The sequence below is a fragment of the Macaca thibetana genome, chromosome 15 (assembly GCF_024542745.1).
Source record: "Macaca thibetana thibetana isolate TM-01 chromosome 15, ASM2454274v1, whole genome shotgun sequence".
Classification (NCBI taxonomy): Eukaryota; Metazoa; Chordata; class Mammalia; order Primates; family Cercopithecidae; genus Macaca; species Macaca thibetana.
In genome coordinates, this window is record NC_065592.1 from 25186916 (window position 1) to 25257568 (window position 70653).

At 46.0% G+C, this 70653-nt stretch overlaps 3 protein-coding genes across 16 annotated transcripts in view; 1 reads left to right on the top strand and 2 right to left on the bottom strand.

The window, feature by feature from the left end:
- Positions 1-2272: 2272 nt before the first annotated feature.
- On the top strand, positions 2273-3478 carry TEX53 (testis expressed 53). 3 transcript variants are annotated; one of them, XR_007719690.1, is made up of 3 exons: positions 2273-2430; positions 2841-2959; positions 3151-3478. XR_007719690.1 is itself a non-coding variant. In XM_050760677.1 (2 exons), exons 1-2 carry the CDS (start codon positions 2322-2324, stop codon positions 3252-3254), a joined length of 213 nt encoding a protein of 70 aa, XP_050616634.1. In that variant the 5' UTR covers positions 2273-2321; the 3' UTR covers positions 3255-3478. The 3 variants fall into 3 exon arrangements, 1 of the variants encoding a protein (XP_050616634.1); XR_007719691.1 differs by lacking the exon at positions 2841-2959 and having other exon boundaries at positions 3176-3478; XM_050760677.1 differs by lacking the exon at positions 2841-2959.
- Positions 3479-13117: 9639 nt separating this feature from the next.
- TMEM268 (transmembrane protein 268) lies at positions 13118-49789 on the bottom strand. Of its 7 annotated transcripts, none has more exons than XR_007719591.1 (9): positions 44586-48493; positions 36383-36492; positions 33851-33961; positions 32629-32778; positions 25597-25707; positions 22386-22466; positions 20714-20896; positions 16135-16400; positions 13118-15473 (listed from the first exon to the last, which is right to left on the bottom strand). XR_007719591.1 is itself a non-coding variant. In XM_050759646.1 (9 exons), the coding sequence occupies exons 2-9, from the start codon at positions 44689-44691 to the stop codon at positions 16221-16223; spliced, it is 1029 nt and encodes a 342-aa protein (XP_050615603.1). In that variant the 5' UTR covers positions 44692-44769; positions 49501-49789; the 3' UTR covers positions 13118-16220. The 7 variants fall into 7 exon arrangements, 6 of the variants coding, with proteins under 6 accessions (XP_050615603.1, XP_050615599.1, XP_050615600.1 ...); XM_050759646.1 differs by adding an exon at positions 49501-49789 and having other exon boundaries at positions 13118-16400; positions 33851-33958; positions 44586-44769; XM_050759642.1 differs by adding an exon at positions 49501-49789 and having other exon boundaries at positions 13118-16400; positions 44586-44769.
- Positions 49790-63923: 14134 nt separating this feature from the next.
- ATP6V1G1 (ATPase H+ transporting V1 subunit G1) overlaps positions 63924-70653 on the bottom strand; it is a 307353-nt gene continuing 300623 nt past the window's right edge. For all 6 annotated transcript variants that reach the window (XM_050761048.1, XM_050761046.1, XM_050761050.1 and 3 more), the window contains 2 exons: positions 69297-69397; positions 63924-64746 (listed from right to left, as the gene is read on the bottom strand). In XM_050761048.1, the coding sequence (XP_050617005.1) occupies positions 64573-64746; positions 69297-69397 (275 nt within the window). In that variant the 3' untranslated portion in view covers positions 63924-64572. The remainder of the gene's footprint in view (positions 64747-69296; positions 69398-70653) is intronic.

The following is a 70653-nucleotide window of genomic DNA, read 5'->3' on the forward strand; positions in this document are numbered from 1 at the left end:
CTTGAACCCTGAACCAAAGTGAGATACATACAGGTTCATCCAACCATGCCACAAATGCTGTTAACCACCTGTCCTACACCCTGCACTGGGGACTCAGCAGCGAACACAGGAGACTCCCTGCCTTCCTGGGTTTACTAATGGGAAAGTGAGTACAAAAACATAAATGAATTCTAGGCTACTTCTGAACATGACAAGGGCTGCAGAGAAGCATGAGGTGGGGAAGGGAAATAGAGAGTGCTGGGAGTGGGGAGGAGGCTTAAACAGAGGGAATAAATGGAGAGAATTAAATAGAGTAAATGGGCCAGAGAAGGCCTCACTAGAAAAAGTGTTCATGGCTGGGTGTGGTGGCTCACACCTATAATCCCTGCACCTTGGGAGGCCGAGGCAGGCAGATTTCCTGAGGTCAGGAGTTCGAGACCAGCCTGGCTAACATGGTGAAACCCCGTCTCTACTAAAACACAAAAATTAGCCGGGCATGGTAGTGCGTGCCTGTAATCCGAGCTACTCAGGAGGCTAAGGAATGAGAATCGCTTGAACCCCGAAGGCGGAGTTTGCAGTGAAAAAAAGATAAAGTGTTCTCTAAGCAAAGGTTTGAAAGAAGTGAGAGAATGAATCTTGTGGATCTCTAGGGGAAGAGCATTCCAGCAGAAGGTGGAGCAAACGCAAAGAGCAGTATGTTTGGTATGGCAGGAAAGGGATGAAGGGTAAAGTAGCAGTAGACAGTGAGGGACAGGTGGATAAATGGTTAGATTATGAGTTGTTTCGAGAGGCCCAGGGAAGGACTTTTCTTTTACTCTGCATGATACTGGAAGCCACTGGGAGGTTCTGGGCAGAGGTGTGACATGATCTAATGTCTGTAGGAGGAGGATTCATCTGTGTTGATGCTTAATGCTGATGGTTTGGAGCCGTTGCAATAATCCAAGTAAGAGATGCTGGTGACTGAGGCTGGAGAGGAGCATTGGACAGGTGGGAAGCCACTGCCCAAGGATGAGGCCATGGAGTGAACCCAGTGTGCTGTGATTGACACACGACCACTGATGATGGAAATTTCCAAAGTGGGGCTTTGGCCACAGAGAAAGGGGAGCAAGAGCAGATGGCCAGAGCCTGGAAAAGAGAAAGGAGGTTGGGAATAAGATAGACTTACAACCTTGGGTCATCAGAGCTGGGAGAATCCTTGGAAAGATGGATGATGCAGCACACTGACTTCCTGTGGCAGATGCGGGGGACCTCAGCATGGGCTAGCCCAAAGCCACACAGCAAGTTAGTGGCAGTGCCAGGACTGGGACCAGCAAAGCTGAGCTGCATCATCATGCTCCCGTGGGACCTGGGCCCAGCTGGAATAATGGAGCCAACAAACCATATGGGAAGACAATGAGCACAGAAAGCACTTTGAGGCACCTCCCATCAGAGTGGCCAGTTTACAGACAATTAAACACTCATCACTCCAAGGTGGTATTACTGTTCCCATTTTCCAGATAAGAAAGGGAGGCCAGTGGCTGGGCAAATTGACTCATGCCTGTAATTCCAGCACTTTAGGAGACCGAGGCAGGAGGACAACTTGAGGCCAAGAGTTTAAGACCAGCCTGGGAAGAATAGCAAGATACCGTCTCTACAAAAAGTAAAAAAAAAAAAAAAAAATAGCCAGGTTTGGTGTCACACATCTGGAGTCCCAGCTACTCAGGAAGCTGAGGCAGGAGGATCACTTGAGCCTAGGAGTTCAAGGTTGCAGTGAGCTATGATTATGCCACTTCGCTCCTGCCTGGGCTACAAAGCAAGACTCTGTCTCAAAAAATAAATAAATAAAATAAAATAAAGTGAGGCACGAAGAGATTACAGAACCCACCCAAGAGCACACACACACCTAGAGAGAAGGCAAATCTGACTCTTAAACACGAGCTTGTCTCCGTGGGCTGCCGCATCTCCTGGGGTTCTGCTGCTATGGGACCTGGCAAAGAAGAGATTCACGTTTTTCAGCTACAGTCTTAAGTTCATCTAGAAAACGACGCTGCCCAGAGAACTGTGCCGGACCTCCAACATCTGCGGTTCAAGAAGGCGACCCTACAGGTAAAGACTGGCAGAGTGGAGGCTCCAAGTCCTTTCCACAGGTAGGAGAAATGTGCACGCTTGAGGAAAGACCGGCCCTCAGAGTGGTGGGCCCAGGCAGGTGGGCCTGGAACTGCTGGCCACAGGGAGCTACAGCAGGTCAGAGAGAGGGGAGGGCCCACTATGACCCAGTGCTTAAATAACAATGGGTTTCTGGGATTGGAGCTGCAGAGCCAGGAGCCCCAGTGCCCTTTCCTCCTCCCACCGCCCACCAAAACATGGGGTCCAAGATCTTCTGTTGTTGCCGCAAGACCAGCGAGGGGTCTTCTACCACTGCTGGCTTCCACAATCCAAGAATGTTCCAACAGCATCATCCACGGTCCTTTAGTAGGTTCCAGGAGTGGGTGTATGATAGTGTCGGGAACATCTGATGATTCTCTGTGCCTCGGCCTCCCCAGCCACCTCCTGCTGGGACATGCTCAGATTTCCTTCAGCCTTCTGGGAGTGTGGAAAGGGCATACTCAAACCTGTAACGACACAACCTAAAGACTCTATGAGTTATTAGAGATTAGTTATTAGGTAGCAGATATTCGTTGAAATCACTGGCTTTAGTCCTCCATAGTAGTTTATTGATTCATTTAATTTCTCACTGAGTTTGTGGTATTTTATTAGATGGTAGTTTAAACTCTGCCTCGGCTGCTTACTGAATTTGGGCATGTCGCCGACCCTCCCTCTCTAAGCCTCAGCATCCTTCTCTCCAAAATGAGGATAACGATAATATATCGCCCACTGTGCAGGCTGTTAGAAGATGAAGGGAGACACTGTGTGTAAGTGAATGCATATGGCCACACACAAAGAAGACATTCAGCAAATGATATCTGTGGATGTGTATTAGGATCAGCTGGGCCATGCTGAGGTAATGAGTGAACTCTAAAATCTCCATTGCTTTACCCAGCTTGAGATCATTCTTAGCTCACACAAGCAAACTTTTATTTTTAAAGCCATGAATGATCTGAGGAGTCTCTGAGTGGAGTATGGACAAGATAGGTTATTCACGTATCACTCAAAGCCTTTACCCAGGATAAGTTTATTCCTCTGTTCTTTCAGATCTGAACACAAATTCTCTCCACAGTACTGCACCAAACAGACATCCACACCTCCCCCATGACAAACGCGTGATGCTCAAGGCGTGCACCCTCAGGAGGCCATGAGCATTCTAGTCGGCGGCACCCACGTGGTCCCTGAGGCTGCACGGCTGCTGCGCTTCCATGAGGAAGAGGGTGGTGGACAGGAGTCATGAAGACTGATTCAGAAACTCCCCTGCAGGAGGAGAAGATGTCTGAGCCATCCCTGTGCCACCACCAAGAGTCACTCCAGCTTCTGAAAAAGCCACCATTGGGGGAGCTGCCTCCAATTAAAGTCCGTGGTCACATCAGAGGAAGTGTCTCTCCTCCTTCCCCCTTTGCCAGCCCTACCTCTGTGATTCCCAAGAATTAGACCCTGGCACCTCTTGGAAAGAAATGCGGTTTTATCATTTTAACACATTAACACATTTTTTTTCAGTCACTCCTAACCAACCTAACAAGGAAGTGCTCTATTAGGAGAGGCCAGTTTGCATAACAGGCCGCTGTCATAAACGTCCAGAGCTTGAGGGCACACAATTCTGCTCACCTACTGTGCGACTCCATTTGACGCTCAGGGCCACAGGGAACAGCAGGGCAGGTTGTGAAAAACTCTGCAAACAGCAGCCCTAGAGTTATGCAACACGTAGCCAGTGCAGATACGCAGCACTGCTCGTGCTGAAACACGGAGCATGCGACTGTGATTACCATGCAGAGGACCCCACATGGTTTCCACATTAGCCAGGGAGCCAGGCACAGAAGTGTATCCCTCTGCCATAACAGGGCAAACACTTGGAGAGCAAAATGACAAAGAAGCATTTTGCCACTGACTTGGGGATTCATGGAAGGCTTCCTGGAGGAGATGGGGCTTCAGTTTTCTGAAGGTTGAAAGGGAGTTAGCCAAAAGGAGAGGGGATGATATTCCAGAAGGAGGGAATACAATCAGCAAAGTTGGAAAATAGGGACACGACCCGGGAAGGCATGAGGGTAGCAAAGTACCAAGTCTGGAGTAACTCAAGTGAAAACCTGAGCCAGGGTTTGGTGGGAGGTGAGCAGAACACCAAGAGCTTTGTATCCAGGGAAAGGGAGCTGGACTCTATCTTGAAAATAATGGGAAGCCACAGATGAGTTTTAAGCAACAAAGTGACACAGTCCTGATTTCCGACTTTTGTACTATGAACAGTGCCTTAGTCTGTTCGGGCTACTAAAATAAAATACCATAACTGGGTGACTTACAAACAACAGAAGTTTATTTCTCACAGTTTTGGAGGCTGGGAAATCCAAGCTCAAGGCCCCAGCAGAATCAGTGTCTGGTGAGGGCCCGTTCCTCATAGAGGGCGCTTCTTGCTGTGTTCTCACATAGCAGAAGGGGTGAGGGGTCTCTCTCAGGCTCTTTCATAAGGGCACTAATCTCAATCATGAGGGCTCTGCTCTCATGACCTAATCCTCCTAAACCTCCCAAAGTCTGCAATTCTGAAACCATCACCTTGGGAGTTAAGATTTCAACATATGAATTTGAGGGGACATTAGACCATAACAAACAAGGTGAGTTGGAAGACAACGCCTTTTTGTTTGTTTGTTTGAGATGGAGTCTTGCTCTGTCACCCAGCCTGAAGGGCAGTGGCATGATCTCCACTCACTGAAACCTCCACCTCCCAGGTGCAAGGATTCTCCTGCCTCAGCCTCCCAAGTAGCTACAGGAACGTGCCACTACACCCAGCTAATTTTTGTATTTTTAGTAGAAACAGGTTTTTGCCATTTTGGCCAGGCTGGTCTTAAACTCCTGACCTCAGGTGATCCGCCCACCTCAACCTCCCAAAGTGCTGGGATTACAGGCGTGAGCCACTGCACCTGGCCAGAAGACAACTTATTAATTAACACTCCTTGTGCCTGCCCTGCCTCAGAAAAGTGAAGAATAAAGGAATATGGCCATGGGATTGTGGAGTAAAAGTCACACCTTCAATGAAAAGCCCATCCTGGCTACAATTTGAAGGACGGATTTTTTTTTTTTTTTTTTTTTTTTTTTTTTTTTTGAGACAGAGTCTCGCTCTGTCATCCAGGCTGAAGTGCAGTGGCGTGATCTCAGCTCACTGCAACCTCCATCTCTCGAGTTCAAGAGATTCTCCTGCCTTAGCCTCCCAAGTAGCTGGGATTACAGGTGCATGTCACCACGATTTGAGTATAATAATAATCGCAATAGACAGTCCGGTACATTGCTTACTCTGTGCCAGGTCCTCTTCTAAGTGCTTCATAAATATCAACCCAATCAGCAAAATAACCCAAAAAGGTTAGAACTATTACTACCTGATTTTACAGATTAGGGAACTGAGACACAGGTTAAATAAACCTTTTAAGGTTTACACTAATTCACATTAAGTGCCAGAGCTAAGACTTGAACTCAAAAACGCAACTGCAGAGTCCACACTTTTAACCACTTGGTTATGCAGCCCCTCGATAATGGTAGAATGACATTCAGTTATTGCTCTGGACCCCAAATTGACTGTTCATTGCCTGCTCTTCAAAAATGGAACTGGCCCTTTAAATATTTTTATGTTGGTAGTTGGTGCAATGTTAGGCTCTGTCAGGAGGGGGTGCTAGAGACATTGGAGGAGGAAGGGGCCTTCCTTCCTGGTTGTAAGGGGCCCATCTTAACAGCACACAACTCACAGCTTCTCCAACATCACCCTCCTGCAGTGCAGGCAACTTTTCCAGAACAGGAATCCTGCAGAGGATGGTGGTCAGTAGCACTTTGCAACTAACAGCTTCTCCTAGTGTCCCCCACAAATAGGAGGTGTGCCTCTAATCAGACACCGTTCCATGACAGATATCCCTGGCACCCAAGGGCAGACTCTAGAACATTCTCCCAGACTTCTCTGCCATTGTAAGCCACAGCCACCCCCTTCCCAGCAAGATCTGGATCTCAGCTGGGGATAGAGCCTGGGGGTGTTCTTTCTTAGTTCTAGGGGTGCTGGCTGCTCCTTATGTCCATTATTCCTATATTCTTTAAAGCTCTCCTGACTTCTTACCACTCCTTCATTACTCCAATCCCCTGTTCTAGTTAGTACTTACATTAAACTTCTCATATTCAAATTGTTATGTGGTTTCTGTCTCCCAATTGGATCATGACTAATGCAGAAATCCAATTAAGAGGCTGGGTTTATGTCTGTGGCCCCAGAACTACAGGAGGCAGAGACAGGAGGATCACTTGAGGCCAGGAGTTTGAGATCAGCCTGAGCAACACAGCAAGACCCCATCTCTACCAAAACAAAACAAAACAAATTAAGCAACTGCCTAGGTGATCAGGACAGACAGTGATACAGGCCTACAGTAGGGCAGCAGCAGTAAGGATGAAGAGGGCCTTGAGTCATATTTCTCAAGCAAGGCTGGCCAATTCTAACTCAGAACCGTACAGGAAAGAAGATTCTGGAGAATGAGGTCCTTGTGGTATTGAGGCCAAGTGGACAACACACAGCAGATCACTTAATTTTGGGCTATTCCAAGCTGGAGGGGCCTGTGGGACATCTGGATGGCCATTATTAAGAAGGTTGGCAATATTTAGCAGGAAAAGGTAAAAGAACTATAGCTGGAAGGAAGCAGAGGGGCTTACCACATGTGTGCGGAGTTGTCAGCTCACAGCATTGTGGCACCTCTTCCCCATGGGATGAGACCCCACTGGCATCCGTTGGGTGAAGATACAGTTCACTTTCCCAGACCTCATGTCCAGAGTCCTCTTCCACTGCCCGTTCTCATACTGTATCCACTGGACCCACCCTCTTACCCAGATTCCCCTTGTCCTGTGCATTCCTCACCTCCTCCCATGCCAGGGTCCCACTTTCCTTCTCCAGCAAACCCCATGTTCCTTATTTCTTGGAGCTGCTTCCTGCAACAACTATAGCAGGTGCTTTACACAAAAAAGATGCTCCTTAAATGTCACTTCCTATTTTGATAATTTAGAAACTCCTTCACAGAAGGGATGCAAAGAAGCCTCCATCCTGTGACTTTTTTAAAGAGCTCTCAGACACAGGGTGACATCTTTCTTTGAAGGATTCTCAAATAATAACAATAACAATAATCATGGAGGCCACAGCTGGATTTACTTCTGATCATGGCAAACTAGCTTATATCAGACCAACCCTCCTGCTGACAGCAGTTTAAAAGCAATTGTTTTCTTTTTTCTTAAGTGTGTTTGAATGCATCAGAGAGATATCAACATAGTGAGGACATGAGGGGCCAAGATGCTGAAGAGGAAAGTACAGAGAGAGGAGATGAACAATGAAGCCTTCTTATCCCCTTGAGGCACCTGCCAAGTCCTAAGCAGAGTACAAGTAGCTGAAAAGCAGAGTAAAGCTTTCAGAAGTCTCACAGCTTGGGGTAACAAAAATTGGAGGTTTAGGACTCACCATGAAAGAGGAGTCCTGGTTAGAGATATATATATATATTACATTTATATATATAATATAAATATATTATATATATTATATATTAATATATATTAATACACATATATGTATATATACACACATATTTATATACATATATATATATTAGCTAAAACCCCTGAAGGGCTACAGCCTGAGAGTAAGGTGTAATCACAACTAGACTAGCTCTTACAAAGCCCAGGGTCAAGTTTATCTCAAGCCTACTTTTCCCAGAGGTAAAAGTAAATCCTGTCTGAGGGAAGATCCAGAGCCTTGTATATCTCCTTTGATATTTCATTTTTCAAAATATCTAGCATTTAATGAAAAATTACCATGAATATCAAAAAATAAGACCAACTGAAGAGCAAAAGGAAAAAAAAAAAACAGATATTGGAGTTTGCAGACATGAACTTTAAAAGCAGTACAATTAGCAGGGCGTGGTGGCTCACGCCTGTAATCCCAGCACTTTGGGAGGCCGAGGCAGGCAGATCACGAGGTCAGGAGATCGAGACCATCCTGGTAACACGGTGAAACCCCGTCTCTACTAAAAATGCAAAAAAAAATTAGCCAGGCGTGGTGGCGGGCACCTGTAATCCCAGCTACTCAGGAGGCTGAGGCAGGAGAATGGCGTGAGCCTGGGAGGCGGAGCTTGCAGTGAGCTAAGATCGCGCCACTGCACTCCAGCCTGGGTGATAGAGCGAGACTTCGTCTCAAAAAAAAAAAAGCAGTACAATTAAATATTGAGAAGAATAGATGACAAGATTGGTAATTTCATTTGAGAACTGGAAACTATTTTTTAAAAAACAAAATTGTGGAACTGAACGTTATGATAGATGAAATTAAAAACTCAGGCTGGGCATGGTGGCTCACACCTGTAATCCCAGTGCTTTAGGAGGCAGAGGCAAGAGGATTACTTGAGGCCAGAAGTTCGAGATCAGCCTGGACAACACAGCAAAATCCCGTCTCAACAAAAAATTTAAAAATTGGCCAGGCGTGGTGGCACCTGCCTATCGTCCTAGCTACTTGGGAGTCTTAGGTCCCAGGAGTTTAAGGCTGCAGTGACCTGTGATTGTGCCCACTCCAGCCTGGGCAACAAGCAAGACCCTACCTCTTAAAAAAAAAAAAAAAAGTTAGAAACTGGATTGACTTTTAAATGAAACATAGGGTTAACAAAAAAACTCAACTGATAGGATTAAACACAAATGAAGACAAGATTAATGGAGAAGACTAGTCAGTAGAAAATATCCAGACTGAATCACAAAGAGCCAAAAGAATGGAAAAATACCAAGAAGTGTCTTAGAGATATAGTGAAAAGGTCTAACACTTATCATTAGAGTCCTGAACAAGATGAGAGAAGAGGGTGAATGCCGTGATGAAAGATATCATGTCACAGATTCAAGATGTGCTGTGAACAAGCACAAGCAGGAAAAATACTTTAAAAGCTACAGCTAGGCACATCAGAATATAACTGCTAAAACTCATAGAAAATGTTAAGAGCAACAATGGGGCTGACAGATGACTTCTCAACAGAAACAATAGAAACCAAAGACATTTTCAAAAGGTGAAAAGAAAATAACTGCACTAACCTAGAATTCCTTACTTACCAAAAATATCTTCCAAGAACAAAAACAAAATACACACTTCTCAGCAAACAAAAATTGAATTCATCACAAGATCCGTACTGAAAGAAAAACACTAAAGGTATTTCTAAATATACTATACTAAATATGATACTATATTGAAGAAAAATTCTAAAGTTAGTTCCAGGAGAAGAAGGATCCAAAATAGATGCACAGAAATACAGAAAGGAACGAAGGGTAATAAAAAAGAAATAACAAATAAAAAGTAATAAAAAGTAACGTGAATAAATCTAAATGAATATTGACTCTAGAAAGCATTAATAAGAATGTCTGTTGTGGCTTAAAATACAGAGAAAACTGAAATCCATGACAAGACTACCACAACAGGTAGAAAGGTGAAAGAACTGTATAGTTGTTGGGGCCAGGCCTGGTAGCTCTCACCTGTAATCCCAGCACTTTGGGAGGCTGAGGCAGGTGGATCACTTGAGATCAGGAGATCGAGACCAGCCTGGACAATATGGTGAAACCCTGTCTCTACTAAAAATACGAAAATTGTCAGGGTGTGGTGGTGCACACTTGTAATTCCAGCTACTCAGGAGGCTGAGGCGGGAGAATCGCTTGAAGCTGGGAGGCAGGAGGTTGCAGTGAGCCAAGATTGTGCCACTGCACTCTAGCCTGGGCCACAGAGGGAGACTCTGTCTCAAAAAAAAAAAAAAAAAAAAAAAAAAAGAATTGTGTAGTTGCTGGGTTGTCCAGAAAATGGTAGAAGTGACCACTTATAATACACTTCAGTTAGTCAAGGATGCTTGTTAAATCTAGGATAAGAACTAAAAGAAAAGTATACTTCATATGCTAATAAAGGAGAAATTACCCAGAACAAACAACCTTAATTCAAAAGAAGGAAAAAAGACAGAAAAAAAGAAAAGAACACAGTAAGAGAAAAACCAATAGAAAGACTTATTAGTAAGATGGTACATTCAAACCCAAGTCTATCAATAAACACATTAGACATAGTGTAGTAAATACTCCGAATTTAAAAAAATCTTAATTTCAAAAAAGCAAATCTTACATGCCTACAAGGGTGAAACCTTAAATGTAAGCATGTGGAGGTCAAAGTAAAAGGATGAACAAAGATATACTATGCAATGACTATTCAAAAGAAAGCTAATTTCCTCTCAGTAAGCAAGGAATAGAGAGGAAATTTTCTCAACTTGTTAAAGAATATCTCATTTGGGCATGGTGGCTCAGGCCTGAAATCTCAACACTCTGGAAGGCTGAGGTGGGAGGATCAACTCCAGGAGTTCAAGACCAGCCTAGGCAACAAAATGAGACCCCCATCTCTACAAAAAACTAAAAAAATTTGGCTGGATGTGGTGGCCCAGGCCAGGCACGATGGCTCACGCCTGTAATCTCAGCACTTTGGGAGGCCAAGGTTGGTGGATCACCTGAACTAAGGAGTTCAAGACCAAACTGAGCAACACTAACATGACAGAACCCTGTCTCTACCAAAAATACTAAAATTAGCCAGGCATGCAATGCATGCCTGTGGTCCCAGCTACTCAGGAGGCTGAGGTGAGAGGATCACTTGAGCCTGGGAGGCAGAGGTTGCAGTGAGCCAAGATCCCACCACTCCACTCCAACCTGGGTGTCAGAGTGAGATTCCATTTCCAGAAAAAAAAAACAATTGGCCAGGTATCGTATAGACCCAGCTACTCAGGAGGATTGCTTGAGCGCCAGAGATCAAGACTGTAGTAAGCTGTGATCATGCTACTGCACTCCAGCCTCCAGCCTGGGTGACAGAGTGAGACCCTGTCTCAAAACAAAACAAAACAAAACAAAACAAAAAAACTACTAGGGCTGGGCATGGTGGCTCATGCCTATAATCCCCAGCACTTTGGGAGGCCGAGGCGGGCGGATCACAGGGTCAAGTGATCAAGACCATCCTGGCCAACATGGTGAAACCTGATCTTTACTAAAAACACAAAACAACTAGCTGGGTGTGGTGGCACACGCCTGTAGTCCTAGCTACTGGGAGGCTGAGGCAGAAGCATTGCTTGAACCCAGGAAGTAGAGGTTGCAGTGAGGCGAGATGGGGCCACTGCACTCCAGCCTGGTGATGGAGCAAGACTCTGTCTCGAAAACAAAACAAAACAAAAAAACCTACCAAAAAGTCCGGAGCTAACATTATATTTAATAGTGAAGGCCAGGCATGGTGGCTCACGCCAGTAATCCCAGCACTTTGGGAGCCCAAGGAGGGCAGATCACCTGAGGTCAGGAGTTTGAGATGAAGCTGGCCAATGTGAAGAAACCCCGTCTCTACCAAAGAAAAAAAAAAAGTATAAAAATTAGTCGGGTATGGTGGTGCAGATCTATAATCCCAGCTACTCGGGAGGCTGAGGCAGGAAAATTGCTTGAACCCGGGAGATGGAGGTTCCAGTGAGCTGAGATCACGCCACTGTACTCCAGCCTGGGCAACAGAGCAAGACTCTGTCTCAAAAAAAAAAAAAAAAAAAAAAAAATAGTGAGACACTAGAAACTCCCACTACAATCATAAACAAGGCAAGAATGTTCCCTCTTACCACTACTCTTCAACATCATACTGGAAGTCCAAGCCAATGAAATAGGACAAGAAAAGGAAATAAAAAGTATGCAGATATACAGATGAGGAAGGATGAAATAAACTGTCTTTGTTTACAGGTTCCGAGATGATTATCTCATCAACAAAAGAATCAACAAAGAAACTCCTAAAACTAATGAGAGATTATAGCAAGGTTGCAGGATACAATGTGAATAGATAAAAGTCAATCACTTTCCCATATATTAGCAATGAACAAATGAAATTTGAAACTAAATATACAATACTATTTTTATTAGCACCCCCAAAAATAAGATATTTAGGTATAAATCTTATAAATCTAACAAAATATGTACAAGATCTGTAAGAAAAATTACAAAAAAAAACTGTAGGAAAAGGGAAAAACCTCTACAAAACTGATAAAAGAAATCAAAGAACAGCTAAATAAATGAAGATAGATTCTATGTTTGTAGACAGAAATCAATATGGTGAAAATGTCAGTTCTTGCAACTTGATCTATGGATTTGATGCCATCCCAATCAAAATAAACAGTGAGTTGTTTTGTGGATATTGACAAACTGATTCTAAAGTTTACATGGAAAGGCATAAGACACACAATAGCCAAATCAACATTGAGAGAGAAGAACAAAGTTGGAGGACTCACAATATCCAATTTCAAGACTTACTATAAAGCTACAGTAATCATGACAGTGTGTTTTTGGGAAAGAACAAACACATAGATCAATGGAACAAATAGAGAGCCCAGAAATAGACCCACATAAGTATAGTCAACTGATCCTTGGGAAAAAAAAAAGCAAAGGCAATACAATGGAGCAAAGAGAGTCTTTTCAACAAATGGTGCTGGAACAATATGCAAAAACTTAATCCAGATAGAGACCTTACATCCTTCAGAAAAACTAACTCAAAATGAATTACAGACCTAAATGTAAAAACACTCAACTATAAGATAACATAGGATAACATAAACTAGAAGCCAACAGCAGCCAGCAGCTGCAGAAGAAACGTCCCCCACTGACTGAGCCCTTACTGTGGACCAGGCTCTGTGCTTCACATCAATCGCTTCCATTAACCCCCCTTATTATCACACTCCCCCCTTAATAGATGAGGAAATTAGGTACAGGAAGTACAGAAAGAGTGAGTATCTGGCCCAAAATCAACGGTTTGCTCTTTATCTCCTTGCTATGTTATCTCTGGATGCTGAATTCCAGAGATTTGACTAAAATCTTTATTGACATAAATATACCCCATGGCACTGAAATAGGTGAGGTCTGAGGCAGACTGAATAGCCTTAACTGTTAATGACCTGCTACATCAACAAAAATATACATCAGGTATCTACAATATACATGACAAAAAAAATTTTAAGCAACAATTTATTGAGTTTTCACTCAAGTTTAGAATTCAAAGTTGCAAGCACTTGACACTTTTTTACATCATTATTTAATCCTTACTACAACAACCTGCCAAGTACATGCTCTCATCCCCATCCTACAGATGAGGAATGAGATTCAATGAGAGGAAGAACATTGTTCTTAAGTGGAAGAACTTGAATTAGAATAAATGGAACTCTAGAATCCATGCTTCACTCTCACTCGAAGACATCGCACTGCCTCCACGATGGCCACAACTATCACTAACACAGAGCCTTAAGACTTAGGAGCTGGCTGGGCATGGCAGTTCACACCTGTAATCCCAGCACCATGGGAGGCCAAGGCAGGAGGATCACTTGAGGCCAGGAGTTCAAGACTAGGCTGGGCAACAAGACCCTATCTCTCTGAAAAAATTACATTTAAAAAAAATAAATAAAAATTAAATAAAATTTAAAAACTGATGAGCATTCTTGTGTGTAGTATGCGATCTTCACAGCAACCCTGTAAAGTAGGTGAGACAGAGATCGTAGGGATTTTATAAGTGAGGAAACTGAGGCACAGATGCAGAGAAATGTACATTGTGGGCATACCCTGAAAGCCCTACCCACTAGGTGAGACCATCATCCATTCTAAAGAAAGGAAAAGGCAGGAAAAGAAACACACATCAAAGGTTCTTAAGTAGACCTTAAAATTGAAAAACTGCTGCTTTGTCATTTACAAACACATTTTTATTCTCTGTTATTTACTTACCAGGATTCTAGGACTGAATGAGAAATACAGGCTTCTTTCTATTGGTCATATTCACAGCCAACATTTCCTCTGTGCCAGGTCAGAAAGACAGTGGTCACCTCCGTGAATAATTTCCTTGAGCAAAGCTGCTCTCAGCCTTGACTAAAGCAGCCTTTCCAGGGGCTGGTCTATACCCATGGTCTCTCTTCTCTGGCACACAGAAAGTGAATGGTCAGACTCATCTCTTGAATGGTGAGCCACGTGCTTATTACATTTCTTGTTCTCCAGATCCACTTTATTAAAAAGTGAAATGACAATCAGAACGGTTAAGTGACTTAGCCAAGGTCACACAACTTGGAAGCAGCAGATCAGGAAGAAAATTCCAGGTCTGCTAGGTAGGCCAGTCTTCTGTCCAAGGGCATCCTAGGCCCAGGTCATCTCAGCCATGTGGGGTTGCCAGATGTTTCTGCATCTGGATAGACAGGTCAAGAGCTACGAAGGGGCAGAATAAGCTAGAAATTCCCAGAACTTTGGACCTAGAAGGGCCCTTAAAAATCATCCAGGCCGGTTGTGGTGCCTCACATCTGTAATCCCAGCACTTTGGGAGGCCGAGGCGGGCGGATCACCTGAGGTCAGGAGTTCAAGACCAGCCTGGTTAACATGGCAAAACCCCATCTCTACTAAAAATACAAAAAAAAGTATCCAGGCGTAGTATTCAGCTGTAGTCCCAGCTACTTAGGAGGCTGAGGCATGGGAATCACTTGAACCCAGGCGACAGAGTTTGCAGTGAGCCAAGATCGTGCCACTGCACTCCAGCCTAGGTGATGGTGCAAGATTCCATCTCAATTAAAAAGAAAAAAAAAAAAAAAAAATCATCCAATCCACCCATTATATAGATGGGCAAACTGAGGACCAGGCAAAGAAAGCAACTTGCCAAAAATTACACAGCTTGAACTGGCAGATCAGGTCCAGAACCCAGGTCCATAGCAATGTCATCATTCAAGTGAGTTTGGACAGCAATCTGCAAAAGCTGCTGTGAGGATGGCAAAGCAATCAATCTACCGGATTTTTTTTTTTCCTTAGTGGTCCAGGTCATGCACAAAAAGTACAAGGTGTAGTCTCTGTCCTTAAGGAGTTTACAGTCTAGTTAGAAAAACTGGCATATACACAGGAAAACAAAATCAATACCATAAAACATCAGAACAGGCAACAGCTGTATCAAGAATTTAAAGGAGGCAGAGAGCAGCAGGGTTGGCTGTGTGGGAAGGCTTCCTAAAGAAGGGCTTAAGAAAGCTGGACTTTGAAGCATGAATAGGAGTCCAACAAATGGAAAGGAATAGGTATGTCAGTCCAGGAAAGAGCTTCAACCCATAAAGGGGTTTTGTGGGAGATGAAGCCAAAATCGCAGATGAAGGCTAGGTCTTGGGGGCTGGGGATCCTTCAGATGCCAGGTCAGGGCATTTGGACTTGGGTCGATGAAACAATAGGTCTTCAAACTTGTTTCAGGAGCAGATCACTTGGAAGCCTCTGAGCTCTTCACAGAATTCCACAAGTGGCTGATCACACTTCATTCCAGGACAGTGTTTGTGTCGGGAAACATAACCAGTGTTCTACATCTGTAATATAAAACCACAGCCACAAGCGTGCATGCCTGTGAACAAAGTAAGTCCTCAAGTCAAACAGGATCAATCTTTCTCAAATATTCCTGTCAACAGTTATCTGCCCTTGATCTCTTTCTTCTGTGTCTTCTGTAGCCTGTATACTGGTAGACAACATGTACACGTACCACTGCTTTTCACAAAATATGGGGGAGAAAAACATAAAAAATTGAGAGAATTCTGAAAACATTTTTTCTTTATATTGGAAAAAGGCAGTCTGATAATTTTAGGGGTTCAAGGCAACGCCACATAGAACAGTATTCTCTCTGAGCCTCAGTTTCCCCATCTGGCATGAAGGGGTTGGAAATGGAAACATCTGAGGCCAAGTTTTGGACACATAATTTGCCCTGTCTGGTCATCTTCATGCCTCCTGGGCTCTCTGGACAATGAAAGCGATAGGGGTCCAGTCCTTCCATATGTGTCCACAGTTCTAAGCAGCAGAAAGAGTAGCTTTGGTGGGACTAGCTCTGTAACCATCAGCTCCTGCAAAGGCCAGGGGGTCAGCATGAGATGTCAAACAGCATGAGATTTGTGTGCTGGGCCCTGGAGTGAGCACAACACCCCAGTGGCTGACATCACGAGCCCCTTTTGGAGTGCCCCTAGATGCTTCTCTCCTCACCTGGGGCTCCCCATTGGCCATCTTGGGCTCCTGAAGCCTTCCCGACTGCTCAGTCTTGGAGGAACATGAGTACCTTCATCCCTAGGTCACCTGGCCAGGAACGGGCAGCAACCTGTGCCCAGGACGTAGGCTTCTATGAGCTGGCAGGGGCATGGAATTCTCGGAGAGTTCGTGTGTCGTGTCCCCATTGCCTGAGGGAGCTGGGAGGTCACTAGAAGCCGGATGTAGTAGCCGCCAAACACTGCCAGCAGCTGGCGCGCCATTTCCTAGAAGAGGCAGGGAAGCAGATTGAATACCACAGGGGAGCCCCTTGAGGAAAAACGGCTTAGGCACCAGGGGAAGGCCACACTGCTTTCTTGCCCCTGGACCCAGGAGTGATGCTCACTAGGAAGAACCAGGCCAGGTCAGCACCTGGGACTCTCAGAAGATGTCAGCCTGGTCCAGAAGCCCAGCTCTGCAATCCATGGCCTGTGGGGCTCCTGCAGCTTCAGTGTCCTCATTGCCAAGGTGGGTAACTAATTACTGAATGGCAATAATAATACGCACAAAAAAAATACGCAACCTCGAAGCCCTAGAGAAATTACCTAATTTCTAATTATCTAATTTTTTAAGCCTAGTTGGCCGGGCATGGTTGTTCACACCTGTAATCCCAGCACTTTGGGAGGCCAAGGTAAGAAGATCACTTGAGGTCAGGAGTTTGAGACCAGCCTGGGCAACAGAGCAAGACTCTGTCTCTACAAAAATAAAAATAAAATTAAAAATATATTTCAAAAGCATAAAAAGAAAGTAAACCTAGCCAGCCACAAATACATTCTTTTTCCACTTTCAAATGTCTATGAGTCTGTCAAGTACGTGAGATCAAAGTGACTCACTTGAAGAAAATTACTAGTTAAATGTGGAGGTGGGGAGAGGAATATTCCCATTACAGCAGAATTCTTTAATTCATATGAGGTACCTTGTAGATTTGTTTACACAAGTACTCCTAACATATTAAAAGAAACTGCTTACATTTAAATATGACACTGACAGTAAAAGAAAAAAAAGAAAGAAAAACATAAAAAAGGGAAAAAAAGTACTGTATGATTCCACTAATACGAGGCACCTAGAGTAATCAGTTCACAGAGAGAGAAAATAAAATGGTGGTTTCTAGGGGTTGAGGGGAGGGAGGAAGAAGGAAAGGGGAAGTTAGTGTTTAAAGGGCACAGAGCTTCAATTTGGGAAGACGAAAATATTTTGCAGATGGCTGATGGTGATGGTTGCATAACAATGTAAATGTACCTGATGCTGCTGAACCATATACTTAAAATGGTTAAGATGGTAAATTTTATATTATGTATATTTGCCACAATAAAAAAATTTTAAGTAAAAAAGAATTTAAAAATTGCATTTAATGTACTTTTTTTTCTTTTTTAAAGACACAGTACAGCCGGGTACAGTGGCTCATGCCTGTAATCCCAGCATTTTGAGAGGCCAAGGCGGGCAGATCACTTGAGGTCAGGGGTTCGAGACCAGCCTGGTCAACATGGTGAAACCCCATCTCTACTAAAAATCCAAAAACAATTTAGCCGGGCATGCTGACACATGCCTGTAATACCAGCTACTTGGGAGGTTGAGGCAGGAGAATCACTTGAACCCAGAAGGCGGAGGTTACAGTGAGCCAAGATCGCACCATTGCACTCCAGCCTGTGCAAAAAGAGCAAAACTCCGTTTCAAAAAAAAAAAGACATAGGATCTTACTATGTTGCTCAGGCTGGTCTTGAACTCCTGGGCTCCTGCCTTGGCCTCCCTACAGTGTTGGGATTACAGGTGTGAGCCACTGTGCTAGGCCTTACTGCACATTCTTATTAACACAGTTGGTCTGTAAAGATCCATTCACTGGTATAGAAAATGGGATCTCAGGGGAAATGCTTAAATTCCTTAAGCATAGTGTTGAAGCTCTTTCACAATACTTGTGTCCACTCTGAATGTAATGAAATAAGGTGTGGGTTACACTAGGTATGTCTGTAGAGTTAGTAATTAAGAATAGGCTTTAAAGTCAAAAAGGCCAAGAGGGAATTTCAACTCAGCCACTCTATGACTAACCCAGAGCAGTCACTTCACATTATTGAGCCCATTTCCTCATTGGTAGAATAAGGAAAATAGTAGCACTGACCCCTGTAAGTTAGAGTGAGGATTAAAGAGACTAATAGAGGCTGGGTGCATTGGCTCACACATGTAATCCCAGCACTTTCGGAGGCCAAGGCAGGTGCATCACCCGAGGTCAAGAGTTCGAGAACAGCCTGGCCAACATGGTAAAATGCCGTGTCTACTAAAATTACAAAAATTAGCCGGCCATCGTGGCAGACGTCTGTAATCCTAGCTACTCAGGAGGTGGAAGCAATAGGATCGCTTCAATCCGGGGGGTGGAGTTTGCAGTGAGCTGAGACCACACCACTTCACTCTAGCCTGGGCAGAAGAGTGAAACTCCATCTCGGGGGAAAAAAAAAAAAAAAAAGGGAGAGACTAATAGACAGAAAGCATTGAGTCCGGTGCCTAGTGCTCCACAAATGGCATCAATATCTTTCCGTCATTATCACTCAAAAAAGCAGAAACCCCACATGGTTCATAAGATTAGCTTTTGTTTCAAGTTATCCTTTGTGCTAGAAAATATAAAACACTTCAAATAGTTTACCACTCACCAGCTCAGATCGGTCTTCTCGCCAATTTACTCTAAAATCAATAATATAAGAAGCAAAGAACCATAGCAAGAACATTGGCTTACTTAGAATCAGCAGGGCTGGCTTCTGCCCTGGGCTTACTGCACTCTCCCTTTCTGGCAACCTTGGGCAAGTCAGCTGACCTCTTGGAACCTTATTTCACCCATCAAGGAAGAAGGGAAAATAATTCATACCTCGAAGAGTATGCTAATGAATTTTATGCATGAGAAAAATCCGTAAAAATGTAAGAGGTCATTATTACGGTCTTTCCATCTTTTACAGGCCCTGGGTTCCTACTGAAATGTGACCATCTGGCACAGGTTGAGACTTGGGCATCGATTATATTTTTCCTAACTAAATTATAAGGGCAGCTACTTTAAAAACATGTGCACACACACTTGATACTCATGACAGGAAATTGTATTACTATTAGTTGGAATGAATCTGAGAATAATCATTTAAAAGACCCATATTTAATGGGCTATTGCACAAAAACCCACAGATGCATGTCACAAGAAAGTACATAACCTTATCAATCTCTTCTCTTTAAAAAAAAAAAAATCAATAGGATAAAGTGAAGAGGTTAATACATTTATCATTTCTCTCTTTTTTTTTTTTTTTTTTTTTTTTTAAATATTTTGGCAGGGCACGGCGGCTCACACCTGTGATCCTAACACTTTTGGAGGCCGAAGCGGATGGATCACTTGAGCTCAGGAGTTCAAGACGAGCCTTGGCAACATGGTAAAACCCCGTCTCTAAATAAAAATTTAAAAATTTATATAAAAAGATAAAAGATTTTAATAGAGGCCAGGCATGGTGGCTCACACCTGTAATCTCAGCACTTTGTTCAAGTGAGCCACCGCACCACCCTGTCACTTTCTTTTTTAAATAGTGCTACTTGCAGGCTTCCTACTCCCCACCAGTACAAAAAAGAAAGTCTGGGCTGGTTTGGACCTTGAATTCCCAAACCTCTTGGCTAAAAAGATATAAGTGCTCTTCTGAAGTTTCAAATGTCACCTGAGGTCACCATCACTGCTTGTCTCCCCGACAGTGGGTCTGTCCTCATGATGAGAAGAAGGTAGCACAAGCTGCAAACCACATTTTCAGATTTCTGGTCTGCCAGTGCTGAGCCATAGCCAAGAGGCAGCGTGGATGGCAGGACCCAAGGGAACTCTGGGGCGGGAGGAATTGGAATTCAACAGAAATGCAAAGAAGTGGGAGGTCGAGGCAGGTAGATCTCTTGAGCCCAAGAGTTGGAGACCAGCCTGGGCAACATGGCAAAACCCTGACTCTAATAAAAATACAAAAAATTAGCCAGGCATGGTGGCACATGCCTACAGTATCAACTACTCAGGAGGCTGAGGTGGGAGGATTGCTTGAGCCTGGGAAGTTGAGGCCACAGTGAGCAGTGATCACACCACTGCACCCCAGCCTGGGTGACAGGAGTGAGACCCTGTCTCAAAATAAAACGAAACAAAAAAAAATGCAAAGAGGAGTCAACTATCTAACTGCAATTAAAGTAGATGAATGAATGGTTGGATAGATGAATAAAAAATTGATTAATTGACTAAGATCCAAATATTTGTCAATATGTTCATGGTTAAGTAAGTTATAATCTATCAACATGCAACTACCCATCCAATGCAACCATCAAAAAGAATATCCAAGATATTAAATAATGCAACAAAAAGTCCCAACAAATATAAAATGCTTAACTATTTTTTTAAGTGCTAGGGTGAAGAATGAAAAGATCGAAAACTCTGAGCTAGATTTGTATAGTGTCTACCAACTGAGAGAAGCTATGTCCTGGGGAATCTAGGAAGCCTCCACATATGCAATTCCCCCGAGGGAGGATGGCCCCAACTATCCCCAGTGCCTGTTACCTCCGGCTCGGCCTCAGGAACGAGCTGATGAAGCTCAGTCTGCACGAGTGGCCTCTCGTTAGGACAAGAATTGCCAGGCAGGAGAGGAGCATCCTCCAAGTCCTCAGGCCCCTCCGCTGTTACAGGGCTCACCCCAGTCTCCATGACAACACACAACTGGCTCAGTCTGCTTCTCAGCAAGGACTGCAAAGGAAACAGAGAAGGGGCTCAGGAGTGCCTAAATCAGGTGGTATCTGCGAGGCTGAGTCCCTCCCCAGGCTGCAGACAGAGCAGAGGATGAGGTCTCAGACTCAGACGATGACCTCAGAAAAAGCTGGTCACATGGGTGGTATTACATAATTCCCTACAGATGGTCATTAATAGTTTCTAAATATTTTTCCTTTTATGGTCAGGCACAGTGGCTCACACCTGTAATCCCAGCACTTTGGGAGGCCGAGGCGGGCGGATCACTTGAGGCTAGGAGTTCAAGACCAGCCTGGCCAACATTGTGAAACCTCGTGTCCACTAAAAATACAAAAATTAGCTGGGCGTGGTGGCGCATGCCTGTAGACCCAGCTACTCGGAAGGCTGAGGCATGAGAATTGCTTGAACCTGGGAGGCAGAGGTTGTAGTGAACCAAGATGGTACCATTGCACTCCAGCCTGGGTGACAGAGCAAGACTCTGCCTCAAAACAAACAAATAAACAAATGCCTTTCCTTTCATGCCCTCACTTGCTCAAAACAGCCTGGGATGTGGGTATCTTTATCCATCTGTTGCAAATGAATAAACTGAGACTCAAAGCCCTGCCTGAGGCCACATAGGAACTAATGAGCCAGATTCAGGGCTAAGTTACAACTCTGACTTCAAGACCCACTGCAGCCGGGGCTCAGAAAAGGCTGATCCTAGAGAAGGAGTCCAGGCTTCAGCGACAGGAGGCCTGGCCTCCAAACCTGGGCATCACCAGCCAGCTCCATGACCACAGGCCGGTAATAGGTCATCCTGGAGACTGTTTCCTCCTCTGCAGAAGCAGAGCAAGATCCCTCTGGTTTTCTTAATAAATGGTAGAAAGGCACTGTGAACAAGTAAAAGTTGCCTCAATGCATGATACTTTGGGATCCACCAAAATTTATTATTAGTATTATAATTATAAAGAAATATATGGCTGGGCGCGGTAGCTCACACCTGTAATCCCAGCACTTTGGGAGGCCAAGGCAGATGGATTACCCGACGTCAATTCAAGACCAGCCTGGCCAACATGGTGAAACCCCGTCTCTACTAAAAATACAAGAAATTAGCCAGGTGTGATGGCAGGCACCTGTAATTCCAGCTACTCAGGAGGCTGAGGCAGGAGAATCGCTTGAACCCAGGGGGCGAAGGTTGCAGCGAGCCGAGATCGTTCTACTGCACTCCAGCCTGGGCAACTGAGTGAAACTCTGTCTCAGAAACAAAAAAAAAAAAAAAGAAAAGAAAAGAAATATATGCTCACCATAGGAAATGTGGAAGAAGCAATGAGTTAAAAAGAAGCAGAAAAGCAGCCATAATTCCCTAGGCAAAAACAAGCACTGATTGCTCGTAGGTATTCTTCCAAGTAACTTTTTCTTAGACATTTTCCCACCCTTAAGATAATGCAATCGATACAACTTGGCCTCCTGGCTTTTGCTTTGTTTTGCTTTTTCACTGAAGATATCTTACCTCTTGGCTAGTCTTCATTTCTTGAACATGATCAGACAAAAACTGCACACAGTTCTCCAGGTCGAAGTAGACAAACCAAAGCTGTAGGGAGAAGCAGCAGTGACCACTGTGGCTCAAAGCCAGCCCAACCCTGAATTCCCCCTCCCTGAGACAGTCCCATTTAGCCTGCTGTCTGGCAGGAACGTGCCATTTGGCTCCCTCCCAGAGTTCCACACCACGACCACATCTCACTTGCATGGTTGGTAGAAAAATGGCTTTGTGTGCAGGTTTAGAAAAGGTCAAACCCTAGGCCAGATGCAGTGGCTCACACCTGTAATCCCAGCACTGTGGGAGGCCGAGGCAGGCAGATCACTTGAGGCCAGGAGTTCAAGACCAGCCTGGCCAACATGGTGAAATCGCTATCTCTACAAAAAATACAAAAAAATAGCTGGTGTGGTGGTGGACGCCTGTAATCCCAGCTACTCAGGAGCCTGAGGCACAAGAATCGCTTGAACCCAGGAGGTGGAGGTTGCAGTAAGCCAAGATTGTACCACTGCACTCCATCCTGGGTGACAGAGCAAGACTCTGTCTCAAGAAAAAGGAAAGGGAAAGGGAAAGAGAAAGGAAAGGAAAAGAGAAAAAGTTAAACCCTGTTTAAAATGGCTGTGGCTCCATTTCCCACAAGCTGCCGAGCATCCCAGACAGACTCTGAACCCTCCTGGACATCACCTGTCCACCTGAGGCCACCTTCATCCTCAATGGGCGGGGCGTGAACATGCAAATGAGTGAAACCCTTCAGAGCTGACACCTGCAGCCCACAACCAGGTCTGAGGTAATCAACCTGGGTGCTTGTGGGGAGAGAAGCAGGGTGAGAAGTCCGTACCCCATCTGTGCCTCCCCTTCCACCCCAGGGGCCAGCCAGGCTAAACTTAACCAGACCGAAATCCTCCACGTTCATGTTACAACATCCTGTCAAGACCACAGCTGCTGCACATCCTAATTGAAATTCTCAGAGAAACTGGTGGCCCTTGTCCCAAACTCCCATCCACTGGCCACCTTCTCTGGTTCCCAGACCTCCTTCCTCTTAATGACTGACCCATGAGGCCCAAAGTCACAGCCTTCTTGCCAACTACTCTCCCAATGTCTTACCCACAAGGGAGGATTTCTCAAATGATTCCTTTAAAGCTTTTTACTATGAAAATTTCCAAGCATATACGGAAGTAGATGACAGCAACCTATCCTCCTGCTGCAACTGTTCGGTCACCTCATGACCACTCTTGTTTCATCTTCATCCTCACTTGGTACCCATCCCCAACACCCCCACCTCCACTGCACCCCCCAGGGAATCTGAAGGACAGAAGGACATCCCAGATAGTGTATCACCTTATCCCAAGACACTATTTTGAAACCGAAAGAATCCAGTTGTCTAAAAAGATGTGTTGAGACAGGGTCTCACTCTGGCAGCCAGGCTGGAGTGCAGTGGTGGGATCACAGTTCACTGCAGCCTTGACCTCCCGTGCTCAGGTGATCCTCCCACCTCAGCCTCCCAAGTGGCTGGGACTATAGGCATGCGACACTATGCCCAGTTAGTTTTTGTACTCTTTGTAGAAACAGTTTGCCATGTTGCCCAGGCTTGTGTTGACTCTTAGATTCAAGCAATCCACCTGCCTCAGCGTCTCAAAGTGCTAGGATTACAGGTATGAGCCACTGTGCCCAGATGATGTGTCCATTCTTTTTTTTTTTTTTTTTTTTTTTTTTGGGACAGAGTCTCGCTCTGTTGCCCAGGCTGGAGTGTGGAGTGTAGTGGCACGATCTCGGCTCACTGCAACCTCCACCTCCTGGGTTCAAGTGATTCTCCTGCCTCAGCCTCCAAAGTAGCTGGGACTACAGGTGCATGCTGCCATGCCCTGCTAATTATTTTGTATTTTTAGTAGAGACAGGGTTTCACCATGTTGCCCAGGCTGGTTTCAAACTCCTGAGTTCAGGCAATCCACCCGCCTCAGCCTCCCAAAGTTCTGGGATTACAGACGTGAGCCACCGCGCCCAGCCCATTCTTTAGTCATCTATCCATCCACGCATTCATCTAACACATGCCAAGTCACTCTGCATACCAATGGATAAAGGAGATTGGAAGATAAACGAGGCTAAAAAGGACCCCCACATTCCAGGAGCTCCCAGTCTACAATGTCACACTTGAACTGCCGAGAATCTTGTGATGCCATCTGCTTCACTCCAATGTTAGGCAAGATCATCTTATATCTACACCATCTCGGGTGTGATAGGTTCCACAAACATAGGGACCTGCATGTGTTCTCTGCTGCAGCCTCAATCCCTGGGACAGTGCCTGGTACATAATAGGCTCTCAATAAACATTCATGGAGTAACTGAGGCAGGTGCGTGAGGAACCTCTTCCCAGGTCCCCCGTGCACACCTACCCCTGGGCTCCCACCAGGCAAGGGGCAAAGACTGGTGAGAATGCAGATGTGGTGCCGAGGAGGTTTTGCAATTCCACCGGGTAGATCAGGCATGGATGGAGGAACAGGAGAGTTCAGCCAGGATCAGGAGATCTGCCCTAACTGTGTTCCGACCCACCCTGCGACTCCATACTAGTCACTTTGAGATCTCCCCACAACCTTTGGGGCAAAGAGAATGACCAAGCCAGGCAGACAAGGCCTTCAGCATCTGACCTGCCTCTCCGGCCTCATCTCTCCCCGCTGTGTCACTCTGGTGTAGCCCCAGCCATGGTCAGCTCCATGCAGCCCTTCAAAGGGACCCTGTGTACCTTGCCTCTCAGCCTTGTCGGGGGCTGTCCCTTTGCTATAAGGCCAGAGAGGCTGCTGTGGACTATCTCACTGTATGCCTGTCATCCTCTGCCAGGACAGGGACCTTGTATGGGCCCCTCAATGTCGTCAGTGTCCAACCGAGGGCACAGCACATAGGAGGCTCCGTCTGTCTGCTGAATAAATGCCAGGTGAGCAGCAAGGTTTGGGCGCTATCTGCGCTTCCCTTCCAGCCCTGCCACGTGGAGGTTCCAGGCCACTGGTTACAAAACAGAGAAGGTGTCTTGAGGAAGAAACACCAGGGCAGGGAGGAAGGAAAGGGCTGCCGACAGCCATCTCATTAGCAGACTACTGCAGACACTGTGCAGGTTGGGAGAACATGAGGCCACTGCTCTCCATTAGCCCAACGTAAAACTGGGCCATCAGGAAGAGGTCACTATGAGACACAGCACCTGAATCACACTCTGGCATCCTTCCACCGTGTCTGTCACCCCCAGCAGCACCCGATGTCTCAGGAGGGCTCCATTGGCAGCTGCCAGCCTCAGGTCCGTATTGGTGTTGGCCTGTAAGACAAATGCCAGGCCCATCACCAGACCTCCACACTACTGGGGAACTCCCGGGCTCTGGGCAGTAGAAACACACCATCCCACCCCTAGATGCCAAGGGACAATCCCCACCCTCAGGACTGTCCCATTTCCTCCCCTATTAAATGGGCTGGGGTGGAGGCAGGTGCAGTGACTCATGCCTGTGATCCCAGTGCTTTGAGAGACTAAGGCAGGAGAATTTCTTGAAAACAGGGGTTTGAGGCCAGCCTGGACAATGTAGCGAGATGCCGTCTCTATAAAAAATTGTTTAAAAATTAACTAGGTGGGGCCAGGCGCAGTGGTTCACGCCTGTAATCCCAGCACTTTGGGAGGCCGAGGCAGGTGGATCACAAGGTCAGCAGTTCGAGACCAGCCTGGCCAACATGGTGAAACCCCGTCTCTACTAATAATACAAAAATGAGCTGGGCGTGGTGATGCACGCCTGAAGTCCCAGCTATTCGGGAGGCTGAGGCAGCAGAATTGCTTGAACCCAGGAGGCGGAGGTACAGTGAGCAGAGATCATGCCACTGCACTCCAGCCTGGGCAACAGAGCAAGACTCCATCTCAAAAAAAAAAAAAAATTTGCTAGGTGCGGTAGCATCCACCTGTAGTCCCAATTACTTGGGAGAGTGAGGCGAGAGGATCACTTGAGCCCAGGAGTGTGAGGTTATAGTAAGCTATGATTGTGCCACTGCACTCCAGCCTAGGTGACAGAGTGAGACTCTATCTCTTAAAAATAAGGAAAGAAAAATAAAATGAGATGGGGGATAGTTGGAACAGTAAATCCAATAGTGTCAGACAGCCCTGGCATAAAGCTCAGCTCTGCTGCTTCCTGGCTATATGACCCTGGACAAGGCATGTCCCTTCCCTGAACCTTATTTTCTTCAGTTGTAGAATAAAAGAATGTCTCAGCCTCCTAGGAATGGAGTGAGACTTCACTGAGATTGTGTGTGATGTACTTAACCTAGGGCCTGGGACTCTGTCAAGGTGCATAAGATATTTGTGGAAGATGGGAGATGAGATGGGTTTGATCTGTTTGAGCTGACACATTAAATCTGTTGTGTAAGTGAAGCACTCGCTCCATCTAGAAAGCACCTACTTTAAAGTATCTAACACAGTGCCTGGTCCTCAGGAGGGTCTCTGGGAATCAGCTTCCTGCTCTCCCACCCAAACCAACGGATGCCACACGTTCAGCTGGAAAAGTGGATGCTAAACAGGTGCGGGAGAAGAGAAGGGACAAGGGGACCTCAAATGCTGGTTTGGGGAAGTGAGCACAAGAGGACTTTCAGACACAGTTAGAAGAGAGCCTGATCAAGAATAATAGTTCTCAAAAGGGGCAGCACCCTGTAAGGGAGATTCTGGAAATGCAAGAAGGACGCTTTGGTTGTCACAGGGATTGGATGGACAATGCCGGCAGTTAGTGGAGGAGGGCCAGGCGTACTAAACCCATGCCTTCCACTGAAAGACATGTCCTATTAGAAACCATTCTGCACGTTCAAGACTGTCCCCTGGGCTGCCTGGACTCCAAATGTCCCACTGAGCATACATACAGATAAAAAAAATCTACTTAGAATTATCTGGTTGGCAAACATAACTCCAGTTTACATTTATACCTAAAGTGATTTTTTTGGAGGGGAAACCTAGTCTCATTCTGTCACCCAGGTTGGAGTGCAGTGGTACGATCACAGCTCACTGCAGCCTTGACCTCCTGGGCTCAGATCTTCCTGCCTCAGCCTCCCAAGCAGCTGGGACCACACATGCATGCCACCACACTCAGCTAATTTTTAAAATTTTTGTAGAGATGGGGTCTCACTATGTTGCCCAGCCTGGTCTCAAACTCCTAGGTTCAAGCAATTCTCCCAACTCAGTCTCCCAAAGTGCTGGGATTACAGACATGAACCACCATGCCCAGCCACTTAAAGTGATTATTTGCATGAGTTTAATATACACTGAGTTTTCCAGGAATGCCTCTACTATGAAAATTGAGGAATAATTAGATTTTGTTTTGCCTAGATCTGTAGTAAGGAGATTTGGATGTGGATTTGGATTTGATGTGGATTTCTTCCTTTTAGAAATCCACATCACCAACAGTTCAATTCCTAACTCTATCTCTCACTGCCCATATAACCTTGGGCAAATTACTAAACATCTCTCTGTCTCCATCTTCATACCCCTAAATGGAGATAATAATGCCTTTACCTCAGAGGGGTATAAAAAGGATGAAATGAGTTAATCCATGTAGAATAATTGAAAGAATTGAACACTTAACACATATCAGCTGATAATTTCACAGTGAGGATGACAGTGAATTTAAATCATCATGTTTTTACTGTGCCATATTAGCCACAAATAAATATTTGTAGGAACTTGGAACTTCTCATGTGTCCTAGCAATGTGCTATACTCTACAAGGCCGGGACTTGCCTGCCTTTACAAACCTTCCAATCTTTTTTTAATTTAATTTTATTTATTTTTGTTATTTTATTTTATTTATTTTTTATTTTTCTGAGGCAGGGTCTCGCTCTGTCACCCAGGCTGGAGTACAATGGCGCCATCACAACTCACTGCAGCCTTGAACTCCTAGGCTCAAGCGATCCTCCCGCCTCAGCCTTCTAGGACTATGGGCATGTACCACCACACCCCGCTGATTTCATTTTTTTGTAGAGACAGAGTCTCACAATGTTGCCTAGCCTGGTCTCAAACTCCTGGGCCCAAGTGATCCTCCCACCTCAGCCTCCCAAAGTACTGGGATTGTAAGTGTGAGCCACAATGCCCGGCCCAAACCTTCCAATCCTGAGGAAGGCTAACAGTACACCAAAGGGAAAACAAGACAGTTATGCAAGACATTGAGGCTCTCAAGGACACCAAGTAACAACACAGGGAGGATGCTAACAGTAAGAGTGACAATGGCCAGGAAGAGGGGATCTGCATAGTCCTGAGTGACAAGGGATCCGGGGAGGAGGAGGTCCTGGAGCTGAGACCCAAAAGAAGACCCGAGAAGGGCTGTGTGGCCATGGACTGACTACTTAACCTTACTGAACTCCCATTTCCTCACTGGCAAACAGAGTTAATAACAGTTAATACTTACAAAGCATTTACTTTACACCAGGTACTATTATAAACACTTTGTGTGTCTAAGTCATTTAATTCTCACAATAATCCTATGAGGGAGCTAAAATTATTATCTCATTTTCTAGATGAGGAAACTGAGGCCCTGATAGATTAAATAATTCACCCCAAGTTGCAGAGCTAGCAAATGATGGAGGTATCCTGCCTCCTTATAAGGTTGTTGTTGAGCACAGACGTGAAGCCCCAAGCATGCAGCACACAATAGGTGCTCATGAAATGATGGACATTATTAGGAAGAAAAGAAGGAGTCTCCTAAATGGGCAGTGATGATGGCATTGCCAGGATGCACCTGGGACTCCATGCTGCACATAAGCCTTGCTCATCTTCTGGGATCTGTGCCGGGCACAGAGTAAAACCCTGTCTTGGATGGATGGATGGATGGATGGATGGATGGATGGATGGATGGATGGATAGATAGATAGATAGATAGATAGATAGATAGATAGATAGATAGATAATGATAGATAGATCCATGGATGGATGGATGGATGGATGGATGGATGGATGGAGGGATGGATAGATAGATGGATGCATAGATGGATGGATGGATGGATGGATGGATGGATGGATGGATAGATAGATGATGCATGGATGGATGGATGGATGGATAGATGCATGGATGGATGGATAGATAGACAGATGCATGGATGGATGGATGGATAGATAGATGGATGCATGGATGGATGGATGGATGGATGGATAGATAGATGCATGGATGCATGGATGCATGGATGGATGGATGGATGGATGGATGGATAGATGGATGGATGGATGGATGGATGGATGGATGGATGGATGGATGGATGGATGGATGGATAGATGGATGCATGGATGGATGGATAGATGGACAGATAGATAGATAGATGCATGGATGGATGGATGGATGGATGGATGGATGGATGGATGGATGGATGGATAAATAGATGGATGCACAGATGGATGGATGGATGGATGGATGGATGGATGGATGGATGGATGGATGGATGGATGGATAGAGATAGATAGAGAGAGAGAGAGACAGAGACAGACAGACAGGCAGACGGATGGAAGGATATATATATATATAGTTGGGACAGTAAATTCAATAGTGTTAGTCCTGGACCAAAGCCCAGCTCTGCTGTTTCCTGGCTGTGTGGCCGTGGACAAGGTCCTGGTACTATCAAGGGCTTCATAAATACCGGCTGAATAAAAGGAGGAAAGAAGAGACAGAGGCAGAGAGCCAAAGCAGGCATTCCCTCCACCATGTGAATTACATCCGCATCCTTGAAGCACCTGTCAGGTGCCAATCTTTTTTGCTTGCTCCTGCTAAATAAAACAAAGCACTTTGCTTCTTCCCCTCCCCAAGACAAAGTTCTTGCTGCAGGAGTAGCCAGCTCTATTTATTTTTTATAGGTCAAACACAAGGGCCATGAAAGTTTCAACAGACCCCAAGGGCAGCATTACTTTATCAGTCTCATGGCAAAGCCCAACAAAGATCCTTTCAGAATGAGTGCACCATAAAGTTCCCATGTGTCTCCGTGAACACACGCACTAAGTGGAATTCACACCCCAAATGCTGATTTACATTTCCCAACATCCTGCCCTCCCTTTCTGAGTCAGGCAAGATCAGAGTCCAGCACTGTGCCAGGGATCAGGGTTCGGAGGAACAGGAACTTCCCAAGTAGGTGGAAAGACAACATAGGTGCAGTAGCAAAGAAATGGTCCCCAAAGATGTCTAAATCCTATTCCCCAGAACCGGTGCGAATGTTGCTACACAGCAAAGGGGAGTTAAAGCCGCTGATGAACTTTATGTTGTTAATCAGCTGACCTTAAAATTAGAAGATTATCTGAGATTACCCAGCTGGCCCAGGGTAATCACAAGGGTCCTTAAAAGTAAAAGAGGGAGGCAAAAGAGCCAGAGAAGGAGATGCAAAAAAGACTAGATCTGCCATTGCTGGCTTTGAAGATGAAGAAAGGGATCACCAGCCAACGAATGCAGAGGACCACTAGAAGCTAAACAAGCAAGAAAACAGATTCTCCCCCAGAGCCTTCAGAAGGAAGCAGCCCTGCCTGTACCTAGATTTTAGCCCAGTGAGACCTATGTCAAATATCTAACCTACAGAACTGGAAGATAATAAATTGTTGTTGTTTTAATTCACTAAGTTCATGATAATTTGTTACAGCAGCTATAGAAAACCAACAGTTTTGGGCCGGGCGCGGTGGCTCATGCCTGTAATCCCAACACTTTGGGAGGCTGAGGCAGGCAGATCACCTAAGGTTGGGAGCTCGAGACCAGCCTAACCAACATGGAGAAACCCCATCTTTACTAAAAATACAAAATTAGCTGGGTGTGGTGGCACGTGCCTGTAATCCCAGCTACTCGGGAGGCTGAGGCAGGAGAATCACTTGAACCCAGGAGGCAGAGTTTGCAGTGAGCCAAGATTGCGCCACTGCACTTCAGCCTGGGCAACAAGAGCGAAACTCTGTCGAAACAAAGAGAGAAAGAGAGGAAGAAAGGAAAGAAAGAAGGAGAGAAAGAAAGAAAGAAAGAAAGAAAAGAAAGAAGGAAGGAAGGAAGGAAGGAAGGAAGGAAGGAAGGAAGGAAGGAAGGAAGGAAGGAAGGAAGGAAGGAAGGAAGGAAGGAAGGAAGGAAGGAAGGAAGGGAGGGGAGAGAAAGAAAGAGAAAGAGAAAGAGAAAGAGAAAGGAAAGGAGAGGAGAGGAGAGGAGAGGAGAGGAGAGGAGAGGAGAGGAAAGGAAAGGAAAGGAAAGGAAAGGAAAGGAAAGGAAAGGAAAGGAAAGGAAAGGAAAGGAAAGGAAAGGAAAGGAAAGGAAAGGAAAGGAAAGGAAAGGAAAGGAAAGGAAAGGAAAGGAAAGGAAAGGAAACCAACAGTTTTCTCTAGTGTAGTGACTAAGAACATGGCTTGGAATCTGAGGCCCTAGCCTTGATTTCCAACTCTGGCATTTATTAGAAGCATGGCCGGGGCTACTCTTTGAGCCTGAATCTAGGGTTCCTCAACTGCAAAAGAAGTGTAACAGCGTCTACCCAGATTTAATGTCAAGGGATTTAATGAGTTAACGTGTTAAGCATTTAACAGAGGACCTACTACATATGATGTGCTCACTACATATCAAAAGACAGACACTGAAGAGACAGAATACAATTAAAATCATACATCAAGCTGGGAAGTATCCACCTCCTTTCTAAACATGATCAGGAACCAGAAGGCTCAGGGTTTGAACCCTGGCTCTGTCACTAACAGTGGGATCCAGGACAAGTTACCTAACTCTCAGACCACCCACCTTGCCTCAAAGGTCATTGCTGGGATTAGAGACATGACTGTCAATAGAGCACCAGGTCGGCATCTGCCCGTCACAGGAGGGAATAACATAAATTACCTCTCCCCAGAGGTCAACTTCAGGCACCTTGTGCTGCAGGGTGGGTTCAGTAACCCTCCCTTGTTCACAGGGCTGTTGTGAGCACCCAGCGGGAGGAAGTGCATGAAAGGGCTCAGTTAACTAAAGTACTGTCAGGATATGGGCTATTAGTGCCCTCCTCCCACATTCTCAAAACACAGCTTGCTTCCAGAAAAACAATCCACAGAGATTAGACAGAAAAAGCAGAGAGGACAATCACATATACGATTTGATTTCTTTTAGTCACTGGGCTTATGGGCTAGTGTGAATTTTCATGGCCAGGGAAATTCTTTGAGGGAGGCAAAAGAGAAAAACCTGATTCTCACGCCTGCACCGCCCTTCTGGAGGGAGCATGGCAGGGATCTCCAGACATCTCACCTTCTTCTGCTGTCTCTCAAAGACCAGCACAAGAGTCAGGGTCAGGCTCACCGCGGCCAGGGTCACGAGCAGCATGCCAGCCCAGTGGTTCCCTAAGGCAAACATCTGACTGGTAGAGTAGATATTAGCCCACACCACCACGTAGAAAACCTGCAAGACGCCAGACAGAGATCATGGTCAGGAACTTCAGTCCTCACATAAAGCAGCTCCATTCAAACGGACACCCTTCAGACACTACTGACACCCTCCTTGGATTCAGACAGCTCACAGCACCAGTAAGAGAGTGATACGGACATCTAGGTCTGTGAGAATGAGCTCATGTTCCTTGTTCATAAGCAAAAAATAGACAAAAAGGGTTAGCAGCTACCCCTAATCCTTGTTTACCTTAATTTTAAATAAAACAGAAAAACACAGGTGTATCCAAAGTGAGACAAATATCAGTTCAAAGACCACAATGATCCTTCAACTACTACATGGCTTTGGACAATGTATAACTCCTCTAAGTCTCAGTTTCCTCATCAGTAAAATGGGGATAATAACACCTATTTCACAGCATTGTAATAAGGGTTAACAAGGTCACATAAGTAGCAGCCCAGCACTCACCAGGTAATGAATCAATGCTGGTTCCCACCCTTTTCCCTTCTCCCTGGAAATGGGACCTGGGAGTCAGGTGTGCTATCTGACCATTTATACATACAAAACAGCAGCAAATCACAGTGCTTCTGAGCACAGACACTGAAACCAGACTACCTGGATTTAAATTCTGGCTCTGTCATTTATGTATGTCAGTGTTTATATGTATCAATATGAAGATGTATATTTTTTACATTATATATACAGATGTGTATACACACACACATAGAGCTGAAATAACCCATCTGTTGAGCAGATGGGGAAACCAAGTTCCGGAGAGGAGGAAAATCTTGGCCAAAGCCAGACATTGAGTCCAGAGCCTGGGTGGATCTGCAGACTTCCAATCCCAAGTTCTGCCCACAGTAAACCCTGACTCCCATCCTTTATGCAAGGACCTGGTTACAACTCTCTCCCATAAATTTCCGCTGATCCCAAATCAATGTCCATACGTGCTGCTCGTTTCCAGGCACCTGGGCCAACAGCCCCCAAGCCTCTGACCCACACCAGCAGTCTCCAAGACACGGTGCTGAATTTGGTGTTGCCACAAGCTGTCAGGGCAGGGTCAGTGTGCGGGCCACCTCCCCCTTACCACAGCAAAGGCCAGCCGCATAGGCCTCGAGTTGTAGATAATATATCTTCTCACTTGGGGCTCCAAGAGAGCACTCTCAGCCAGGCTCCTATACTGGTCGGCCGGGACCTGCTTGGAACCCAGGGAAAGAGATCAATTAGCCACAGGACAGCCAGTTTCCAGTTCATGTGACTATCATGTGGAAGGGGGATTAGGCACATTCTGGGCTGTCCCAGAGGCAGAATGAGGAGCTTGGAGCACTGGAAGTCACATGGTGCAGCTCTCAGCTCAGGGAAGAACCGGCATCACGACATCTGGAGAAGGATCCATACAGCCTCAGACTCAGTACCTTGCAGCAGACACAGAAGCCTGATGGTTAAGGCACAGGCCCCAGAGTCAGACAGCCCTGGGCCCAAACTCTGGCCCTGCCACTCATGTGCTGTGTGACCTGGAGCAAGTAACCCCACTCCTCTGAGCCTCAGTTTTCTCCTCTGTAAAATAAGCATAATAAAAGTACCCACTTTGTAGAACTAAGGTATATATTAAATGAGATAATGCATGTACTGTGCTGAGCAAAGGGCCAGTCCCTCAGTGAACACTCAATATAGAGTTGCCATTATCAATACTGCAATATCAATATCTATTAATGCCGTCCAAAAGACTGAACACTCACATCTTCCTGCTCAAACAAAAGTGTCTATAGAATATAAAGGCCCTGTGAGAGTAGACCTAAGAAAACACAACTTAACCATTAAAATTATATTTAGGCTGGGCACAGTGTCTCATGCCTGTAATCCCAACACTTTGGGAGAGCAAGGCGGGCGGACTGCTTGAGCCTAGGAGTTCAAGACCAGCCTGGGCAACATAGCAAGAGCCTGTCTCTTTTTATAAAAATAAAAAAGAAGGCCAGATGCAGTGGCTCACGCCTGTAATCCCAGCACTTTGGGAGGCCAAAGCAGGTGGGTCACAAGGTCAGGAGTTCGAGACCAGCCTGGCCAACATGGTGAAACCCTGTCTCTACTAAAAATACAAAAATTATCTGGGCGTGGTAGCCCATGCCTGTAATCCCAGCTACTCGGGAAGCTGAGGCAAGAGAATTGCTTGAAGCCGGGAGGCAGAGGTTGCAGTGAGCCGAGATCACACCGCTGCACTCCAGCCTGGGCCACAGAGCAAGACTCTGTCTCAAAAACTAAATTAATTAATTAATTAAATAAAATAGAAAAAAAAATTATATTTAGGAACACGGTAGAACAATATGTAAATTGTTCACGCATAAGAAAACCCTATCTGCCAGGCACAGTGGCTTATACCTGTAATCCCAGCACTTTGGGAGGCCAATGCGGGCGGATCACTTGAGATCAGGAGTTCGAGACCAGCCCTGCTCAACATGGTGAAACCCCGTCTCTACTAAAAAATACAAAAATTAGCCAGCCGTGGTACATGCTTGTAGTTCCGGCTACTTGGGAGGCTGAGGCATGAGAATCACTTGAACCCAGGAAGCAGAGGTTACAGTGAGCCCATATTGTGCCACTGCACTCCAACCTGGGCAACAGAGAAACACTCTGTCTCAAAAAAAAAAAAAAAGAGAGAGAGAGAGAGAAGTAAATTCTAAAACCTTCAGGCTAAAATTAGCAGTATATCTTCCCTATTTGTAATTAATCCTTAATCCTCCTTGGCTAGCACAGGAAAGGCCTGACCATGTTGGGGACTTTGGGAAAAGAGTAAAACCCATACATATAGGTACTTCATAACAATAATAGCTACAATGTATTGAGCATTTACTATATACTAGAGACAATGCCAGGGTTCCTCAAGCATTATTGCATTTAATCCTAACAAAACCCTTTGTAATAGGTATCAATATTAGCCACATTTATAGATGATAAAACTGAGGCTCAAAGAGGTTAAGTCACCTTCCCAAAGTCACATAGGTAGTGAGCATCTTGAGCTAAATCTGTATCCAGTTCCACAGGTCTGTAAGCCTGGCCTCAAATCACTATGCTTGAAGGTACTGCATCATTATCTAATGAATTCATATGCACTTTCCTTGGTATATGCAGTTCCCTCTCCCAAAATGCCCTTCCTCCTCTCCACCCAGCATATTCCTATTTATTCAAGATCCCAGATCAAGCATCTGCTCCTCTGCAAAGCTTTCACAACCACTGCCCTCTTCCCCCAGGCAAGTTTCTCATTTTCTCCTGTGAATGTCTTCACTGCCTATGCATTCCTCTCCTGTGGCATTTATATGATACAGTCCCAATTTCTCCCACACACGTCCATCTCCCCCACTGGGATCTGTGACCTGTCCACCTCTATTATGTTTAGCCAGTTAAGTGCCTGGCACAGAGTGGGCACCCAAAAAATACACATTTGTTAAGTGAATTAATTGGGAAGAGAGGAAAGAGAGAGCAGTTCTAACACGCCTTCCTTATATGCCCTATGACAGCTGGCACAGACTGTTTCATAAAGATTTTGTGAATAACTGGATGAAAAGATACATGGATGAATGGATGAAAGAGAAAATGGTAGGGATTCAAGGAAATCAGCACTCACCTGAATGCCCCAGGTTTGCAGTTGCTCTTCTGCGGCTCCCAGGTCGAAGGAGATGGGTGCACAGGTATTGTCAATCCGGAGAACAGTGAGGACCTGGCCATTGTGGAGCTCTGGAAGCAGACCAGAAACTTCATCTGGCTGAGTGATAACCATACCATGCTTGTGGGGTGAGTCCAAAGCCTGATGGCATCACGTCTCTGGCCATGAGAACCTCCTCGCAACAAGGAGGGACACTGTGGCCATCCTCAAATCCTCCTGAGGGAAGGACTGGATTTGACTGGGAAGCCCCAGGAGGCAGAATTAAGGCCAGAGGGAGGAGGCTACTAGGACCACAATGTGAGACCACATAAGGAAGAACTTCCCAAGAGCAAAAGCTGTCCCCACAAAGAATAGGTATTTTTTGTCCCCACAAAAAAATGCTCCCCAACACAAGGAACATTTAAACAGAGAATGAAAAACTACATTAAGCGGGGGTGATGCAGTGGACCTTGATTTCAGCACTGCAAAGGATGCTCAGCTGAATAAGTTAAATTCCCAGTAGGCTCAGAGAGTCTAAGAAAGAAATCACTGATCACAGTAGGCAGAACAATGGCCCCAAAGACATCCACACCCTAATCCCCAGAGCCTGCAAATATACTGCCTTTCATGGCAAAGGGCGGAAGTAAGGGGGCTCACTAGCTGGCCTTTAATAGGGAGACTATCCTGAATCATCTGGATGGGCCCCATGAAATCACAAGGAACCTTAAATGTGGAAGGGGGGGACAGAAGTAGAGTCAGAGGGAGATGTGACTATGGATGAAAGGCAAGGAAGCACGTGGCGTCAATCGCTTTGACCATGGAGGGAGAGGGCCATGAGCCAGGGAATGTGGGTGGCCCCAAGGGGCTGGACAAAGAAAGGAAATGGATTCTCCCCAGAGTGTCCAGAAAGAAAAACAGTCCTGCCAACATGGGGATTTCGGCTCAGTGAGAGCAGTGTCAGACTTCTAACTTACAGAACTACGAAATAACAAATCCAGCTGGGCACGATGGCTCATGCCTATAATCCCAGCACTTTAAGAGGCCGAGGTAGATGGATCACCTGAGGTCAGGAGTTCGAGACCAGCCTGGCCAATATGGTGAAACCCCTGTCTCTACAAAAAACACAAAAATTAGCCAAGCGTGGTGGTGGGTGCCTGTAATCCCAGCTATTGGGGAAGCTGAGGCAGGAGAATTTTTTTTTTTTTTTTTTTTTTTTGAGACGGAGTCTCGCTCTGCCGCCCAGGCTGGAGTGCAGTGGCCGGATCTCAGCTCACTGCAAGCTCCGCCTCCCGGGTTCACGCCATTCTCCTGCCTCAGCCTCCCGAGTAGCTGGGACTACAGGCGCCCGCCACCTCGCCCGGCTAGTTTTTTTTTTTTTGTATTTTTAAGTAGAGACGGGGTTTCACCGTGTTAGCCAGGATGGTCTCGATCTCCTGACCTCGTGATCCGCCCGTCTCGGCCTCCCAAAGTGCTGGGATTACAGGCTTGAGCCACCGCGCCCGGCCAGGCAGGAGAATTGCTTGAACCTGGGAGGTGGAGGTTGCAGTGAGCTGAGATAGCGCCATTGCACTCCAGCCTGGGCAACAAGAATGAAACTCCATCTCTAAATAAATAAATAAATAAATAAATAAATAAATAATCTGTGGTTGGTTTTTTTGTTGTTGTTATCATTGTGTGGTTTTTTTTGTTGTTTTTTTTTTTTTTTTTTGAGACAGAGTCTCTCTCTGTCACTCAGGCTGGAGTGTAGTGACACGATCTCAGCTTACTACAATCTCCACCTCCCAGGTTCAAGTGATTCTTGTGCCTCAGTCTCTCAAGTAGCTGGGAGTACAGGCATGCACCACTGTGCCTGGCTAATTTTTGTATTTCAGTAGAGACATAGTTTCGCCATGTTGGCCAGGCTAGTCTCAAACTCCTGGCTTCATGTTATCTGCCCGCCTCGGCTTCCCAAAGTGCTGGGATTACAGGCATGAGCCACTGCACCTGGCCCAAATCTGTGGTTTTAAGCCAGTATGCTAGAGGTAACTTGTTATAGCAGCAATAGAAAACTAATACACTGACTTACTGGTAATCCCTCCTACATATGGCTGTAACACACTCAGCATGTCAAAAGCATAAAATATGTGTTTATTCCCTCAAAAAACATGCATCAAACCAGGCTGCTCCCAACTGCTTACAAAGCCCTCGCCCTCCAAGGGTGGGATGAAGCCAGACCATGAGACCAGCTGGAGAGAAAGGTCTGGACTGAAAACCCCTCACGGCCAGGGAGGAATGGCAGCAGCACGAAGCCAAACCTACCCGCCTGCAGTTCCAAGTAGAGAAACTGGACAAAAGGATCGAGATCTCCTTGCACCACAGTACAAGGCCCTGTGAGCCACTGGTCAGCAGCCAGGAGGTCTGGGGGTTGGGAAAGATTCCAGCCCTGGGATTCTAGGTCCCAGGTTTCAGCCACACACTGCTGAGGACTGGATATTTTGACATATTCTCTGTGGCTGCTGCTTAGACAATGAGGCAGGACAGAAGGGATTAAAGCATAAGTGTGTTGTCTGCTGGCCCAAACCACCTGTCACCCCAGTCTAGCTCTGAACAGTACTTGAATCTTCAAAGCCAAATGACTCACTATACTTTCCTGGAAATTCCTGGCCCATCCCAACCCTCTCTCTCTCTGCTCCCCCAGTGCATCACCAAGTCCTGCCAACCGGGCAAACAAAACATCTGTCCACTCCATGCCCTCCTGGCATCCTCACCTCTCCCTTGGCCCTCTGCAGTAGCCTACTAAGTGGCTTCTGCTGCAAACCTACCTTTACTTCTATGATGCATCTTCCACACAGTGGCCAGGGTGCAGATCAGATGATACCAACGCCTTGAGTAAAACTTTCAATAGCTTCCTGGTGCTTTGCAAAAGCCAACCTTGTTACCATGTTCTTCCAGCCCTTAGGAAAACCAGCCTCCCGCCAGACTCAGCTTGAGCCCCTCAGCCTCGTTCTGTGTCTCACCACACCAGCCTCCTTCACTCCCTGAACACAGTGTTCTCCCCCACCCCAGGGCCTTTGCATATGCTGTTCCTCTCTCTAGAACACGTCTACCTAGCTTCACCCAGTTACAGCCCATGCATCATTTGTATCCCAGCTTGATTCACTTTCCCCAGAGCGACCTCCTTGACACTCTAAACTACTAACTGATTAAATCCTCTGCTAAACCTACCATAACTGATGCTCTTCTCCTTAATACTCACCAAAGCTAAATACCTATGTATGCAATTATTTGATTACATATGCATGAAATTACTTGAATAAAATCTATCTTCTCTGCCAGACTATACACTCTCGCATTGGTTTGTTCATCATTGAATCCCCTGATCTGATACAAACAGGAGGCACATTAAATACATGTTTGGTGTATAAACAAATTAACAAGCTAGGAAAAGATTTTTTTTTTTTTTTTTGAGACAGCATCTCATTCTTGTCACCCAGGCTGGAGTGCAGTGACACTAACGCAGCTCACTGCAACCTCCACCTCCCAAGGCTCAAGCAATCGTCCCACCTCAGCCTCCCAAGTAACTGGGCTCATAGGCATGCACCACCACATGTAGCTAATTCTTTTTTAATTTTTTATTCTGTAGAGACGAGGTCACTATGTTGCCCAGCCTCGTCTTAAATTCCTGGGTTCAAGCAATCTTCCCATCTCAGCCTCCCAAAGTGCTGGGATTACAGGTCTGAGCCACTGCACCCAGAGAGGAAAAGGTTCTTTTTTCATACCCTGGGATATCATCTCTGATCTCAAGGGTTCCATAGAATTCTAAATTCTGTCCGGGCGCGGTGGCTCAAGCCTGTAATCCCAGCACTTTGGGAGGCCGAGACGGGCGGATCACGAGGTCAGGAGATCAAGACCATCCTGGCTAACACGGTGAAACCCCATCTCTACTAAAAAATACAAAAAAAAACTAGCCGGGCGAGGTGGCGGGCGCCTGTAGTCCCAGCTACTCGGGAGGCTGAGGCAGGAGAATGGCGTAAACCCGGGAGGCGGAGCTTGCAGTGAGCTGAGATCCGGCCACTGCACTCCAGCCTGGGCGACAGAGCCAGACTCCCTCTCAAAAAAAAAAAAAAAAAAAAAAGAATTCTAAATTCTACATCCTGCCAAAAAGACATTTATTTTGCTTTTTCTCTCTCTCTCATTTTTTTTTTTTTTTTTTGGAAGTGGTAGGAACAAGGAGGCGAGGTGGTGAGGTGGTGAAAACACAAGCTAGATAGCTTTCGAGTTCAAACTGGAGCTCGGTCTCTTACTAACATGGTAAAGTTGAAGAAGCAACTTAAACCTGTTTCCTCGCTTAAAGGATGCACACATTCACTGCAGAGGACTTTACAGATAATTAAGGTGATAAAAATAAAGTGCTCAGCACAAGATGGGTACAAAATAACTGGCTGCTATTTTCATAATTTAAAAGCAAACTTGTCACAATTCAAGTTATAATCAAGCAACATTTATTTATTTGTGTTTTTAAAAGCAAGCTTGCCACAACTCAAAATTAAAATCAAGCAACATTGATTTATTTGTGTTTTTACTCTCCCATACCTTGTTCCAGAAAGGATTTAAGGTGGCTTCATAAAAATAAAATATGAAAAGATAAAACTGACCAGGCACAGTGGCTCACGCCTGTAGTCCCAGTACTTTGGGAGGCTGAGGCAAGTGGATCACTTGAGCCCAGGAGTTTGAGATCAACCTGGGCAACATGGTGAAAAACCCTGCCTCTACAAAAAAATACAAAAAATTAGCCAGATGTGGTGGCACGTGCCTGTAGTCCCTGCTACTCGGAAGACTGGGGTGGGAGGATCCCCTGAGCCTGGGAGGTCAAGGCTGCAGTGAGCCAAAATCACGCCACTGTATTCCAGCCTGGGCAACAGAGTGAGATCTTGTCTCAAAAAAAAATCAGTAAGTAACTAAAACTATAAAAATATTTTTTTTTGAGATGGAGTTTCGTTCTTATCACCAAGGCTGGAGTGCAATGGTGCAATCTCGGCTCACTGCAACCTCTGCCTCCCAGGTTCAAGTAATTCTCCTGCCTCAGCCTCCTGAGTAGCTTGGGATTACAGGTGTGCACCACCACACCTGGCTAATTGTTGTATTTTTAGTAGAGACAGGGTTTCACCATGTTGGCCAGAATGGTCTCGAACTCCTGACCTCAGGTGATCCAATCCACCCGCCTAGGCCTCCCAAAGTGCTTGGATTACAGGCATGAGCCACCATGCCCAGCCTGAAAATAAATTTTAAAATAAGCAAATGAGGAAAACCAGACAAAACAAAAAGAAAGGCAGACAATAAGAACAGGTTCTGGGTATGCAGCCCTTTCCTAAGCACCAGGCACTACGCTTGGGCTTCATTCATGATTTCATTTCATCCTCCAAGAGCCCCCAAAGCTCAGTACCATCAGCATGGAAAAGAAAACTGAGCCTCTGAAAAGTGAAGAAACTCCCTTGTAAACAGGGAAAATGAAAGTGAGAACGAGAAGCGACAAGGGAAGGTAGTGCACAAAATGCAGGCAGTCAAGCAGATCCAGTCTCACACCAGCTCTCCACTCCACAGGAAGAATGAAAACTCCGCTTTGATTTGGACTCCACGCGTGGAGACTCAGAACCATTCCCAGGTCTAGTTCGTTGTACACTGAATTAAATGTTTGCCCAAGCAATGCAAAGATCTTTCAGGATGTCTTTGTTTGCCTTTCCAACCAAGAGTTCCTGGATTCTTTGCAATACCAGCTCTCATCTGTTCCTTACAGTGAGAACAGCAAGTCCTCCACTTAAAAATACTTGTTTTTACACCTAAGCTAAGAAAAGCTACCAAAGAAAAATGTGTGTGTCTGTGTGTGCGTGTGCATGCAAGCACAGAGGGGGCAGCAGCTTCCTACAAAGGAACAAGAACCGATGTGCCAAAAATCAGTGAAGCAATGTCTTCAAAGTTCTGATAGAAAAATTATTTCATTCCATCTTGTCCTACTATTGTGTACACACTGCTTTCCTTACGTATATACACACACAGTGCTTTCCTAACAACAGTAGTAATAAAAGAAGCCTTTGTTTTTAAGCAGTCAAATTTCAAAGTCTCTAAAAAACCCTCCACATTCCTGTGGACCCCCACAATTCTGGATGCTGTTTCCCCTTGCCCATATCCAGCTACTCATTAATTCTTTCATTCAACAAAATATTTAAATTGAGCATCTACTATGGGCCAAGGTCTGTGCTAGGTACAGTAGATACAGGGATGAAAAAGACAGAAACCACTTCCTTCAGGGAGCTTACACTCTAGTGAAGAAGCCAGACTTCAACACTTTATACATAATTATTTACAGACTATGATAAATGCTAGAGGGAGAAACAGGAATTTATCAGAGGGTCCTGACTTTGAATGAGCCACCAGGAAGATTCTTCAAGGAAGGGATTGGCCGGGCGCGGTGGCTCAAGCCTGTAATCCCAGCACTTTGGGAGGCCGAGACGGGCGGATCATGAGGTCAGGAGATCGAGACCATCCTGGATAACCCAGTGAAACCCCGTCTCTACTAAAAAATACAAAAAAAAATTAGCCGGGCGAGGTGGCGGGCGCCTGTAGTCCCAGCTACGCGGGAGGCTGAGGCAGGAGAATGGCGTGAACCTGGGAGGCGGAGCTTGCAGTGAGCTGAGATCCGGCCACTGCACTCCAGCCTGGGCGACAGAGCCAGACTCCGTCTCAAAAAAAAAAAAAAAAAAAAAAAAAAAAGGAAGGGATATTTGAACTAAGTTCTGAAGGATGAATGGAAATTCCTTTTTTTTTTTTTTTTTTGAGATGGAGTCTCACTCTGTCACCCAAACTGGAGTCCAGTGGTGCGATCTTGGTTCACTGCCTCTGCCTCTCCGGTTCAAGTGATTATCCTGCCTCAGCCTCCCTAGTAGCTGGTACTACAGGCGCCCGCCACCACATCCAGCTGATTTTTGTACTTTTAGTAGAGAAAGGGTTTTACTATGTTGGCCAGGCTGGCCTTGAACTCCTGACCTCAAAGTGATCTGCCTGCCTTGGTCTCCCAAAGTGCTGGAATTACAGGTGTGAGCCGCCATGTCTGCTGGATGAATAGAAATTCATCAGGAGAAAGGAGGCAGGGGAAAAGCACAACAGGCGGAAGGAAACACAGGTGCAAATGTCCTGAGGCAGAACAGCACAGCAAAGAACATGAAGACAGGCCTTGCAAGCCGATACTGACAGGTCTTCACACTAAGCCCCATGGGAAACACTGAGCAGAAAGTGACATGGTTGGACTAAATGTGTATTTTAAAAAGATATCTGGGGCCAGGTGTGGTGGCTCATGCCTGTAATCCCAGCACTTCAGGAGCCCGAGGTGGGCGGATCACCTGAGGTCAGAAATTCGAGACCAACCTGACCAACATGGTGAAATCCCATCTGTACTAAAAATACAAAAATTAGCTGGGCATGGTGGTGGGTGCCTGTAATCCCAGCCACTCAGGAAGCTGAGGCAGGAGAATTGCTTGAACTTGGGAGGTGGAGATTGCAGTCAGTCAAGATCATGCCACTGCATTCCAACCTGGGCAACAGACTGAGATTCCATCTCAAAAAATAAAAAAATTTAAAAAAAAAATTAAAACCTCTGGGCCTCATATCTGTAACCCCAGCATTTTGGGAGGCCAAAGCCAAAGGACTGCTTGAGGCCAGGAGTCTGAAAACAGCTTGGACAACAAAGTAAGGCCCCATTTCTACAAAAAACATTTTTAATTAGCAGGATGTGGTAGTGCACGCCTGTAATCCCAGCTGTTCAGGGGGCTGAGGTGGGAGCATTGCTTGAGTCCAGGAGTTCGAGGCTCCAGTGAGCTATGATCACGCCACTGCACTCCAGCCAGCATGACAGAGCACCCTGTCTCTAAACAAGTAAAAATAAATTAGAAATATAAATAAATAATAAAGAGCTCTCTGGCTGCCATGTAGAGAACGAATGGAAAAGAGAAGACCAACAGGCAAGCTTCAGCAGGGGCTCAGCAGAGAGGGATGGTGGCTTGGTCTAAGCCCAAGAGACAGAACTGGTAAAAATGACAGAATGTGGCCTCAAAGACACCTCCCCCTGACCTTATCTAAAGAAACTTCTGTGCCCTGTGAGTGCAGCTCAGCATGAGGTAGAAAGGGGGTGGAAAATGAAAGGTTGTGATCTTACCTTGCCCCCAGCCGGGAGGGCTCCCTCCAGGCAGGGCGCTCCAGCCAGGGGAGGAGGGGGGCAATGGGCCAGCGGCCCCCGTGTCCACCTGTGGTTCACAGGCCATGGCAGGGTGCCAGCTGTTTCTACTTCCCCTTCTCAGAGCTGTGGTTCATTCTGGAGCAGCCAGTTCAGCATCATATGCCTTCAAAACACAGCACAAAAAAGAACTTCAGGCCTGGGACTGGGCAAGATGGGCTTCCTAGGGGCTCTCTCCAGGGCCAAAGTCACCAAAGGCCAGGGAGAGCCACCCACAGTCTTTTTGCCAAATTTGGCCTTTCTGAAAATGCTGACAAAAATTCCCAGGAGGAGAAGGAGGAGGAAGAGAAACTAAAACCCTCCAAGGCCCAAACTGAGAACTTCCCTTCTGGTCTTGGGTCTCCTCCAGCCCAGGCACAGCCAAGGGTCCACAGGGTACTCAAGAGCTGACCAGGCCCCACTGCCAGGCAGCTGGGATTTCTGTTCCCTTATGGAGGATGCCCCAGGCAACCAGGCACAGGATAGGTATATTCATTACAGGGAGTCTTGTTTACACACAGGATTTCAAGTAGCTTCCCATAAGACACTGCAAAATACAAATTAAAAAAAAAAAAAAAATCAGGCACAGTGGCTGACACCTGTAATCGCAGCACTTTGGGAGGCCAAAGTGGGTGGATCACCTGAGGTCAGGAGTTTGAGACCAGCCTGGCCAACATGGTGAGACCCCATCTCTACCAAAAACACAAAAATCAGCTGGGTGTGGTGGCGCATGCTTGTAATCCCAGTTAGGAGGCTGAGGCAGCAGAACAGCTTGAACCCGGAAGGCAGAGGTTGCAGTGAGCCGAGATTGCACCACTCCACACCAGCCAGGGTGACAGAGAGAGACCATGTCTCAAATCAAAAACAAAAACAAACAAACAAACAAACAAAAATCAGATGGTAGGAAAGACAAATGAATAAGAAACGTAGGCTGAGCACAGTGGCTCATGCCTGTAATCCCAGCACTTTGGGAGGCCGAGGTGGGTGAATCACCTGAGGTCAGGAGTTTGAGAGCAGCCTGGCCAACATGGAAAAACCCCATCTCTACTAAAAAATACAAAAATTAGGCCGGGCATGGTGGTGGGCACCTGTAATCCCAGCTGCTTGGGAGGCTGAGGTAGGAGAATCACTTGAACCCGGGAGGCAGAGGTTGCAGTGAGCCGAGATCACATCACTGCACTCCAGCCTGGGCGACAGAGAAAGACTCCATCTCAAAAAAAAAAAAAAAAAAAAAAAAAGGCAGTAACACCTGTCATGGGTGTTTCCTTGATGAGAAACTGAGTTTCCAGTGCCACTCTCTCCAGCGGCAACCTGCACATTTACCTCTGTTATGTGTCCACCAGCAGGCCTGAAAATTACCCCTCACCAAGGATAATCAGGCCTAAGTCCCCTGGGATGACACACCAGCCCTGCTAACCACATGGTGAAAAGTCTACTAGAATCGTCTTTTGCTACCATGGTTCTAGATGTTTGTGAGGACATGAAGTGTCCAGTCAGCACACATCTTCATGATTCCAAGCTGGCCCAAGGGCTGATGGCCACTGATCAGGCCCCCTAGAGAGGGAACAGGGCTCTCATGCCCTCACCATCTTTCACTTCTCTCAATACTTTAAACAGCAGCAGCTACAGAATGTGTGGGACCCAATGCAAAATGAAAATGTGGGGCCTCCTCTTTAAAAATAATGAAGAATTTAAAGATGGCAACAGCACAGCATTAAACAAAATGGGAGGGGCTTCCTAAGTGGCGGACCCTGTGTGACTGCACAGGTTGCATGCACCTGAAGCTGGCCCCAATTTTCAGCTCTGGAAGATCACTTAGGAGCCTCCACTCCCAACCAAGAATATGTAAAAGATGAGCCTTTAACAATTATCATATACCTGCCCTGCACCGGGCTTTAAGGCTGCAAAGCAGCAAACTATGAAAACATTGAAGACTTTAGAGCCAGAAAACCTGGACTTGAATTCCCACTCTGCCACATACATGCTCTTTGACATTAGCTGTCAAGGTACTTAACAACCCGCACCTTGCTGTTCTCATCTGTAAAATGGGGATAGAGAGGTCCACCTCATATAGCTGCTGTGGGGATGTAACAGAAGGAAATGCAAGCATAATATCCAGTACTCTGCTCACCAGACCGGCTCCTGTCCTCAACATGATTTTCCTATTTTACAGGAGAAAAAACTGCAGGTCAAAGATGTAAAGTGACTTGCCGAAGGTTGGGAGGCCATGCTACCAGCGTGGAGCCAGGAGGTAAACCCAAGCCATCTGGCTCCAGGGTCCAAGCACATAATTTCCATGCCCTTGCCCCTCTGCACTAACTGTCTCTGAGAATGTTCATGAAATCACCCTTACAAAACAAAACAAAACAAAAAAGAGTGAGTCAAGGGAGACTGCATTTCCCAGGCAAGATCAAGCAATAAATGCAAGTCAGCCCTGAGATGTTACACTGGGGCCTTCTCCTCCTCACCTGGCCCACAGCAGAAGACTCTCCTAAATATGCTTAGTGTTTCTCACTCTCATCATGCCTTCCTTCCTTCCTATTACCAACAAAAATAGCCACAAGGATCTCTGCCCTGCACTTGATAATCACTGAAGCCCTTCCCTGCTTCATTTGATCATCTCTTAGGCCCCTGAGGCAGATATAATTCTGAGATCCATGTTCCAGACAAGACACATAGGGACATCGTAGCTAGGGGCCTACAGCCCAGAAAAGCTGACTAGAGTCTCAAAAAGGCCTGGGGGACCAGGGAGCCACGAGGGACCATGCCCAGGCTGGAGCTGCACAAGCATCCTTCCAGACTGCGTGGAAGGTTCCATTCGTGGCAAAAATCCCACCATGAGGCATTGTCTTTCGGAAGAAATCACAGCACCCTAGTTGGCCCCATCAGCCTCTCACAAAGTACCAATCGGCAGGCTTTATTCCATTCACCTGGAGGCTGTTTCCTGTAATAGCTCAAAGTAACCAACCCTGTCCTGCCGCTTCCCACCTGTGTAACCTTGAGCGAGTTCTCTCTGCCTCAGTTTCTTTACATGTAAGTGGGGAAAACGACAGTAACTTCAGGTGGTTGTGAGGTTTAAAGAGTTCACACATGTAAATCACTCAAAATAGCACTGGGCAAATAGGAATCACTGAAGAAATACAGCTGCCATCATTTTTACTCCACAGACATTTCCTAAGCACCTTCTCAGGCCAGGCCCTGTGCTTTCCTGACTACGAAACTGGAAATAAAAACGGAAGTTCCTACTCAGCCCTCCCTGCTAGGGATCACCAAATGGTAGGAATGACAAACTCAGGGAAAGACAATTACAAAACAAACAATTGCAACAAGGCAGTGAGAGGGAGCACCTCGTTTGGGGTGGAGGAAGGGTTCTCCGGAAGGCTTCCTGGAGGAAGGAGGCTCCTGGGCTTGGCAAAGGTGGAGGTGAGAGCCAAGAGAGGCCAGTGCCAAGCAGAAAGGGATATGGACCAGAGGCCAGGATGGGCCCATCAGGGCAGCCTGTGTGGTCACCTTGCAGCCCCTCATTCAACCAGGAAGCTGCAGAGGGCAGGAGGGGTGCTGGCAAGACCCCAAAGGCAGATGCCTATCATATGTCCTGAACTCCATTTCCCCATCCAGCTCAGCCCTGCACCAGCCCTAGGACAACACAGAGGGTCTGACAGATACCAGGGTGGAGGCAGAGCAGAGGGAGTGAGCACAGCCTTGAGGCCCCTGCAACTAAGCAGGAAACTAGAGCTTCTCTGAGTCTCCTTTGCTGATTCTGCATTTTAACCAGAACTTCCAGATATCCATCTTGCACAAGGTCAGCTCCCCTCTTTTTCAGCTCGTAGAGAGCATCTGCAAAGGAACATACTCTTTTTTTTTTTTTTTTTTTTTTTTTTTTGAGACAGAGTCTTGCTCTGTCGCCCAGGCTGGGGTGCAGTGGCCGGATCTCAGCTCACTGCAAGCTCCACCTCCCGGGTTCACGCCATTCTCCTGCCTCAGCCTCCCGAGTAGCTGGGACTACAGGCGCCTGCCACCTCACCCGGCTAGTTTTTTGTATTTTTTAGTAGAGACGGGGTTTCACTGTGTTAGCCAGGATGGTCTCGATCTCCTGACCTCGTGATCCGCCCGTCTCGGCCTCCCAAAGTGCTGGGATTACAGGCTTGAGCCACCGCGCCCGGCCAGGAACATACTCTTAAGTCCTATTGCGCAAAGTCCTCCATCTCTGCAGACACCGAGGGCCCAGCCTCCCAGGGAACTAGCACTGAGATTCGTCAGTTTCCTAAGTCAGGTTTTGTTTTGTTTGTGAAAAGCCCAACACGAGACCCTAAAAGGGTCTGTTACAGAAGTTTCGGGGCGAAAAAACCTTGAGACACAATGAGTCCGAGCTCTCCATTTTACAGGTGAGGACGTTAAGACCCAGAAAATAAAGTGTACCATCCAAGGTCAAGGGGCCGGTCCTGGACTGAGCCAGAATTGAAACCCAGGCTCCTTCAAGCCAGCCGGAGCTGTCCCGCCATACACGGCCTTGGCCTTGGGCAGCTGTCTCGCCCCAGTCTCAGTCTCCGCCCTCTGGAACTGTCCAGGTCGGCTGAGGAGGGGGGGATCTCCTTCACCCCAGAAATCAGTCCGGCCCTCCCCAACCGCGGGCTTCCAGGAGGCTTCTCAGAGCCGCTCCCACTGCTGGCACGCGGGGGCAGGGGCCCCAGGGCGTAAGGAGGCCACCCGCAGGTTGCCCGCGGCGCCGACCCCAGGCCGTCTGGCCCGAACGCAGGCCAAGGCGGAGGCGCCCAGGCGGCCTCCCAGCCCCGGAGCCCCGCGGCACCAATCCCGGATCGCAGGACACGGGCGCGCGCCCGGGCCCGCGCACACTCACCGCCCGCGCCGCCGCCGCCGCCGCCACCCCGGGACGCGGAAGGTCGGGGGCGCAGCGCCCCTCGTGCCGTAGCCTCTGGGCGCCGCAGCCTCTGGGCATCGCAGCCCCGCGCCCCGCCCGCCTCCCGCGTCGCGCGGCGCCGCGCCGCCTTCCCGGGCCCGCCCCCCGCCCGGCCGGCCCTGCTCGGTTGCCCAACCCGGAGGAGCCGCCCGCCGGGCTCGCTTTGGGGCCACGAGGGAATGCGGCTCCCGGGCCCGCGGCGGAGCGGAGCTGGAGGCCGCGTTTCATCAGCCTAGCGCCCCGCGGGACGCCGGAAGGAGTCTCAGCGCCCAGCCGACCACGTGCACGGCATCTTAGGGCACGGGTTCCCGCCGTCTCCCCACTGTAAAGGAGCGGCTTACTCCGGAGGTCCAGCCCCCGTCACACACACAGTCACGGGACCCGTGGATGAGGCAGTATTTGAGACCAGAAGTTTACTGGGGACTTGGGTTTGGTTTTTGTTTGGTTGATTTTGTCATTGTTTTTAGAGTCGGAGGTCTCGCTGTGTTGCCCAGGCTGCTATCAAACTCCTGACCTTAAACAATCCTCTAGCCTGGGCCCCCAAAGTGTTGGGATTACAGGTGTGAGGCACCGCACCTGGCCGGGAACTTGTTTCTAATGGAAAATTGTGTGTGTGCTGTATTATTAAGAGCATTGGTTTGGAGTCAGACTATCTGGGCTATGACCCGGGTCTCTGCACTTCTTATATCATCTTTGGTAAATTATTTAACTTCTCTGTGCCTTCGTTTTCTGTAAAAAGCAGATAATTATAGCTACTTCATGAGGTTGTGTGAAGATTTAATGAGATAGTGTGTGTGAAATGTTCACAACTACCAGACACGTAACTGCTCGCTCGTGTTCCCAGTTGCTATACTCACAAGGGCTCACTCCCACTGCCATCTTTCATAATTTCAAAGGGTCTACAGTTAAAAGTAAGTGCCCTTTCCCCTGAGGAAAGCACTGACCTTGTGCTTTCCTTGTATTTTTTCTCAGAGCACGTATGTACCTGTGCGTGTGTGCGTTTACACAAAAGGCCTTTTCTATTCTGTTGGGTACTCTGCTTTTTCATACGACAAAGTACCTTGGCGCTCATCTGCCAGAACATGCCACACTGCCTCATTTCTTTTTTAAGGGGCACATAAACGTCCCTATATTATATTAGGTTGGTGCAAAAGTTACTGCGTTTTTCTGCCATTAAAAACATTGCAGGCTGGGCCCGGTGGCTCATGCCTATAATCCCAGCACTTTGGGAGGCCGAGGCGGGAGGATCATCTGAGGTCGGGAGTTTGAGACCAGCCTAATCAACATGGAGAAACCCCGTCTCTACTGAAAATACAAAATTAACTGGGCGTGGTGACGCATGCCTGTAATCCCAGCTACTCAGGAGTCTGAGGCAGGAGAATCGCCTGAACCCGGGAGGCGGAGGTTGCAGTGAGCCGATATCGTGCCATTGCACTCCAGCCTGGGCAACAAGAGCAAAACTCCATCTCAAAAAAAAAAAAAAAAAAAAAAGCAAAAACCGCAATTATTTTTGCACCAACCTGATAGAAAGGGTCTTTGTTTTCTTTGCCCTTCTTTCTTGGTGGACATGGAGGTGATTTCCAGCCTTGCTGACAGGCCTTGCCCTGATGCACATAGCAGCATTGTTGCGTACATGCAAACACACCGCAGCCTGCCTGCCTTTCTCTCTTTCTTTCTTTCTTTTTTTTTTTTGAGACGGAGTCTCGCTCTGTCACCCAGGCTGGAGTGCAGTGGCCGGATCTCAGCTCACTGCAAGCTCCGCCTCCCGGGTTCACGCCATTCTCCTGCCTCAGCCTCCCGAGTAGCTGGGACTACAGGCGCCTGCCACCTCGCCCGGCTAAGTTTTTGTATTTTTAGTAGAGACGGGGTTTCACTGTGTTAGCCAGGATGGTCTCGATCTCCTGACCTCGTGATCCGCCCGTCTCGGCCTCCCAAAGTGCTGGGATTACAGGCTTGAGCCACTGCGCCCGGCCTTCTTTCTTTCTTTCTTTCTTTCTTTCTTTCTTTTTCTTTCTTTCTTTCTTTCTTTCTCTCTCTTTCGTTCTTTCTTTCTTTCTCTCTCTTTCGTTCTTTCTTTCCTTTCTTTCTCTCTCTCAGTCTCTCTCTTTCCTTCCTTCCTTGTTTCTTTTCTTTTTCTCTTTTTCTTTCTTTTTCTGAGACAGGGTCATTCTCTGTTGCCCAGGCTGGAGTGCAGTGGCACAATCACAGCTCGCTGCAGCCTCAGCCTCTCGTCTCAGGCTCAAGGGATCCTCCCACCTCAGCCTCTCTGGTAGGTGGGTCTACAAGTGCATGCCACCACGCCTGGCTAATTTGTTTTGTTTTGTTTTGTTTTTGTAGGTTCAGGGTCTTACTATGTCTCCCCGGCTAGTCTCAAACTCCTACACTCAAGTGAGCCTCCCACCTCAGCCTCCCAAGGTGCTGGGATTACACGTGCAAGCCACCCTGCCTGGCCCATTTCTATAAGTAGATGTGCTGAGTCAGAATGTGCATGCTTTTTTGTTTGTTGTTGTTGTTGTTGTTGTTTTTGAGATGGGGTCTCACTCTGTCACCCAGGCTGGAGTGCAGTGGTGCGATCTTGGCTCTCTGCAGCCTCCACCTCCCGGGTTCAAGCGATTTTCCCACCTCAGCCTCCCGAGTAGCTGGGATTACAGGGGTGAGCCACCATGCCTGGCTAATTTTTGCATTTTTAGTAGAAACACGGTTTCACCATGTTGTCCAGGCTGGTCTCGAACTCCTTTCCTCAGGTGATCTGCCCGCCTTGGCCTCCCAAAGTGCTGGGATTACAGGGGTAAGCCATCACACCTGGTCCGTGCATGCATTTTTTTATTTCAACAGATATTGCCAGATTGTTGGGAAACTCTCAGACCCCAGAACTTAGCTGGCTACATGCTCGGCCAGCCCTCAGAGACAGCATGCTTGGAGACAGGAGCAGGAATTGACAACCTGAGTGGTAGATACCACCCAGGCACCCTCATTCACCAGGTAAGTAAGGATCCAGGTAGTGGGCTACTAAAAATGAAGTTCATTCATTTATTTATCAACAAATGGACATTCAGTACCTGCTAAGGGACAGGCATTGTACTGGGCAAGGGTGAACAATATACACCAAGTCCCTATTTAGTGTGCCTGATTTCCAAACAAAACAAAAACAGAAAACAATTTAGAGGCGTGGGAGCAAGAGCGCGTCAAGAGATATTGAAGCTTAACTCACTGATGATAGGATACTAAAAGGGATCCTGCAACAGGAGTGTGGCCTGATCGCAATCTATCTAAACCCTACATCTCCAACAAGGTCTCCCTCCTCCATGAAGCCAGATGTGGTCCCCCTGCCCTTTCTGCCAGGCTGCCTTTACTCTTCATGCTCATTGCTGGTCACTCCAGCATGAACTTAGATGCTGACACATCAATCTCCTATACTAGGGAGGTGCAAAAGACAGGGGCCTTTGGAGCTGGCCCACCAGGCTCCTCCACTTACTGGCATGTGGCATGGGCAGGCAGCTCAGCTCACTCTCTGAGTTTCAATACCCTCATTTATGAAAGGCAGATAACAATATCTGCTAATCCGGGAGATTGCAAGGATTAATTGAAGTGATAAAGTGCTTAGAAGAAAGTGCTCAGTAAAAGTACCGTGCATTCATGGACAACAAGGTATCATGTGTTTGTATCTCTGAAATTTCACCAGTGTCCAGTCCTGGCATAGCAAGGGGGAGTGGGTGCTCCATGGAGAATGGAGAAAGGGCAATAAAATCCAGTGAAAGTAGGGTGAAATCCAGTCAGGTCTGCTGGAAAGCATGCTTCAGCAGTGACAAGGTCCTTGTGGTGGGCCCAAGCCTCTCCCCACCCACAGCCTACCCTGGACTAATCTTTACTCTCTCCCAGCACGTAAAAACCCTATGCTCCAAAAATACAGAGCATCTCTCAGTTCCTCCTATAACCCTTTCCCCTTGTTCTCTCACTTCTAGTTTTCAGTGGTTGCCATTCTCTCCCATCTGGAAAGTTGTCTCCAAACCCCAGCCCCATCGTGCCACCTGACCAACCAACTCATTCTCGAGTTTCAGCTGAAAGGGCCTTTCTTCTGGGAGCCCTGCCCTGTCCTGGGCCTGGGCCAGTTCCCCCATTCTCATAGTTCATTCTCATAGTTACTCTTGTTTGTTTGTTTCTGGCTTTGTTTGTTTGTTTTTATTTTTTGAGACAGGATCTCACCCTGTCATCCAGGCTGGAGTACAGCAGCACAATCTCAGCTCACTGCAGCCCTGACCTCCCAGGCTCAAGCAATCCTCCCACCTCAGCCTCCCAAGCATCTGGGACTACAGGCATGCACCACCATTCCTCCTGGCTAATTTTTTATTTTTAGTTAGAGACAGGGTTTTGCCATGTTGCCCAGGCTGATCTTGAACTCTTGAGCTCAAGTAATACACCTGCCTCGGCCTCCCAAAGTGCTAGGATGACAGGCATAAGCCACTGCGTCCAGCCCTACTCTTGCTTAACCTACACTCATCCCATACCCATCACATGGTATTATCGTTGTTCAGTGTCCCCTTTCCCAAAAAGAAAGTAAGCCTTTTGGGCATAGGGCTGTTTCTACCCATGTTCGTCGCTATCCCCCTGCCCCTAACCCTGCCCTCAGTAATTGTTAAATGCATATGAAATAGTGAATGAGTAAATATGTATGAAATCATCAGGGCCTCAACTATAGATAAATCCAAATAACCACAAACCCCAGCCAAAGCCACCCTTACTCAGCAGTTGCTCCATCTGTCCTGTTGTGTCTGCAAGGGTTACAGACCCAGGGCTGAGGGCTAGCTGCCAACACTATTTGATAACTTGAATGAAGTAAGAGAATGAACTTCTTTCCAGCCTGGCAGAACCTTAGTGTTGCAGCAGATGGTACTGGGGGAGTCTCAGAACTGCTGGATGAGTAAGTGAAAAGGCAAAGATCAAAAATTACATCTTGGTGTTTTTCCGTTTGGGTTTTTTTGGTTTTTTTTTTTTTGGAGCTCGTGTGCCAGTTATGGATTCACTGACTTCCTAAACTTTTCTTGGAGACATACTACTTGGAACATCGCCATGGCCTGAACAAATTGAATCAAAGCATGCAGTAGTAATTCAGGCTGGGAACTCAGACAGACCTGGGTTCAAATCCAGACTTCACCACAAATTAGCTCTGTGACCTTGTAGCCTCAGTTTCCTAATCTGCAAAATAGAAATAATAATACATACCTCATAGAGATGGTAGGAAAATTAGATTATGTATATAGAGTGCCTTGAATGGCACCTGGTATAAAGTTGATGTTAATAAATGTGAGTTATTTTAGAAATTATTTCTGAAAGTGTGTCCCACAGAATGTTCCATTGCTAGTGGCTCCATTACATTGATTTCAGCTCCCGGAAGTCACATCGTCAAATGACAGACTCCACTATGGGAGAGGTAGATTAACTATACGTGAGAGCTTGGGACTAGATACATAGCTGTGCTTGGCAGGAGGTGTGCTGGAAGTCAGACAGATCACATGCTGTTTGTCAGGAAACCGGGCCTAAGTCAGTAGAAAAAAATCCTCTGAATTCTTATTAGGAAGGCCAGCAATTCCCCCAGGGCGGATAGGAGTCAGGGATCTGTTTCTACACTATGAACAGAAAGATAAGCGGCAGGGTCGGAAGAGTCAGAAGAGGGAGAACTCCGTCTCCGGCTGGGGAGAAAAGGGAAGGGCAGTTGAAGGCAATTGGGCTTTTTTAACTAGGTAACTAGACTATCGGTCTTTTCATCTTTAAAAACTACCTAAGGTAATGGTAGACAACCCAGTCATGCTCTCTGAACAATCAGCCTTGTTTCTTTCCTAAAGTTATCAACAGCAGCATCTAGAATGCTGCCGTCCTCCTTTGTAAGTTATTTTCTTTCTTTGTAAGTTATTTTCTTTGTAAGTTATTTCTTTTCTTTTTTGTTTTTTTTTTATTCAGGGTCTCAACTTTGTTACCCAGGCTGGAGTGCAGTGGCACAATCTCGGCTCACTGCAACCTCAGCATCCCGGGTTCAAGCAATCCTCCTGCTTCAGCCCCCGCAAGTAACTGAGACTATAGGCGGCACCACCACCACATCCAACTAATTTTTTTCTCTTGTATTTTTTGTAGAGACAGGGTTTCCCCATGTTGCCCAGTCTGGTATCGAACACCTGAGCTCAAACGACCCACCCATTTTGGCCTCCCAAAGTGCTGGGATTATGGGTGTGAGCCACTGCACCCAGCTGTAAGTTATTTTGAAGTAGGAAGAAAAGGAGGCTGCCTGCTCCTTAATTCTTCAAGCCTACCCATCCCTATCAATCATCCCTTCAAACACAGTAAACTATGACTTTAAATTCACACTTGGCCCAGGAGCCGGTGGCATCTGAAATTTTTTTAAAAGCCAGAGAAGATAGATGTTGACCTGATGATCTTTCAGCTTCTAGATCTCACTGAACCACTGGCCAAATCTTTCAATAAAGAATGTGCTTAACCTGCCTCTTAAGACCTATGTATTTGCACAAGAAGGGGAAAAAAATGCAAAACTAGAGCTGCCTGCCTGTGCTGAAGCTTTTTCAGTAATTTCAGAGCCACTGAAGTGCTGTGAGATCAGTTGACAAGAGAAAAACACTCTGAGATCTGCCAGAATGACCCTAAAGGGGAGAAAAATAAACAGGTGGAAAAACAAGAAACACGCAAGACTGATCAAAGCGTGTCTTTACTGTTGAACAGCTTTTGTTGACTTCTGGTACCATCAGTTTCCTTGAGTAGAATAAAGACCAAGAAATGCAGAAAGTTAGTTATGGGCCTTACCCAATCAGGCCCAAAGGCTTTACTGGGGTTACAGGAAGCCAAGTACCCAGTCCACCAATATCCTGGGAGAAAAGCCTGAAGGCAGAACATGGTAGGTTTTCCCTTGCAGCCTTCAGGCTGATCTGATGGGACTTCAATTCTGTCACTTCCTTGCTCTGTGACCTTGAACATTCTGTAAGCCTCTGGGCCTCAGCTTTCTCATCCATGGAAGTGGGATTACAGTGTCTAACCTGCAGGGCTGCTGTGTGTTTATATATGTGCAGAGAACATAATGGGTTTCCCTTGATAGAAGCAGAGATTGGACGTGTGACCTCAGACAAGTTACTTTTTTTTTTTTTTAACAAGTTTTTTTTTACAAGTTTCCCTCTCCCTCCCCCATTCAGAAAGTGGGAGGGGTAACTATTCAGGGAATTTGTGAGATGTTACCACAAGGTTACACAATGGCTTACTGTAAACTATTTTATGTCTTTTTTTTTTTTTTTTTTTTTTTTTTTTTTTTTTTTTTTTTTTTTTGAGATGGAGTCTCCGTCTGTCACCCAGGCTGGAGTGCAGTGGTGCAATCTCGATCTCAGCTCACTGCAACATCCACCTCCTAGGCTCAAGCAATTCTCGTGCCTCAGCCTCCTGAGTAGCTGGGACTACAGGTGTGCACCACCACACCCCAGTAAATTTTTTGTATTTTTAGTAGAGACAGGGTTTCGCTATGTTGGCCAGGCTCGTCTTGAACTCCTGGCCTCAAATGAGCCACTGGCCTTGGCCTCCCAAAGTGCTGGGATTACAGGTGTGAGCCATATTTTATGCCTTTTATCAGGGCATCCTCCTCTCTAGGTTTACAGGACATAAAATTGCCCAGAGGGCAACTGAGGAGCATCACTCTACAATTTGGGAGAGGTAAAGGGAAAAGAATCAGATGGGTAAGATACATAAAAGGTGTACAGCTATGAAGTTGTTCAATACTGTGTACGCACCATGGTTAAACACACAGATGCAAAAGCCAGACTGCAAGTTTGAATCTTGGCTCCAACGTTGCACATCCTTGGGCTGGTTCCTTAACCTCTCTCAGTCTCATATCCCATAAAAAAAGAATTAAATTAGTCAATATAAATGTAAAAGTTCTTACAACTAGCTGGCACATAGAAAGCTGTTAGCAGGCCAGGCATGGTGGCTCACACCCATAATCCCAGCACTTTGGGAGGCCAAGGCGGGCAGATCGCTTGAGGTCAGGAGTTCGAGACCAGCCTGGCCAACATGGCGAAAACCCATCTCTACTAAAAATACAAAAATTAGCCAGGTGTGATGGTGGGCACCTGTAGTCCCAGCTACTCAGAAGGCTGAGGTGGGAGAATCACTTAAACCTGGGAGGCAGAGGCTGCAGTGAGCCAAAATCGTGCCATTACACCCCAGCCTTGGCAACAGAGTAAGACTCTCTCAAAAAAAAAAAAAAAAAAAAAAAAAAAAAAAAAAAAAAAAAAAAAACACCTGTTAGCAATTGTAGCAGAAACATGGTTTTACCCATGGAATATTCATGGGCTCCCCCTTCCCCCCTTATTTCTTAGCCTCCCTTGTGTTAGGTTGTGACACGTGACCTACACCAATGAGCTGAGAACAAGTGTCATTTGAGGACTGAAGCAGGTGAGAGCTGATGCATGCTTGCCAACTTTTTCTTCCCATTACTGAAATAATGGAATGTGATGAGATGGTAGAGACACAAACCGGAAGTAATCCAAATCACTGAGTGGTCACATGGAGAACAGTTGCCCTGACGTCACCCAACTTGTATCAGACTTTGCAAGAAAAAAACCTTTGTTACATTAAGCCACAGAGATTTCAGAGCCTGTCCTGTCCTGACCAATGCAGCTATTATTAAACTTGTAATCAAGAATGATTAGTCTGAGAAAAGGACAGCAAATTTTAGAAAATTAGGAAACATTTACTGAGTACGTAGAATGTTCCAGACACCTTGTATAGTGCCTTATCTTCTCTAATGTGGGGGTGGTTTTTGGCACCCAGGGGATATTTGACAATATCTGGAGACATATTTTTGTTGTCACAACTGAAGGGGTTCTGCTGGCATCTAGTGGGTAGAGGCCAGGGACACTGCTACAAAGCCCTATAATGTATTAAGTGTACAAAAAGAAACCCTCCCGGCCAGGCATGGCGGTTCATGCCTGTAATCCCTGCACTCCGGAGTCTGAGGTAGGCAGATGGCTTGAGCCCAGGAGGTCGAAGCTGCAGTGAGCCCTGATCGTCGTGCCACTGCACTCCAGCCTGGGTGAAAGAGCATCTCAAAAAGATAAAACCTCTCTGCTGTTGGTTTCTGTGACTAGCAACATTGAGTTGCTTGGGTCAGTATTAATAGTCAAGCAGTTATATAAATAAGCACAACTCTATTAATCCAGAATAAAAATATTGGTGGCATCCCATTTAAAAATTGAGTCTAAGCCCTTGAACATGAGTGTTGCTTCATGTTTCTCCAGTTTGGTAGATCTGTATTTGCAGTTGGCAGAGATTAGGAGTTGCTACACTTAGCAATAAGGAGAGTAAAGCCTTAACAAAACTGGATACAGTTTGGGACATGTTAAGATGGAGATGTTTACCAGACATCCAAGTCAAAATATCAAATAAGCAGTTTAATGACTACAGCTCAGGAGAAATGGGTTTGAGATACAAATTTGGGTCTTCAGTATAGGTAATAAAGCCAGGAAATGAATGTGGTCTCACCAATAGAACATTAGAGAAGTCCAAGAACAAAACCTTGGTGATATGGTTTGGCTGTGTCCCCACCCAAGTCTCAACTTTCCCACGTGTTGTGGGAGGGAACAAGGGGGAGGTAATTGAATCATGGGGGCCAGTCTTTCCTGTGCTGTTCTCATGATAGTGAATAAGTCTCATGAGATCTGATAGGGTTTTCAGGCTGCTTTTGCTTCTTCCTCATTTTCTCTTGCCTCCACCACGTAAGAAGTGCCTTTCACCTCCCACCATGATTCTGAGGCCTCCTCAGCCATGTGGAACTATCAGTCCAATTAAACCTGTTTTTCTTCCCAGTCTCAGGTATGCCTTCATCAGCAGCATGAAAACAGACTAATACAATATATTGGTACCAGGAGTGGGGTGCTGCTAAAAAGATACCCAAAAATGTGGAAGCAACTTTGGAACTGGGTAACAGGTAGAGGCTGGAACGGTTTGGAGGGCTCAGAAGAAGACAGGAACATGTGGGGAAGTTTGGAATTTCCTAGAGACTTGTTGAATGACTTTGCCCAAAATGCTGATAACAATATGAACAATAAGGTCCAGGCTGAGGTGGTCTCAGATGGAGATGAGGAACTTGACTGGAGCAAAGGTGACTCTTGCTATGTTTTAGCAAAGAGACTGGCAGCATTTTACCCCTGCCCTAGCAACTTATGGAATTTTGAACTTGAGAGATGATATAGGGTATCTGGTAGAAATTTCTATAAGCAGCAAAACATTCAAGAGGTGACGTGTGCTGTTAAAGGCATTCAGTTTTATAAGGAAAGCAGAGCATAAAAGTTTGGAAAATTTGCAGCCTATTTGATAGAAAATTAAAACCCATTTTCTGGGGAGAAATTCAAGCTAGCTGCAGAAATAATTTGCGTAAGTAGCAAGGAGCCTAATGTTAATCCCCAAGACCATTGGGAAAATGTCTCCACGCCATGTCAGAGACCTTCACAGCAGCCCCTCACATCACAGGCCTGGAGGCTCAGGAAGAAAAAGTAGTTTCATGAGCTGGGCCCAGGGTCCCTGTGCTGTGTACAGCCTAGGGACATGGCACCATGTCCCAGCCCCTCCAGCCATGGCTGGCTGAAAGGGGCCAATGTATAGCTCGGTCTGTGGCTTCAGAGGGTGGAAGCCCCAACCCTTGGCAGCTTCCACATGATGTTGAACCTGCAGGTGCATAGAAGTCAAGAATTGAGGTTTGGGAACCTCTGCCTAGATTTCAGAAGATGTATGGAAATGCCTAGATGCCCAGGCAAAAGTTTGCTGCAGGGGTGGGGCCCTCGGAGAACCTCTGCTAGGGCAGTGTGGAAGGGAAATGTGGGGTCAGAGCCACACACAGAGTCCCTACTGGGGCACTGCCTAGTGGAGCTTTGAGAAGAGGGCCACCGTTCTCCAGACCCCAGAATGGGATCCACTGATAGCTTGCATCGTGCACCTGGAAAAGCCACAGACCCTCAACACCAGCCCATGAAAGCAGCTGGGAAGGAGGCTGTACCCTGCAAAGCCACAGGGGCAGAGCTGCCCAGGATCATTGCAGGCTGTACCCTGCAAAAGCCGCAGGGGTGGAACCCACCTCTTACATCAGTGTGACCTGGATGTGAGACCTGAAGTCAAAGATCATTTTGGAGCTTTACAATTTGACTGCCCTGCTGGATTTCAGACATGCATGGGCCCTGTAACCCCTTTGTTTTGGCCAATTTCTCTCATTTGGAATGGCTGTGTTTACCCAATATTTGTACCCCCATTGTATCTAGGAAGTAACTAGCTTGCTTTTGATTTTATAGGTTCATAGGTGAAGGGACATACCTTGCCTCAGATGAGACTTTGTACTGTGAACTTTTGGGTTAATGCTGAAGTAAGTCTTTGGTGGACTGTTGGGAAGGTATGATTGGTTTTGAAATGTGAGGACATAAGATTTGGAGAGGTCAGGGGCAGAATGATATGGTTTGGCTGCATCCCCACCCAAATCTCAACTTGAATTGTATCTCCCAGATTTCCCACATGTTGCGGGAGGGACCCGGGGAAGGTAATTGAATCATGGGGCTGGTCTTTCCATGCTATTCTCGTGATATTAAGTCTCACAAGATCTGATGGGTTTATCAGGAGTTTCCTCTTTTTCTCTTGCCCTCACCATGTAAGAAGTGTCTTGCCTCCCACGATGATTTTGAGGCCTCCCTAGCCATGTGGAACTTTTAAGTCCAATTAAACCTTTTTCTTCCCCATCTCGGGTATGTCTTCATCAGCAGCGTGAAGAGACTGATAAAAGCAGAAGGAGGCCAAGTGTGGTGGCTCGCACCTGTAATCCCAGCACTTTGGGAGGCCGAGGGCAGATCATAAGGTCAAGAGATTGAGACCATCCTGGCCAACATGGTGAAACCCCATCTCTACTAAAAATACAAAAAATAGCTGGCCGTGGTGGCGCATACCTGTAGTCCTAGCTAATAGGAAAGCTGAGGCAGGAGAATCACTTGAACCCGGGAGGTTGCAGTGAGTCGAGATCATGCCACTGCACCACAGCCTGGGTAACAAGACTCCATCTCCAAAAAAAAAAAAAAAAAAAAGCTGAAGGAAGAACGAGGGAGAGAATGAATGAGAAGCAATGAAGCATAATACTGCACGATGGAAGCTAAGTGGGCTGGGTGCAGTGGCTCACAGCTGTAATCCCAGCACTTTGGGAAGCCAAGTCAGGAGGATCGCTTGAGCCCAGAAGTTTGAGACCAGCCCAGGCTACATGGAGAAACCCTGCCTCTACTAAAAACAGAAAAATTGGCCAGGCGCGGTGCCTCACGCCTGTAACCCCAGCACTTTGGGAGGCCGAGGTGGGCGGATCACAAGGTCAGATCAAGACCATCCTGGCTAACACGGTGAAACCCTGTCATGGCCGGGCACGGTGGCTCAAGCCTGTAATCCCAGCACTTTGGGAGGCCGAGACGGGTGGATCATGAGGTCAGGAGATCGAGACCATCCTGGCTAACACAGTGAAACCCCGTCTCTACTAAAAAATACAAAAAACTAGCTGGGCGAGGTGGCGGGCACCTGCAGTCCAGGGTTTTTGTAGAAACCCTGTCTCTACAAAAAAAAAAAAAAAAATACAAAAACGTAGCCGGTCGTGGTGGTGGGTGCCTGCAGTCCCAGCTACTCAGGGGGCTGAGGCAGGAGAATGGCGTGAACCTCGGAGGCGGAGCTTGCAGTGAGCCAAGATCATGCCACTGCACTCCAGCCTGGGTGACACAGCAAAACTCCGTCTTAAAAAAAAAAAAAAAACAGAAAAATTAACTGGGTGTGATAGTGTGTGCCTGTAGTCCTAGGTACTCGGGAGGCTGAGGTGGGTCGACTGAGCAGGGGACACGGAAGTTGCAGTGAACTGAGACCACACCAGACCACTGCACTCCAGCCTGGGTCACAGAGCGAGACCGTCTCAAAAAAACAAAAGTGGTTAAATGAAGGAATGGTCAACCCTGTCAAAGTACGGAAGGTCAAGGAGGAAGAGGATGAGCTTTCTCAACCTGGACAGCATTGCTGATCTTGACACACAGCTTCAGTGGGCTAGCAAGACTTGAGGGTTTTAACAGTAAAAAAAAAAAAAAAAAAAACAAAACCTCATCCAGTCACTCTTTTGAGGAATTCTTTTTTTTTTTTTTTTTTTTTTTGAGACGGAGTCTCACGCTGTTGCCCAGGCCGTCTGCAGTGGCGCGATCTCGGTCACTGCAAGCTCCGCCTCCCGGGTTCCCGCCATTCCCTGCCTCAAAGCCTCCGGAAGTAGCTGGGACTACAGGCGCCCGCCACCGCGCCCGGCAATTTTTGTATTTTTAGTACAGACGGGGTTCACTGTGGTCTCGATCTCCTGACCTTGTGATCAGCCTCGGCCTCCCAAAGTGCTGGGATTACAGGCTTGAGCCATCCAGCGCACTCTTTTGAGGAATTCTATAAAAAGGAACAGAGAAATAACAGTAACTAGAGACAGCAGTGGTCTGAAAAAAAAAAAATCCTGAGTCATATTAAATATGAGGGTTTTTAAGGTCATCTAGTTGTCTTGTCTTGTATCAGAACAAGGAAATCCCATGTTCTTTCAACTGTTTTCACCTATAAGCAATTACTTTTGCAACCAAAGACTTTTGGCTAAGAGGGCCACAGGACATTTAACTTGTAAGGGCTAGGCTGGGTGTGGTGGCTCACACCTGTATTCCCAGCACTTTAGGAGGCCGAAATGGGTGGATCACGAGGTCAGGAGATTGAGACCATCCTGGCTAACACGGTGAAACCCTGTCTACTAAAAATACAAAAAATTACCCAGGTGTGGTGGTAGCCACCTGTAGTCCCAGCTACTTGGGAGGCTGAGGCAGGAGAATGGCATGAACCCAGGAGGCGGAGCTTGCAGTGAGCCGAGACCGCTCCACTGCACTCCAGCCTGGGCAACAGAGCGAGACTCCGTCTCAAAAAAGAAAAAAAAAAAAAAAAAAAAAACACCACCACAAAACTTGTAAGGGCTAGTGTGCAGGTACTGCAGGTATAATGCACATCATCTAGCCCACCAGAAAGGAAATATGCTTAATAACTTGCCCCAGGCCAAGGCTCTCTAGAGAAAAGAAACTACAGACTAGTTGCTTGCTGTTTTCCAAAACATTTGTTGGGTGAAATCATATGATGCATGTATCACGAACATTTTCTAATTATGTATATAAATGGGTATGTGATATGTGTGCTGTTTGTGCGCTGATGTCCTAAGTGAAATTCTGCAGACCATCTGGGTCAAAGTGCATTATGCATTATCAAAAATGATGAACCATTGGTCATCATGGAGACAAGGAAAAAAATGAACGGGAGAAAAATGCATGACAGAGTCTTTACTTTTAAATGATTACTGATACACCAAGTAATAACATGTAACAAGTTCTTGAATTCTATCATCTAGTAATTTTGATTAAGAGAAACTAAAAGCAGCCCAAATAATTCTACTAGTATTCACTGTTCTAACCATTAGCAAGAATGGACTACATTAAGGCTGGCTGCTGCTTCACACAGGTTACAAAGAACTATTTACTACTTTTTCATAGATAAAGCCCCTGACCTTCAAGAAAGTGTTAGGGAAAAAAAATATTTAATCCCTTCCTTTCTTCAAAGAATGGTTATGTGGTGTTTTTTTTTAAAACTAGATCTAAGAAAGAAAAAGTCAACAGTGATATACATGTTGCTTGAGCCAAAAGGCATATATACCTTGCCAAAAAGACAACATATACCCATTAAATTCCTAAGAAATATGAGGTAAAAAGATGAAATCTTTAGATAATTTCTAAGTCTGTACAAAAAAGCTAGATTTGCTACTGCCCAAAAAGTGGAAGGACCTACTATATAATATATGGAAATAATTTAATGTCATTTCAAAAGAATGTAACTACAGCTGTGCTAAAGCTTCATATTCATGAGGGCATCTAAAATGCCACTCCACAAAACAGGTGCTTCTCTCTTCTTCTATCCATTTATGCGGTAGTTTTCATGGATTTCTGGCCGAATGTCACAGACAAAAGCCAAGAGGTTATCCAAGACTTCATCCCTGTTCTGCCGGAAGTAGGTCTGGAGGATGGTCATCTTCTCCTGGGTCTCCTTCTCCACTTCAGTGCTGCAACTGCCATGGGATCCCAGTGCCTGGAGATGGGGAGCGATGTCACAGAGGGATTATCAGAACAATGCTCTGGTTGGTCAGGTACATCTCATAAGCTACTTGCTGACTTTTGGAGAAACCCAGGCTCACCAATCAGTATACTCAGAATGTGACCTTGTGGCTGAAGCACATGTGACGTATTCCCTGAGTCAACGGGAGCCACATCTACCAAAAGTAAACTGCATAGCATTTCCACTGCTAGGAAATTATTCCAAAGACATGTATTCACATCTCTCCTCTAAGAGTCTGCTATTTAGCCTTAACCAAAGACAGGAATCAACCTAAAAACTCAGCTTGCCTCTATATAAGAGAACTATTCAGGAATTGCAATGAACTGTAAAATATAAGCAAGATATACAACAGTATCAATGTGGTATGTTTTTGTATCTGTGGTTTTAAATGTGGGGAGATACATGGTTTTTAAAAATTCCTAAATAATAATAAACACAAGCCAGACATGGTAGTGCATGCCTGTAGTCTCAGCTATTCGAGACACTGAAGCAGGAGGATGGTGAGTTGGAGCCCTACCTGAGCAAAATTCCAAGAAGACCCCATCTCCAAACAAAACAAGTAAGAATAATAAACAAAAGATACAATTTAGGAGTAATATACAAGGAGTTTCACCATTATTGGTTAGTGTTTTAGTTCTTAAGTTCAACAGTGGATTCACCAGTGTGTCACATCTGTTCTTGCAAATATAAATATTCTATAAGAATTTAAAAAAGAAACCTGTTAACAGTGACTGGCTCTGAGGAGTACTGCAGATCTGAAAGAGAGGAAAACTAATTTCTCATTGCTGCCCCCACCACCCCCCCCCCTTTTATTTATTTATTTTTTTTTGAGATGGAGTCTCGGTCTGTTGCCCAGGCTGAAGAGTAGTGGCGCGATCTTGGCTCACTGCAAGCTCCACCTCCCGGGTTCACGCCATTCTCCTGCTTCAGCCTCCTGAGTAGCTGGGACTACAGGCGCCTGCCACCACACCCAGCTAATTTTTTTTGTATTTTTAGTAGAGACAGGGTTTCACTATGTTAGCCAGGATGGTCTCGATCTCCTGACCTCGTGATCCACCCACCTTGGCCTGCCCCTTTTTATTACCTGAATTTTTATCGTAAACATCTTATCTCTTCAGTTTCTCTTAGCAATTTCACACACACTGACATGAATTTTCTTTTACCTTCTATGGTCTTCACAGTACAGCCAGCTTTTTGTTAACTGCTGTGCCTTCTTTACTAGAACTTAACCTATAAGGTTTTGGAAGACGTAACTTTTGTGTCAGACCCTTTTTATTCACCTAATCTGTTCTTGCCTCACTATACATATATATATGCTAATAACAACATCCCTTCATATTTGTATAACATTAATTTGCAAAAGATTCTCTCACATTACCTATTTCTCACAACGACCTATAAGGAGGCTATCACTCCATTTTTTTCCCCCAAAAAGATGGGATTTCACTATGTTGCCCAGGATGGCCTCAGACTCCAAGCTCAAGAGATCCTCCTGCAGAGCTGGGACCACAGGTGTACACCACTGTGCCTAACTTTATCACTCCATTTTCTCCTTTTAAGAGATGGAGTCTCACTCTGTTGCCTAGGCTGGAGTGCAGTGGCATGATCTTGGCTCACTGCAATCTCTACCTTCTGGGCTCAAGCCATCCTCCAACCTGAGCCTCCCGAGTAGCTGGAACTACAGGTATGCACCACCATGCCCAGCTAATTTTTGTATTTTTTGTAAAGGCAGGGTTTCACCATGTTGCCCACGCAGGTCTTGAACTCCTGGGCTCAAACGATCCACCCACCCTAGCCTCCCAAAGTGCTAGGATTACAGGCAGGAGCCACTATGCCCTTAGGGCTCTTCATACTATACTATAACTGTTCATATTACAGGAATCTCCCGGGGCATTTCATAACAGCTCGGTTGCTAACTCATACTTTTATGTTCAGAACCCCGTTACCTGTTTCTTGAATATAAGCCATATGCCAGGCTCTGCTAAGTTGTCTCAAAAACTAAAGAGGTTACAAATGGAACACTGCTAGAAAGATTCAGAGCTTGATTGAGCATGGTAGCTCACACCTCTAATCCCAGCACTTTGGGAGGCTGAGGCAGGTGGATCGCCTGAAGTCAGGAGTTCGAGACCAGCCTGCCAACATGGCGAAACCCTCTCTCTACTAAAAAGACCAAAAAAAAAAAAGAAAAAAAAATTGCTGGGTGTGGTGGTGGGCGCCTGTAATCCTACTCGGGAGGCTGAGGCAGGAGAATCACTTGAATTTGGGAGGTGGGGGTTGCAGTGAGCCAAGATCACACCATTGCACTCCAGCCTGGGCAACAAGAGTGAAACGCTTGTCTCAAAAAAAAATAAAGAAAGAAAGAAAAAAAGGAATCAGAGCTTGTGCTTTACAGTGCAATACCAGTACCATCTCTATAATCAACTACAACACACAATGTAAGAATATGAGGGCACCTGTCATTGGGACCTCCTAAGCCTGTGCCACAATAAAGAAAAAAGAATGTAAAAATATGAAGACGGGCCGGGTGTAGTGGCTCACGCCTGTAATTCCAGCACTTTGGGAGGCCGAGGCACACGAATCACAAGGTCAGGAGTTCAAGACCAACCTGGCCAACATAATGAAACCCCATCTCTTCTAAAAATAGAAAAATTAGCTGGGCATGTTAGTGCACGCCTGTAGTCTCAGCTACTTGGGAGGCTGAGGCAGGAAAATCATTTGAACTTGGGAAGTGGAGGTTGTAGTGAACCGAGATGACGCCACTGCATTCCAGCCTGGGTGACAGAGCAAGACTCCATCTTGGAAAAAAAAAAGTGCTGGGCGTGGTGGCTCACGCCTGTCATCCCAGCACTTTGGGAGGCCGGGGCAGGCGGATCACCTGAGGTCGGGCGTTCAAGACAAGCCTGACCAACAAGGAGAAACCTCGTCTCTACTAAAAATACAAACTTAGCCGGATGCACATGCCTGCAATTTCAGTTACTTGGGAGGCTGAGGCGGGAGAATCATTGGAACCCAGGAGGCAGAGGTTGTGGTGAGCCGAGATCATGCCATTGCACTCCAGCCTGGGCAACAAGAGCAAAACTCCATCTCAAAAAAAAAAAAAAAAAAAAAAAAAAAGAAGATAAGAAGATGATGGCTGCCCTGACACACAAGGGTATTTCTACATTGTTTTATGAGCAATCTGACAACTTACAGCACCTATCAGCCCCAGTGCAAGAATCACAGAAACATGTTAAGTTTTATTTGTATTTATCTTGTTTTTTTTGTAGAGACGCGGTCTGGTTTATTGCCCAGGCTGGTTTTGAACTTGTGGCTTCAAGCAATCCTCCCACCTCAGCCTCCCAAAGTGTTGGGATTACAGGTGTGAGTCACTGTGCCCAGCCAAGTTTTAATGGCATTGTAATTGCCAAGAACAAAGATGATCCAGCTTGGGAGGTCGAGATGTGAGGATTACTTGAGGCCAGGAGTTCGAGACCAGTCAAGGCAACACAATAAGACCCTATCTCTACAAAAACAAAAAAAATTAGCTGAGCATGATGGATCATGCCTATAGTCCTAGCTACTCAGAAGGCTGGGCAGGGGAAGATGGCTTAAGCCTAGGAGCTCCAGGCTACCATGAGCTATGATCACACCACTGAGCTACAGCCTGAATGACAGAATGTGACTCTGTCTCTTAAAAAGAAAAAATTAAAAATTGATCAAAATTTTTGCTACTTAATGCAAGGAGAGAGGTATGTGCCTTTAATCACTGGACTTGGGCCTGGAAGTGTGTATGCTGGAACTACTAGAGCCCACAATGTAGAACTTGAGAATGATACAAAGCCAAACACAGAGGGGAGAGAAAGTCCTGAGCATATTATTTAAGCTCTTGGGTTTTTAATTATATAGGCCATTACATTCCATTTAGAATCAGTTTTAATTATATTTTGTTACCTGCACCCAAGAGTCCTGATAGTTCCTTTTCTCTGTGAAGCCCTCCTCTGTCCTTTCCCCTTTCCACAATTGTCCCTGCCTCCTCTGTACTCTCTGTTTTTGTACTATTATTGGATGCACCATACTGTAGCCTGTATCACTGGTAAATGTCTGTACTATATATACTATACTAAAGTGGGGCTCCATTTGATTTGTTTACAACCGTCACAGCACTTTTCAGTTGTAGCTCTGCATGATTTGTACTGTATTACTGAGTCTCCCTGGCCACCAGATGGTAAGCTACACTCCATGAGGGAAGGGACCATGTCTCTTCCTGGTCACAGCTGATTTCTAGCATCTAGCACAGTACCTGAGACATGTTAACTGCCTAACAGATATGTGTCAAATGAGTGAATAAATGAAAATTAGGACTCAATATGAGTGGAAAAACTGATCATCCTAAGAGACAGATGCCTAAGCAGTCAATAAAACACATGACTACCACATTTTCAAAATTCAACCAGGATCTCTGAGCTATGCTGGCTATTTTGAAAGCCTTGGTGGGACGGGGGATTAGGAGACGAAAGCAGCAACAAAAACAAATGGTGCCCCACCGCAGCTTCCTTGGCCTTGAATTCTTTCTCCCTCTGCAGGCGGTACTGTTCAATTTCAGCCTGAGCTTCTTCTTTGGCCTGCTTCAGCCTCCGGTTCTTTCCTGTTTTCAAAGGAGAGAGCTATATCAGGAAGTGGTTAAAAGTAGAAAAGCAAGCAGAGACTCAGATGGTATATTATAACAATAAACCAAGAATAAATTATGACACAGTCTGAAGAGATGTGCATGGGAAAGAGGGAATGCAGAGCTAACAAATAGTACAGGTTCCTCCCTCCTATAGGCTGTACTTAACTAGAAAGTGACAAAACAAAAATGAATACCTTCTATAACTACAGCCCATTAAAAAGATGGGAAAAAATTATAGAATGTGTCAGAATATTCTCTCAATCTCAACTATTAAGAACAAACATAGAATGAGTAACATTAACCATCTAGGGAACTCTTCTCCAGAAGTAAACATGTAAGTATACTGCTCATTAAAGCTGCAACCCTACTTAGATGCTTAGCAAGAAGCCTAATAAGCTCCCAAGGACATCAACCTATAATGTAACTAATGAACCAGATGATGTAACATTGGAAACTAAAAGCAGTGCCTGTCACAAGGAAGTAATGACAGTGGTGACTTGCGAAGGAATGCTGAATGAGGAACACTGTACAGTCAGACTGCACAAGCAGCTGAGAGAAGAGGAGAGACAGGTATTTTGGTTTCTAGAAGTGAGTGGCTTAACATACAGCTGGAAAAAATCTCTAGGTTTGGTCAGAGCCTACATGAAAACAGACCACAAGGACAGCCAACATATACCCTCTGCTTTGAGTCTCCACTCACCAAAAAAAAAAAAAAAAAAAAAAAAAAGAGGGGTTCTAGACCATCCATCAACCTATTTATTTAATTCAGAGCAAAAGACATCCTGCATCTAAAATTAGGCTTTGTTATACATCATTGTATATCAACTGTCTAGAGCCCGTGTGGATAAATGAAAATAAACTTAACCTTCTACCTCCTGATTAAGAACAGAACTTTGGACCTGTAATGAAGTGACCCATGACATCAACGTTCCCTGACGCTAGTCTGAAACAATTAACAGGTCTCTCTCTAAGCACTCCAAAGACTATTTCTGCAAGTCCACGTTCACTCCAGTATTATTTCTGGCCTATTACTGTCTGCTTCGGCCACCTGTACCCCAATCCTTCACATGCTATCCTCCCATAAGCTATAATGGGCTATATTTCAAAGCTAAAGATATTTTCAAAACCAACAATCTACAAAAAACACTCATGGCCCAAACATTATGCAGTAGCTCCACAAGACATCACTCCCAACTCCCATGGCTCCCTGCATTTATAACTCAAGATAATAC

Coding starts and splice junctions, on each gene's coding strand:
- TMEM268 (XM_050759642.1), bottom strand. CDS start 44,691: ATGGCCTGTGAACCACAGGTGGACACGGGGGCCGCTGGCCCATTGCCC. Junction 22,467..25,596: donor GATGCCAGAGTGTGATTCAG/GTGCTGTGTCTC, acceptor TTCTCCCTACAG/CTTTGGTTTGTCTACTTCGA. Junction 16,401..20,713: donor TTCCTGAGGCCGAGCCGGAG/GTAACAGGCACT, acceptor TGCCTCTTCTAG/GAAATGGCGCGCCAGCTGCT.
- TEX53 (XM_050760677.1), top strand. CDS start 2,322: ATGGGGTCCAAGATCTTCTGTTGTTGCCGCAAGACCAGCGAGGGGTCT. Junction 2,431..3,150: donor GCATCATCCACGGTCCTTTA/GTAGGTTCCAGG, acceptor CTGTTCTTTCAG/ATCTGAACACAAATTCTCTC.